The sequence below is a fragment of the Dermacentor albipictus genome, chromosome 5 (assembly GCF_038994185.2).
Source record: "Dermacentor albipictus isolate Rhodes 1998 colony chromosome 5, USDA_Dalb.pri_finalv2, whole genome shotgun sequence".
NCBI lineage: Eukaryota > Metazoa > Arthropoda > Arachnida > Ixodida > Ixodidae > Dermacentor > Dermacentor albipictus.
The window spans coordinates 124,263,285-124,335,373 of NC_091825.1; the positions used below are offsets into that span (position 1 = coordinate 124,263,285).

The 72,089-nt window shown below is 45.5% G+C and overlaps 2 protein-coding genes and 1 long non-coding RNA gene across 5 annotated transcripts in view; 1 reads left to right on the forward strand and 2 right to left on the reverse strand.

The window, feature by feature from the left end:
• Window positions 1-5,451: 5,451 nt before the first annotated feature.
• Window positions 5,452-13,781, forward strand: LOC139060069 (uncharacterized). The gene is made up of 2 exons (XR_011514591.1): window positions 5,452-7,162; window positions 13,198-13,781. It is a non-coding gene; the product is annotated as an uncharacterized lncRNA (long non-coding RNA).
• LOC139060068 (glutathione S-transferase omega-1-like) lies at window positions 9,112-26,969 on the reverse strand. The gene is made up of 5 exons (XM_070538854.1): window positions 26,710-26,969; window positions 26,262-26,367; window positions 22,742-22,961; window positions 18,289-18,415; window positions 9,112-10,473 (listed from the first exon to the last, which is right to left on the reverse strand). The coding sequence occupies exons 1-5, from the start codon at window positions 26,732-26,734 to the stop codon at window positions 10,235-10,237; spliced, it is 717 nt and encodes a 238-aa protein (XP_070394955.1). The 5' UTR covers window positions 26,735-26,969; the 3' UTR covers window positions 9,112-10,234.
• Window positions 26,970-50,370: 23,401 nt separating this feature from the next.
• LOC139060072 (lysozyme c-1-like) overlaps window positions 50,371-72,089 on the reverse strand; it is a 32,886-nt gene continuing 11,167 nt past the window's right edge. Inside the window, exons 1-6 of one of the 3 annotated variants that reach the window (XM_070538856.1) lie at window positions 68,461-68,489; window positions 66,360-66,436; window positions 53,356-53,444; window positions 52,583-52,643; window positions 52,136-52,211; window positions 50,371-50,556 (exon numbers count right to left, since the gene is read on the reverse strand). In XM_070538856.1, coding sequence (XP_070394957.1) covers window positions 50,490-50,556; window positions 52,136-52,211; window positions 52,583-52,643; window positions 53,356-53,444; window positions 66,360-66,436; window positions 68,461-68,477 — 387 coding nt within the window. In that variant the 5' untranslated portion in view covers window positions 68,478-68,489 and the 3' untranslated portion in view covers window positions 50,371-50,489. Of the gene's footprint in view, window positions 50,557-52,135; window positions 52,212-52,582; window positions 52,644-53,355; window positions 53,445-55,841; window positions 56,192-66,359; window positions 66,437-68,460; window positions 68,490-72,089 lie in introns of those variants that run through there. The other 2 variants (XM_070538855.1, XR_011514595.1) reach the window with 2 other exon arrangements.

Genomic DNA, 72,089 nt, shown 5'->3' on the forward strand with positions numbered 1-72,089 from the left:
AAGACATTGAAGCCAACCTGCAGAAAGCGGCGGAGATTGTGGACGCCTACGCCCACCGCTGTGGCCTTCAATGCTCCCCCGCCAAATCGCAATTTGTGCACATTCGCCCCTCGCCAAAGCACTACCAAAATCTATCGCTAGCAAATGGAACCATCACAGAACACGATGAGATCAGAGTACTGGGCCTCGTTATTCATAAACACCGCCGAGTAGACACAACACTGACCAAACTGCGCAAGGTGAGTCCCCAGGTGGGCCGCATGGCCCGCCGGGTTTCAAATAAACGCGGGGGGTTACGGTGCAAAGACGCATTGCTGCTGGCGCATGCATGCAGGCTGGCGCATGCATTCGTAACCAGTCGATTGTTGTACTCGACTCCTTACCTTTCACAGGTTTGACGAGAACGCCCTCGAGGCGATTCTGCTTGGTAACAACTTTATTGATAGCCCTGCAGAGCTTTCGACGACGGGGCCTTAGGTCTCCCACGTGGGGACGTCGAGGTGCTGCTCGCCGCGGCCTCGCGGGCCTGCTGGACGGCCCAGAGTTGGTCACCGAGGCTGGGGCTGCGCAAGGGCGGCCCACCGCGACGGAAGGGTTCCGGAGTTAGCACCATGCGGGCTTTTGTTACAGTCCCAGAGCATGTAAGTTAAAGTGGCTATATCAGTGTGGCAGAACTTGCATATATTTGTCGGGTATGTGCCAGGGTTGTTGTTAAAAACTTTATTTAAAGGGACACTAAAGGGAAGCAATAAATCAGTTTAGACTAATGAAGCATTGTTTAAGAACTCTGCAGGCAGTCATTTCAAAAAGATAGTTTGAATATTAGATGAGAAAATGAAGGTCCAAGTATCAGTATTTGAATTTCGCGCCGAAACCCCAGCGCCGGTTTGTCAGCGTGACGTCAGGGATTCCAAAGTATGTTTTCGCATTTGGGCCACGTTGGCGGAGTAAAGGTTCTGGAAACTTGCCATGTTTAATATCTGGTTCCTTTAGAACGCAATGTAGTCAATCTGTACCGCTATATATAATTAGTAGGCCCTAGAAGATGCCATCTGAATCGAAGACGTCACAGCCCCCAGGTGCGGGAACTTAAGTAGGCGTCGCCACCCGTATTTCGTTTTTGCGCTTTTTCTGGCTTACCAAACGTCTTATCGTTGTAAGAGTGGTGTTTTTGGTGTTGCAGAAAGGTAATTTACTGATACAGAAGAAATAATTTTTCACTTTAGTGTCCCTTTAAACAGAGGTGTTCGGGCCACGTAGGCCCCTGGGCCCCCGCACGGCCGTACTCCACTCAAGTGTTTATGTTCCGTAGGTCCATAACACTGGCAGCCCGGCTGGTCGCGATGGTCTGCGTTGCCGGGTCCTCAGAGCGGAGCACGGTCTCCCAGTCCTCCCATGATGTCAGGTGCTCCAGGCCCTGCGGGGGAGGGTCCGCCGGGCAAAGCGAGAGGATGTGGATGGCGGATGCGAAGGGTTCGGGACAGAGGGTGTAGGCGGGGGTGGGGAAAGAGGGATGGTAATCGTATAGGGTGACAGGGGAGGGGAGTGTGTGGGTCTGGAGTCGCCTCCAAAGTGTCGCATGTCTGTTGCCTAGGGATGGGTGAGGTTGGGGGTAGATCTGACGTGCTGCTCTATAAGCCTGCGTCAGATCGCTGAAAGAGTGCATGCGCTCCTTCGTGAATCCCAGATGGGAGGCCACCTGAGCCCGGTTAATAGAACCTCGGGCTAAAAGGTTGGCAGCCTCGTTTCCGGGATTCCCGGAGTGCGGAGGCACCCATATCAGCTCCACATGGGGGGTTGAAGGTGCAACGGGCGAGTCCAGTATGCAAAAAGCAGGAACACGGACTCGGCCTCGTGCAAAATTTAGTATAGCTGTTTTTGAATCTGTTATTATGTACCGCGCTTCCGTATGGGTGATGGCAATGGCAATCGCAGCTTCCTCTGCAGTTTCTGGGGAAGTGTGTGGGGGGAGGGGTAGTGTGATGAGTGGGGAGAGGGAGGAGTCCACCACGGCGGCAACCGATTGCTGTCCCATGCATGCGGCGTCCACCCATACGGCGTCCGGTTCGGGGCCGTAATAGCGATGGAGCGCCTTAGCTCGAGCTCGGCGGCGCGTCTCGTGGTGTTGTGAGTGCATGTTCCTCGGGAGCGGCTTAATAAGCAGCTCCGGGTGGATGTGGCGTGGGGTGGCGAGTAGTGTAGGGTCGTTGGCCGGTATCCGGATCCCGAGAGAGTCCAAGATGTGCCGCCCAGTGGATGTTCGTGTCAGGCGAATGTATTGCGCCTGTCGGTGGGCTTCTACAAGTTCCCCGATAGTGTTGTGGAGGCCCAGGCCGAGTAGTCGGTCTGTGGGTGTATTAATGGGTAGTTTTAGTGCTACTTTGTACGCCTTGCGTATTAGGGCATCTAGGGCATTAGTATCGTGTCGGGATAAGTGCAAATATGGCGTTGTGTAAAGCACACGGCTGAGGACGAAGGCATGGATGAGGCGACATAGGTCGCGCTCCTTCATGCCTCTGTGGTGGGCTGAAACCCGACGAATGAGGTGTGAAATCGCACCTGCAATCTGCTTGAGTTTCTTCAGGGTGGTGGTGTTTTTACCATCACTCTGGATAATGGAGTCCCAGTATGCGGAGGGTTTCAACATCCGGCACTGGGCGTCCGTCCAGCTCGACCGTGATTGGGCAGCATGGGGAGCAGCGATTACGAGGTCTGATGAGTAGTAGTTAGGATTTTTCTGGGGAGCAAGAAAGACCGATACTGGTAACATAATTTTGGGTCAGGGTGGCTGCAGACTAGAGAGTGTCCTCTATGCCGCCGTCACTGCCGTGGGTAGTCCACAGCGTGATGTCGTCGGCATAGAGGGTGTGTTTGAGATGGGGTATGATTGCCGATTGTCGGGCCAGGGGTATTAGGGTGATATAAAATAAAAAGGGGGACAGAACGGACCCTTGCGGCGTGCGAACACTCTGTAATGTAAAAGAGAGGGAGGTGAGTGGACCAAAGTGTATCTGAGCCATGCGGTCGGTCAGGAATGCTTGAATGTAGGTGTACGTACGTGCACCTACATTCAGTGGCGAGAGGGCACTCATGATCGCATGGTGTTCTACGCGATCAAAGGCTTTGGAGAGGCCCAAAGCCAAGACTGCCTTTGTGTGACCCGCGATAAGGGGGTCGAAAATGTCGCGCGTAAGTTGTAGCATGGCATCCTGCGCGGATAAATGGGGGCGGAAGCCCACTATGCTGTGAGGGTAAAGGTCGTTTTCCGCCATGTGTTGTGTGAGTCTCGATAATACTACATGCTCGAAAAGCTTTCCGAGGCATGAGGTTAGCGAGATCCGGCGAAGGTTTTGGAGTGTAAGTGGTTTGTTGGGTTTGGGTATGAAACAGACCTTCACATGACGCCAGGACTCGGGGAAGTTGCCCTCCCTCCAACACTGGTTGAAGTAGTCCGTAATCTGTGTGATGGATTGATCATCCAGATTACGAAGCATAGATTTGGTTACCTGGTCGGCGCCAGGTGCGGAGCTGGTACGGAGAGTCAGGAGGGCCGCTCTGACTTCCGTCTCCGTTATGTCCGTGTCGTGTGTGGGGTTGGGCTGCCCTGTGTAGGGAGGCAAGCGAGTCGGTGTGCCTGGGGAGGTGTAAGTTTTTTGAAGTGTGTTTGTAAGGCTGTCAGGGTTGTCTATGTGTGCGTGGATGAGTCTTGTTACATGGTGTTGTGTTGCTGTTTTTGTCTGCGTCGGATATATAAGGTGGCGGAGGAGTTGCCAGGCCCGCTTGGTGGACAGGTTCCCAGCAATGCCGTCGCATATCTGGCCCCAGTTGGACCGGCAGAGCTCTTCAGAATGTTGTTGGATTTAAGCTTGCAGCGCGGCCAGCCGCTTTTTAAGTGTCCTGTTTAGCTTATTCCTCTTCCACCGTTCTAGGAGGCTGTGATAGGCCTCCCAGAGGTGGGCCAATCGAGTGTCTAATGTAGGGGTTTCTGCAGAGGTTTCAATGCGTTTTGTGTTGCATTGGACGTCATCTTGGAGTGATTTCACCCAGGTGTCGATATCGGAAATAGGGGTGTCAGAGCGGGCCGCCCGAGTGGTGCGGAGAGAGTCCCAGTTTACGAGTTTGTGTGTCATGTAAGTGTGACGGGGTTGTTTGTATGGGACAGTGACCTGTATAATGTAATGATCGCTGCCTAGTGTGTATTGTGTTCTGGGCCAGATGACGCCTTGGAGAGAGTGGGTCAGGACCAGGTCCGGGCTGGTGTCTATGCTGACGCTATTTCCGATCCGAGTGGGCGTCAGGAAGTTGTTGTGTATGGTGCGGTGGAGGTTCTGGAGGAGCAGCCAGAGCCTGCGACCTCGGTGTGTTGTTGTTTTGTATCCCCAGTCTGTATGTTGATTGTTGAAGTCTCCGCCGACTAACACGGGGTGCTCTCATGCCAGCCGGTGCACCGATCGAAGTGGGGACTCTAGAGACGCCATGGAGTGTGATGGGAGGTGATAAATGTTGACAATAAATATGGATGGTAACGTGTGTTTATGGTTTATGATTTCAGTGATCACGCAGGGCGTCTCTGAAGCGATATGGTGTGCCCTGTGAGTGATGCGACGGTGTATGAGTGTGGACGCCCTGGGTTTGTCTGTGGCGTCCGAATGTACCGAGGTGTAGCTGGGAAGTGTTGCGCAATGTGCAGCGTCTTGGAGTAAAAGTATTTGGGGCTGAGGAGTGAGTGTGGGAAGTAAAAGCTGCAGAGGTGCACGCTTGCCCCGGAAGCCACGGCAATTCCAAGTTAGAATTTGTAGGTTATTATTTCCCCTCGCCACCATACTGGAGCGTGGGGGGGGGGGGGCGGAGAGGCGGGTTCTGCAGGGGTTTCAATGCGTTTTGTGTTGCATTGGACGTCATCCTGGAGTGATCCTGGACATCATCCTCCAGTGATCCTGGAGTTGCGTGTCCATTGGAATGTGTTGGACAGGAGGGGTGAATTGTGTAGACTGAAGGGTGGGTTGCGAGGGTATGGAAGGGCGCATTTGTGTGAAGCGGTGTTCTATGTTTTCGAGCATCTTGTTAAGCATAACATCCATGCGGTGCTCTAATTTCTCCGTGAGGGTTTCTACGAGGTGAGTGAGTTTAGTCTCGAGGCGTGTTTCAAGTTCTTGTAGTTTACGATCGAATTTAGCCTCAAGCGCTGCGAGTTTGGCATCTATGTCTGTCAACTGAGGGGGTGGTATTTCCTGCGTGGTTCGCTGTTTTTTCGTGGGAGGTGTGCTAGGAGATTCCGTCTCGGGGGGTGGAGTGGAGTTAGGGAGGACTGATTGTGTCGGGAGTTGGGTATGGACGAGGGAAGCAAGGTGACTTACCTCTTCCCTGAGGGCCTGGAGCTCCTGTTCCTGTTGTAGCGCTTCGGGAGGCTGGGTGAGCGGGGGGGGGGGGGGGGGGTATGTCTTCCGGCGGCCAGGTCGGCCCATGTGAGATGCCGAGCGACCGAAGGGCGAGATGATGTGCTGCCGGAGCGTCGACGCGGGCTGGAGCTGGATCGATGGCGTTGTCGATGTTCTGTCTTCTTTTGAGTGGATCGCGGCTGGCGTGTAGTAGGACTTCTTCGATTTGCTTTGCATCCACTTGTTCCGGTCAGGTGTCCTCCACCGCAGAGAATGCACTGTGGAGCGCAGGTGGGGGGGGGTCCACTCTTTCATGAGTTTCGCCAAATCTTGGGCACCGGTGGGAGCGGGGCAGGGTACAGCTGCTCGATGTCCTGGTTTTCTGCAGTTCGCACAGGCGTCGATGTGTCCAGACCGTGCATAGGTGGACACCGCCGCCGTAGATGATTTTCCTCGGAACTGGTCCGGTAAGCGAAGGTGATAAGGATTGAGCGTGTTTTCCCCATACGTCAGGCATCAATGATAGGGACTTCGGAATTTCGGCCCTTAAGGTCTGCGATGGCCTCGCTGGGGGTTTCATCCCAAAATGCGTTCGTGATCACTCCGCGCACCGCCCCGGCTGGTGGGGCGGTGTAGGCTGTGATAGCACATTTTCGCGCGCGAAGTGTAATTTTCTTGAGATTGACGAGTTTGAGTGCGGTCTCTTGGCACGTGGTGGCGATGGTGCACGTGTTGTTGGTGGGATGTACTCGGATCTGGATCTCTTGTTGGCCTTGTAGCTGCGCTGCTTGCATGATTGTGGCGAGTAGCGAGCGCGGTGGGATGTCGAGAAGCGCGAGCCCTCCCTGCGATCTGTAGACAATTTTGTAAGCGTCGGCAGGCAACGGCGCGAGTTGGCGACCTTTGAACACTGCTGCACTCGCAGCGCGCAGCTGTTCTTGGCGAGGCTGGAACGCGGGCGGCGATGGCGTCGTGACGTTCGCGTTCTGTGGCGTCCCCATGCTGGATCATGGGCATGCGGGAGAAGATTTGGAGGCTCCGGTCGTGTTCCGACGGGACGCGTGCATGGACAGGACATGCTTTCAGTCCCGGGGGTTGTATTCGGACGGGTGCAAGTCCTCTGCGGACACTGTGACCTGCATGCTGGAGTCTGGGAAGTGGCCGCGCGAGGCCTAGAGCGGCGGCTGCGCCGCTGCCAGAAAGGAAGGCTGACGGCTCAGCCGGAGAGCGTCGGATCTCCAAATATGTGGGGTCCTCGGGATGCTCTCACCTTGCTGCGTTGATTGAGGTAGGCAGTGGAGTTCCACGGCGGGTTCGCTGACCGCTGAACAGGTCTGTGTGCGGAGCCGATGCGGAGCGCATCTTGCCTGGTTCTTCTTCTTCCTCCTTTGTGCCGGGGCCTACCTGTGGTTAGGGTACGCGACCGTCTGCAGTTGTCCGAGGGCCACCGCCTGCGCCCGGACCAGCTGGGCGGAGGGAAGGTTCGGCGGGCCAGGCAGAGGGCCTTGGTAATTTCGTTGTAGCTGGTCAAGCAGTCTTTGATACTGTCCCATGGACGACGGTCGCCGGTGCGGTTCGCGAGCTCGCGCGCCTTGGCGTGTGCCGTCTCGTTTCGGTTGCGATGGGTATCCGATACTTCTCCCATGTGCGCCGAGAACCACTGAATTCTGGATTGAAAATCTACCTCCCGCTGGACTTGTGGCCGCTCTCCGTGAGATCCATCCTTTGGCGAAGTTTCTGACCGCTTGTCGCAGAAAACCGTGGTGCATGCTGGATCCGCGAGGGTGAGTGCCACCGCCGCTTTCTCCGCTTCTGCTCGCTCGCACGCTACATTTGCCGTTGCGCGTTTTGCCACTCGAATCGACGACCGCAACCGCGAGTGCTCTGCGTATTCCGCGGCGTCAACCAACCGTGTCCCCGTTTCGTCTTCGTGGGTGTGTAGGAGAGCTCTGGCCATGGCCACTCTTCTTCCTGGTTGCGTTCCGGCTGGTCCGGATGGACTCCCACGCACTAGGGTTTCGAGGGCGACGAGGCGGCCTACGCCTCTGCCCGCGCGTTCACTCTCCGGTCATCGCCTTCGCCTCCCCTCGATGTGGGCTCCGACTACAATCCGGCATATACCTTTAAAGGCAAGCTTTAGCTCGGGTCATCACCATCATTAACAGCCTATTTATGTCCACTGCCGGATGAATAAGGCCTCTCCCTGCGATCTTCAATTACCCCTGTCCTGCGTCAGCAGATTCCAACTAGCACCCGCAAATTTCCTAATTTCGTCGCCCCACATAGTCTTCTGCCGTCCTCTACTGCGCTTCCCTTCTGTTGGTACCCATTCTGTCACCCTAATGATCCAACGGTTACCTCATCTGCGCATTACATGACCTGCCCAGCCCCATTTTTTTCTTTTAATGTCTATTAGAATATCGTCTATACCCGCTTGCTCTCTGATCCAAACCGCTCTCTTTCTGTTTCTTAAAAGTTATGCCTGGCATTCTTCGTTCTATCACGCTTTGCGCGGTCCTTAACTTGTTCTCAAACTTTTTTGTCCGTCTTGGTTCTTTGTAGCTCGGGTGCTCCCATCTAAATACATGTAAAAGGAGAATTCGTTTCTCTCGCCAACCACTGCACGAAATTTGATGAGGTTTGTTGCATTTAAAAGAAAAACTGAAAATCTAGTGACTGTTGGTTTTTAATTTTTTATTTGTATTATGTACATTAAAAATTGGCAAGAATCGAAGATTTTCAGAAAACGGAACTACCAAGTTTGCAACTCTCTCAACTCAGCAAGGAAAAATGATATGACGATTCTTTGAGTTGCATCTGATAGGACATCTAAAGCGGACAAAATTGACATGTTACATATGAATCTAAAAAAAAAAAACTCAGTAATATGGAAAAACTGCTTTTGCAGAACCCTTGTACACAACGTAACAAATTCACGTAAGATATAAATTGACATATTGAATTTGTCTGCTTTGTATGGCCTAATGGATGCCGTTTGCAGAACTGCGAGATCTGTTTTCGATGCAGAGCTATTAATTCATAAACTTTGCGAGTCTTTCTTTTCGAACTTCCGAATTTTAAAAAATTCTTTTCACAATATCCAGGCCCCAAATCGAAATTTCATTACCAACAGTCATTAGCATTTAACTTTCTCTCTCAAAAGCAACAATTAAAGTTCATAAAATTGGTCCAGGGGTTACCTCAGAAGAGCGTTTTTGCATTTTACATGTATTTGAATAGGCCGCGTCGGAGTTGGGCCCCGAGCTAAAGCTTCCTCTTAAGGAAATCGCCCAACATTACCAATTCGGCCACGCAATCTTTCCTAAGCCCTGTAAGGGCCTCACGAAGGTGGAGGAGCGTTCACTCCTTCACCTCTATACTTAAACACTGCTGTGCCAGGCAGTCCCAAAACATTTCGACCCTGCGTGCATAGGGAAGTGCCTGCACTGTGAGGAAAAATCTTCGGACATTTTCCACACGGTGTGGGCACGCCAATCAACCCTGCACCTTCCCCCTATACCCAACCCTAGCTGGGAGAACTGGGAAGCGGCCCTGCTCGGCGGCTCCGACCTGGCGAGCCAGAGGGCCCTGGTTGGCCGTGCCCGAGCCGCGGCTACAGCCAATGAGCTCCTGTAATGAGGAGCCCACATAGTGTTTATGTAACGGCCCCTTAAGGACTGCTCTACACCCTCCCTGTAAATACTCTGACCAATAAAGTTTTTCAGTCAGCAAGTGTGCAAGAGCTGCATGCAAAAGCTTTACTTCATCCATGCAAAAACAAAAATGAAAGCCGGGATATAAGCATGTTAAGAACACCAAAGATACGTACTGTGACTATGCTGGCCATAACCCATAGTGCATACAGTCTGTCCCAGCTACCATGAACCAAGTTCTAAAGCATATAAATTATTGCATGCAAATAAGACGAAGTGGATGTTATGTAGAGTCTCATTGAGAAACTGCCAGCATTGTTTTAGCCCCTGAGAGCTAATTATTTAATTTAAAGTAATTATCTACATTTTAACTGTTGTTATAACTGCCAAGATGTCAATTAGGCAGTTGCAGAGAGTCATAAGGCAAGTCAAGATGAGATGTTTCCAGCAAGGTCACATCACATGCTTACTTTTTTCCGGCAAGCAAGAAAAGCCCACAAAATAGAGATATCATGCGACTGCGCACCCATGTGTAGAGAACAGCAGAGCCATCAAACAGCCTAGTGGGAAAGCAAGCTGTTCGTCTATTACTGGGCCGAGCATCAGCAATAACAGCCCACATGTTCTTCCCATGGCATGTGAACAACTCCTGCCGATTACTCTGTATCAAGGCTGATTAAGGTAAAGGAAATGTGCTGTCTTGAGGGGTGAGCCTCAGATGAACAGCTTGCTTTCCCGCAGAGACTGTTTATGAACGCAGAGGATATTTTATGAACACAGGTGCGCTGTCACATGGTATTTTTCATATTTTCTAGGCTTGTTTTATTTGCTGCTAAAAGTGAACACAAGATGCGTACCTTGTTGGATACCCCCTATTTTGATGTGTCTTACGATTATCTACAACTGCTTAATTGAGACCTTGAGAATAAGAACAATTAAAGAGCCCGATAATAACTTTTAACTATTATTAGATGTTGGGAATAAAAAACTACTGGCAGTTTCTCAACAAGGTATTAAGTAACACACACTTGTTTTTATTCTCGTAGAATGATCTATGTTCCCGTGAAGCTCTGTGTACAATAGCTGGGGCACCATGTAGAAGCATAAATAGCATTAGTTCTGTAAATCCCTGTTACTAAAGAAGTTATTTCAAGAAGAATGCTACCATATGGTGAGCATCAACATAATTAGTCACTTGTGTAATCACAAGCCAACATCATAATTCACGTTATTGTCAAGCACACTCTTGGTGTGCTCCAGCAGGTGCTGTTCGTTCAGAGTGGCCGCAACTGCCTTGTCTTTCTTCATAGCTTCAATCCACTTATGAAGATAAGGGAACTCTTCAGCAGTGGGAGGCTTCAATTCAGGAAAGATTGTTGCAAATGCTTGCACTCGAGGGAAGAACGGCCAAACCATGTAGTCTGCAAAGCCAGGTTTGTCACCTGAAATGAAAGAAGTGACGATAAATGCGGTTCAATATACAGTAGCATTGAGCTTCACAATGAACAGTAAGCAAGAAATGAGAACATTCAAAAGTAATCTAGTTCCGGAGGGCTTCACTACAAAGGCATTTATGAAAGACTAGTTGATTGCTTACTACTGTGCATGAACATAGTGCTTACAAGATTGTTGCACTTATGACACTGTATGTTTATACACCCGGTAAGGGCAGCTCATTATGCACGTGACACATTCAGAAACATTATCTCAAACATGGTTTCATGTTCGACATACTTGGTGTAAGGCAATCTTCATAAGAGAAATGTGTAGATGCTCCTAGGAACCAGCATGTCACAAACATAAGTCTCAAGGTAACTGCTACTTTTGTAGCGTGAGCTACACTGGCTGAGGTTGAGCAGTTTTGCGTGGCTCCTGGAGAGCCGTGCTGCGCATGCGCAAGGAGCAGTGACGTCACATGGCGCCCAGCTGGCGTGCCGGAGCCGCCGCCGCGTGCGTCTCCAGAGGAGTGACGTCATAGCCGCGGCAGACGCACTGGTGCCGGTGCGTGCCCAGCTGTGCGCCTCTGTTGCGCAGTAGCCGAGTCTGATGCTGCACCGGAGCCACTTGATAGCGCCTCTCATTTTGTGCGCATGCGCAGAGGTATCAGTGGGGGTGCACATATAGCGGGTCGTTTGCCAGTGTGGTATAGCCATGGAGAAGGAGAGCGAAATGCTGCTCAGCGGTGCAGAAGAGTGGAGACAGACAATCAATTCCAAATACTGCATTGGGGCCATAGAGACAGCAGCGTGTTACTACAATGACCACCGAGCCGTCTTTGTGGCAACAGAGGCGCAACCAGACGTTGAGCACAAATAAATATACATGTGTCACATAATGCGTGTGTGTCATTGAAGCAGCAGTAGGAATGATAATCAAGGTAATCCTAGACAGCCAGGAAAGCTAAGAATAACCAGCTGAACATTTGCTCATGCTACGTATATCCTGGCATATCCGAGCTAAGCCACTGCTAATTTTTTTCTACTGGGAGCATGTTGTGTGCGGCTTAACTGCAATTAGAGTGCTATAACAGAGCAACTTGTCTCCATCAAAAGAGGTTATCGTGGTTACTGTACCGTGGGCTGTGCGTTATAGTGTCCGCACAACTTATTGCAGCCATTGTGCACTAACACAGCAGAGACGTCCTGCAGCAAAGTTCTTAAAAAATTTAAGTTTGGAGTTTTATAACCCAAAAACATGAGGCCTGCCATAGTGGGAGGAGAGGGGGGGAGGGATGTGCTTCGGATTAATTTTGACCACCTGGTGTTCTTTAACGTGCACTGAATACACGGTATACGAGCATTTTTGGATTCCGTCCCCATTAGAATGTAGTCACCGCAGCCTGCTGATACACACTACACCAAAACAATATCTAACTCAAGCCATAGATAAGTGAAGAGAAGCAAACCCACTAAACTTGAACCAGCTGGGATACAAAACTGTGCTTGCCCTTCCATACATACAAGATAAGAGCAATATTTACTTGGGATTATCAGATATTGTCAACCAGGCAGTGCTTGACTCTTTCATGCTCACAGTACTCTGTTGTGAAACAAACTGCATGTACCATTTATTTAAGAAGCTCAACATACTGTGCAAATTGAGGGCTGTAAGAAATTCCACAGCTGTGTGTTCTGGGAGAATTTTGACTGTTTGAGATTATCTAACATGCATCAAAAACATTTTTGTGTACTGGCCATGTGTCGGTAAACTCATTGATGAGTCTACTCATTCAGACTTACACTGACCCACGAGTCTGAGCGAGACCGCTGAGTAGAATTTCGGTGAGTAAGTCCAAGTGATCCAGCCTAGTGCAATTTTGGCAAGTGAATGTCGCTATATTAAAATCTGCCATTTCAATCATGAAGAAAAGCATAACCTGATAATTCGGTTGTGACTGCAAGTTTTTACATTTACAAATACCTTAATTGGTGCACTTATACATCTTGGAAGGTTGTTTTCAAAGGTTTGCACGTGCTGGGTACGGATAATAACGAAAGAAAACATGGGAAAGAGGATCTCCAGAGACAGACGCGTAGAGGCGCCAAACCATGTGCTGCACACTCCAGTGACGCCACTGCCTACGATCACTGTCTTTACGTGTACATCTGCTGTAGCTGTATAAGATAAAAGTACAATAAAGGACATTCATGTTTAAACATCAGTTGCTTGCTCTCAAGTGCAAGCAAGCCCATTTTTGCCTTGTCCTGAGAATACTTGCGCATGCACCATACGGGCAAATCAATAGCACTGGGCAATGTGACATCATGAAGATAGATAATGTGGACTACACTGAACACCTTTCATGAACAGTTATACATTTTTATTTCTATGAACTGGAACTCCAGAATGAAATGAGAGTGCATTGGATCCGAACCTAACCTGTATTTCTTTTCCGTTTCAACACGACGATTTCATTACTAGTGGATGCCAGTGGGTGTGAATGATCATTATGAGTGGGAACAAGCACGTGCAAGTGAGTGTGCGGCAATGAATGTCTGTAAACATGTGTGACATGTGGAGACGAGTGTGCTGGATGGATGAAGTGAACGAAGAGGAAGTGTGCACGGCAATGTGGTACGTGAGGAGAGTGTGCGCTGGCGGTTTGAATTTGGGAAGACTGGCAGAACAAGTAGGGGTTAGCAACAACCTGGCGGGACGTGTTCCAGTGATGACCGAGACAGCTACTGGTCCGCCTAGGCGTCTGTTCTTGGAGCCCAGCCAGGCCAGCCCAGACACGAGCGGCTACCGGTCTGCTCGGAGAACCATTCGAGGTTTGTGGGGACCGAATAACGACACTGGCGGCTGACAGTCCACCCTGGTTGCCGTGCCTGTGGACCCGCCTGAGAGCCGCCGCTGAGACCAAGCAGCGCTGCAGTCCAAATGGCTGCCAGCAGTGCTGCTGGCCCCATTTCACCGGCAGGAGCCAGCACAGCTTGCCGTCAATGGGCCTGTCACGCTTCTCAAGCCCAGAGTGGTGAGCATCCTACCCCGGTGCCAGGGCATGGCAGCTCCACAAGACAACATGGCCGTGGAAATTCAGCACACCATGACTGTGCCACCACGATACTGCACTTGGGATAGTCGACTATTGAGTGACAGCAGGCACCACAAGATAGCGAACTATACCGTGCAGAAATGGATGGCTAGAGTAGGACCACGAAGCCAGCTCTTGACATGTTTAAGTGTTTTATGTGTGTGTAAAGGCCATATGTGACCTGACAAACCAGGGATAAAAACAATGCCAGTTCGCCATGCTTCCCTCACTGGGTGCTGAGCCCCTGGGTCACCGAATCTTTCATACCCGAATATGAATGAGAGTGTGAAAAGAGCTCTGCTCTGGCTCTCTGTGAGCAATCCTATTAGTGAGCTGGTAATCCACGTGAGTTATACACCTGTGAGTTCGAATCAGATAAACAAGTGGGGGATTCCATGAGATCGCATGGACTCTCTTTCCATTAGTATGAATGTGTTAGTAATTATGTGAAATTACGTGAAGCGCAAGTGGGTGCGGGACTATGAGTATAAGTGGGCCTGTCTGAGTCAGAGTACATGTGGAACTGGCTTAGTCTTGTCTTGGCCAGTCTAAGTAAGCCCATTTGAGTAGAATTTTGGTGAGTGAGTCCAAGTGAGCTTGGCTGAGTAGAACTTCGGTGACTTAGTCTGAGTGAGCCAGGCAGAGAAGATTTCTAGTGAATCTGAGTCTGACTGATCCCTAAGCAAAAATATATTTTTTGAGAGCCTCAGCAAGTTCTGTTCATGTTGCCGATCTTTGGTTCTGACCACATCATAGTGCAGCGAACATGATGAGCAATTCAACTCTTAACATGCTCAGCAGCAGGACACCATAACCACTGACACACCACAGCAAGTAGTGTCCTATTAATCATAAGCATATGCTTACCATCATCATCAGCAGCAGCTTATTCTTTTGTCCCCTGCATGACAAAGGTTTTTCCATAGCTGCCAATTCTCCCGAGTTCTTGCAGTTCACTACAGAGCACGTGTTTCCTCTGCTTTTCCAAATTAATTAAATAGTACTAACCGATCTCTGACATCTGCGCAAAAAGTCACTGCAGTGGCCAATGGTGGTTGATGCCTGCCTGCTCCCGATTCATAAGGCACTTAATGGCTGTACGTCTGTGACGACCCCTGGTGCGCAGTGCAGATTGCTTGCTCTAAAATGTCTAGAAAAGGTCTACCTTTCTGCAAGCATAGGGCAGCTGGGATGCTGTAAGTGGCTACGGCTACGGATACCTGTCAACTTGCACACCTCAAAATTTGCAAGATTCGCTGAGGTGTGAAGTGAGCGGGGGGGGGGGGGGGGGGGGTTAAGAAAAACAATGTTTCTTTTTTTCTGGGCTACAGCAATGTCAGAAGCAGCTATGAAAGTGTGCCAGTGCAGTTGTTAGCCATTGTTGGCTAATAGCAGACAGCTACCATGTTGGCTGCACTCTGGTGGGGTCAGAACCGCATGGCGGCAAAATAAACGGAACTAGCCGAGACTTTCTCACAATATTAGTTATTAGTGTTCATAATGTGACCTAAAACTGCCCATGACCACATGTATGCATACCTACAGGAATACCTACAGGAATGCGTACTAGGTCCCATCACGGTCTCATGCATATATACAAGTGGCGCAGGGTGGGTGAGAGAGCTCACATCACCACAACAATGTTTGGAAGAGCTCTGAATGGCTGCCAGTAGTTATTTAGGCATCTCACCGCTCTTAGTGTAAATAAAGATGGTGTGTGCATTATTAAGGAACACCTGCGATGTCCCATGACAGCGACCTCTTTCCACTTTTAGTATGCTTCATTGTATAATACAGCAGCAAAATGGCAAAGCTGACTTATAAAAACCGGCATTCTGCAATGCATATTAGCCCTTTGCTTCAAATGCACTTGTCAAAGCATTTCTCGATCTGAGGTGAACCGAGTTAGGCCTACACTTCCTACAAACCAACGACTTAGATTGAAGAGGAAGCCTTAGCTCGGGCCCAACTCCGACGTGGCCTATTCAAGTACACCTAAAAATAAAAAACGCTTTTCTGAGATAACCACTGCACCGATTTTAATCAAATTTGCTGCATTTGAGAGAGAAAGTTAAATTCCAGTGACTGTTGGAAGCGGAATTTCGATTTAGAGCCTGCATTTTATTGACAGAATGTTCGAAAATTCAAGAAAAACAGAAGCACGAAGTTTACAACTTAAAACCTCTGCGTCAATAACAGATATCGCGGTTATGTAAATAGCATCCATTAAATAATTCAAAGCAGACAAATTCAATATGTCAATTTATATATTATGGGAATTTGCTATGTTGTGTACAAGAGTTTTACAAAAGGCACATTTACACTTTACTAAATTCTTTTTAGATTCATGTGTAACATATCAATTTTGTCTACTTTAGATGTACTAGGAGATGCAATTCACAGAATTATCATATTGTTTTCCATTCCTAAGTTACAGAGTTGTAAACTTAATGGTTTCTTTTCCTGAAAATGTTCGATTTTTGCCAGTTTTTAGTAAGAAATTGACTACCTAAATCAAAAATTCGAAACCAACCATCACTAAATATTAAGTTTTTCTTTTAAATGCAACCAACCTCGTTAAGTTTGGTGCAGTGGTTGCCACGAAAAACAAGTTCTCCTTTTACATGTATTTAGATAGGAGCACCCGAGCTAAAGCTTCCTCTTAAATCTGACTGACTTGCATTTAAATCCTAGCACATAACGGCAATGGCAATTACGATGAGGCTGTACACATGGCGGTCTTTTTTTTTCGGAGTGACATTGGGGCAGTTTTTCGGGAAATTTATGACACTGTTCGTACAAGCGGGAGAGTTGGTAGGTATGCTTTCAGGAAATGGAGTGTACAGAGCTTTGAATGCTAATAATTTTGCACTCACTAGCTTCAGATAAAATGTTTTCAAAACTAAGAATGTTTGCATCATGGTAGTAACAGTCTACTTCGACAACTCAGGGAACGATAGCACAGGCTCTATTCCATCAATGGCATGCTTAGAAAGTTTAGCCGACCTCACTCGCACAACCATCTTCCTATTTCTTTTGTCATTGTTTTTCATGCGCTTATGTTCTGTTCATTTTTTTTTAGTAGCAATAAATCGTAATTTATTGCCCTGCCAAAATATTCATTTTTCCAAGAGTGGCAAGGGGCTAGGTGAACACAGCTATGATTAGAACATAATAAATATAAAGTTAAGATTTATTTGGTTGATTCAGTCATTTTTACATGAAACCAGAAATAGTGAATGAGTGCACATAAATCTATAGCCTTTTATTTTGTGCACGACATTCTCCCTGTTTGAGTGAACCTTTTTACAATGTAACCGTTAGTTTATAAGTAATGGAGAGCAACAAATTAATACTAGCATAGCCATGACAAGCTACAGACTAAGTTGTGCCAAGTTTCAGCAGTGACAACTGTGCTGCAAGCAATGACGTTCGCAGCTGTGCCAACAATGACATGCAACTGTTGTTTCAGGAATGTACTACTAGAGGTATGTTGCTAGGAATGTAGTTGATGAATTCACCACTGCGCTCAATATCAGCTGTATCACAATATACATCTGCCAATTTTTTTTTTTCAATAAGAAATGTAACAGGTGCCAATTTTCTTATAAACAGAGTGCTATGAGTAATTGAACTGCCATTCAGCTCAGTAATATCTTGTGAGTCGGCCCTGCGCTAGATTTTTGGAGCCCCTTCACTAACAGGCTCCTTCACCGCAACTCACATTGAGTGCAATTAATAGTACCTGTCACATGTTCTCACAGACATATGGCTAGGAAATTTGTTTTTTAAAACTGATAAGCAAACTCAAGTGACAGTCCACAAAAGACCGAGCCTTGATGATGTCTGTAAAATGACACAATGAAAAGAACCAAAAAAACGAATGGAATTCTCCTCCTACATTTACCAGTTCTTTTAGATAGTTCAAACATATGTGCAGTACACCTAACTTGAAGTGCTACCTTGTGAGACTCCTCATTTGTATATTTGCAGAAGAGTAGCAGTAGATGCTACAGTGGCTACTGCAGTTTTTATGCGAAGCATATTATGAGAGCTCAACCCAGCTCCTCAGGCGCGGCGGTGTCACCATGAAACCACGTGACACCGTGACGTCACGACAGAGAAGTGGCTTTGGCTCAACTCTTGCAAGACGGGCTGGGTGGGAATCGAACCAGGGTCTCCGGAGTGTGGGACGGAGACGCTACCACTGAGCCACGAGTACGATGCTTCAAAGCGGTACAAAAGCGCCTCTAGTGAATGCGGTGTTGCCTTAGAAACGAGCTGTTTCTAAGGCGTGCGTCTCTTGCTCAGGCGCACATTTCGTTGCCGCGCCGAACGCTGCTTTGCTCGACGCTCACCGCGTCCAATGCGGGGCGCGTAGTCGCTGCCCTGTAGCCCATTGTCTTACACCCCATTGGCGGGTCGACGGGAACGCTGTCGCGTTCCACTCTTGAAGGCGAAGCAGTAATGCATGAGTTGTTTCTTCGTCTAGCCGAACCAAATATAGCCAAGCAACAGCAGTTCACCAGGCTAAACAGTGGTTCAACAACTAAAATAAAGGCTAGTATGCTTCGCATCCTGGGCTTAACCTTACCTAAGCCACAGCCATTTTTTCTAATGGCTATGCAAAACTACGTAGTTCGTTTGGATGCCCTGAATTTAGCTGCAAGGTGCTCAAAATACATTGGAAGTGCTCAAACGAATATATACTGAATTTACGTACCAGAAATGTAGAGAGTCTTTCTGGAAGACAGTTCCTCTTCATAAGCACGCACCTTCTCCTTGAACTCTTTCCACAGCTCAACTCTGTTGTCCTTGTTGTAGTGTATCTTCAGCACCGGCATCAAAGCCTGTCAGTAAAGTACAAAATAAGAACAAGAGAGGAATAAGTGCCACAGATAGCACATCAGAACCAAAGCATTGTTCACACCGTTATAACTCCTAGCTTCACAAATCTTTGATACTAAATCACACTTCATGGACGAAAATGAAAAAATATGAGTTGCATTACCTATAATTCAAATTTATGCTCAAGAAATATTGCTGCTAAGGGAATGCCGAAGCGCCAGGGCTGCACCTTTTCTTTTCTTCGGGGGGGGGGGGGGGGGGGGGGGTTGCAGAAACAATGGCTGCCATCCTGAAGTATATATATCAATTTATTTTTGCATGTGAGTAAAGCACATCGTTGCTGACATGTACAGTGGGCCCCAGGGATAAACGAAACACAAACAGAAATGCCAGATAAGTAAAATAATGGCATCAACTTATGTTGGCCACCCATTGGCACAATGTTAGCAAAACTTGGGTTAGAGGGAATCCCATTTTTTTATGAACTTCACTTCAATGGAACTTTAGCCAAAACTACCACCCACCTCATTAGAGTACGGAAAAGGAAAAGTTCGACAGCCATATCAAATGTTCATGTTATAAATATTGAAGAAAATCCTATCCATCTGGCAGTCATGGTAAACTTAATGCAAATTAAATATGTCAAATTTCCAAAGGTGTCTGTCTATCATGAGGGTCTCACTATAGGTAAGCAATCCTCCCTGAGGAGGATGAAAGCAAGGCTGCCACTACTGTTTCGTTCACACCGCCAGGAATAAGTTCATGGGAGTGGCTTGTTGGGCTAGTTGGTACATGGTTATACTAGGAAAATGCCAGCAAACTTGAGAGTAGAAAAAATCAAGAGGCAGACATAGACAAAGAGACAGGAAAGTGGCTGGACTAACAACTGAACTTTATTCATGAAAACGACGTCCCCCAAGTCCGTACTGAACAAGCGCAGGCACAACAAAACAAAAACACGGTCAACACCTTATCAATACACGTCTACAGTTATCAAGAAATAAAAGCTCTTTCTTGGTTAGGAACACAGATGGCGCACTTACACACTTCTCGGGGCCAAGTTTATAGATGCAATAGGCTTCAATCAGCTCTTTGCTGCTGAGTCTTAGCCTTGGCCAAGATTGAAACGTCACTGAATAATAATAATATTTGGGGTTTTACGTGCCAAAACCACTTTCTGATTATGAGGCACGCCGTAGTGGAGGACTCCGGAAATTTTGACCACCTGGGGTTCCCTTCGCACATACCCTTCGCGAACTGTGCTGCGAGACCATCATGCAAAGTTCTGCAAGCTTGCAAGGCGCAGAACAAACCAAACTGACGTCGTTTTTTGCCGCAACCTTTTTCAATCTATGTTAAATGCCATGTACATATGGCATAACCACCAGGTTCTTTTTTATTTTATTTTATTTAGTTTGCGAAAGAGTAAGTGCAATACCAAGCATATCATGAAGCATCACATGTGCGACACAGGTGTAGTGTACAGTATTCCTTTGAACTGTGGTAGAGATTACATAGGACAGACCGATCGCTGTGTGAATGATCGCATGCGTGAGCATGCAAATCTAATACCCACAGGCACAGGAGGTAATCTTCCGCTGCATCGTAAGGAGTGCAGTTGTAACCCTAATAATAATATTTGGGGTTTTACGTGCCAAAACCACATTCTGATTATGAGGCACGCCGTAGTGGAGGACTCCGGAAATTTTGACCACCTGGGGTTCTTTAACGTGCACCTAAATCTAAGCACACGGGTGTTTTCGCATTTCGCCCCCATCGAAATGCGGCCGCCATGGCCGGGATTCGATCCCGCGACCTCGTGCTCAGCAGCCCAACACCATAGCCACTGAGCAACCACGGCGGGTCAGTTGTAACCCTATCTTCAGTGACGTTTCAATCTTGGCCAAGGCTAAGACTCGGCAGGAAAGAGAGCTGATTGAAGCCTATCATATCTATAAACTTGGCCCCAAGAAGTGTGTAAGTGCGCCATCTGTGTTCCTAACTAAGAAAGAGCTTTTATTTCTTGATAACTGTAGACGTGTATAGATAAGGTGTTGACCGTGTTTTTGTTTTGTTGTGCCTGCGCATGTTCAGTACAGACTTGGGGGACGTCATTTTCATGAATGAAGTTGAGTTGTTAGTCCAGCTACCTTCCTGTCTCTTTGTCTATGTCTGCCGCTTGATTTTTTCTACTCTCAAGTTTGCTGGCATTCTCCTAGTATAGCCAGGAATAAGAGACCTCAGATAATGCCCTTGTTACCTGCTCCGAGAGTTTAAGATGTGATCAGGGAAGTTCATGGTGGGTACTATGATTCTATTGACAAATACACTGGTATTAATGTTCCATTGTGGGTTACTGTTTTGGACCAGATGGCAAGAGACGCCAGTTGAAAGTCTGCAGCGCTGATTTTAACGCAAGGATTGTGCAGAATTATTGGGAATTCTTGCACACACAACACTGCACGAAGGAAGCTATACTATTAGAAGATGAGCCCATAAAAAGTATTTTTATTTTCATCACAGTGATATCAAAACACTCAGATGCTTGTCGAATAAAAGAATTCTTGGTGATTTTTGTGTACTTCACTTAAATGAAACTTTCGATAAATAGAATACATTTTTCTGCCCCTTCTAGTTCTGTTTCAGTGGAGTTTACTGTACTAATGAGAGAGGGATATTTAAATTATTTGTACTTCAAAATGAAGAGCTTCGTGGGTGCCTGAAACCTGAATCCAAGTTAAGCAAAGAAAATAAGTCAACATTATAAGTTTGGTAATAAGTTTAGGCTATACAAGGTTTAGTTTATACTGTGTAACAAACCTATGGGTTTAGGTGAAACGTCTCAGTTATATAAATGTTTGGGCTATAAGAGTAGCCACCAGCTTTTATGGTTGCAAGTGTGTGAGACACATCACCACACCAATAGATTTCACAGGAAAAGTGAGGGGGGAGGGGGGTCAGAATCTCCTAACGCATCCCCTGGTTACGTTGTGTAAAAAGGAATGCGAAAAGGAATGTGTAAAAAATTAAATTATGGGGTTTTACATGCCAAAATGACTTTCTAATTATGAGGTACGCCATAGTGGAGGACTTCGGAAATATTAACCACCTGGGGTTCTTTAACGTGCACCTGAATATAAGTACATGGGTGTTTTCGCACTTCCACTCCATCGAAATGCGGCCTCCGTGGCCGGGATTCGATCCTGGACCTCTTGCTCAGCAGCCCAACACCATAGCCACTGAGAAACCACAGCGGGTAAGGAATGTGTAAAAACGAATGTGAAGGTAAACTGGATTAAAAAATTATACTTATGGAGTAAAAGAAATGTTAGCTTTACAATGAGTGGGGTCTAGGAGCGCCACAAAAGACACAAAAAATAAAGACAGGCATGAAAATCACACAGTAAGCTTTGGACAGCACTTTCTCAGAACTGGTTAATGGTTTATCAATAAACAAGCATTATACTGTTACTAATGCATACAAGAGGGGTCAATCAAGCTCAAACATGTCAAACTTACACTGCCTTACTGTACAAGACTAACAGAAAATGAGTAAGGGTGAGAATGTGGTCTGGTAAGAAATACACATGTACCTTTATTTTAGTCATACTACCTCAATTTTGTTTATAACTTGTGAAAGACTAGCAAGACGTAACCTCCAACCCTGTTATCTATTTAAGAACAAGTGAGACTCAAAATGGTAAATTTGATGCCCAGTCAAGCAATCAGTTGCACACAACTGACCGATATTGTTGCAAACATTGCAAGCAGCCTCTTAGCTGCCATCAAACTTGCTGAACCAATTAGACCAAGAATAAGTTGTTTGAAACCAACATGTTGCCTTTCATTTGAGAAATCTTTACTGTTTATCTTTGCCAACAAATGGCACCACAATTTTTTTCCATCCACAGGCAAACAAAGAAAACCTTATTTATGTTTGTGCTGTTGAACAGCATAAAGAAAAGCACTATATGCAAACACTCCAGTGTTTCACTGCAGTGACTGGCTTGAGATTAGAGCCTGTATTCTAGGTCAATAACTTTGGGAGACATACCTTTCAGTACTGCTGACTGGCTACAAAAAGATGAAATGGGACTGCTAAGACATTTCAGTGCTCTGACTGGTTTCAGACCAGAGGCGTTACTTTAGGTTGCACACTCTTAGTACCGCTTTCAGTGGGCACTGAATGGCTAAGCAAGACACAAGAATGCACATGGAATTAATGAGGCGTCGCATTAGATGCCATGTTGTGCAAAAGAGAATCACTGAAACCGAAATGTCGATATGAAGGCCTCAGTTCACTTGATGTTCACCACCAAAGTACTCACCGCAGAACCAACTTCAATAAACATCTTCTCCCTTGCTTTCAGGTAGGGGTCAGCTGGCAGAAGCTTTGCCTTTCCATACGCATCATCCAAATACTCGGACACAATCAGTGATTCACAGACCAGCTTGTCATCTTGTTGGACTATGGGAACCTTGCCAGCAGGATTTAACTTGAAGTGCCATTCAGGCTTGTCCTTGAGGTTGATATTAACTACTTCATGGCTGAAAGAAGGTACATATAAAATTAAAAAGAAATATTGCACAATCTTCATACAGTATGTTGCTGCGCCAGCTGGCACTTATTTTGCAAATAAATCGTGGCACCTTAGAGACCACAAGGAAATAAAGGAAAACAGGTATTCGTTTTTCTTCAATTATACATAGGGCCCTCCCTTCCAGCTAGAGGCTAAAGGTACTTGTGTATCTAAATGTTATCTTTAAGACATATCTTGTTCTAAATACACAACAAATACTTTTTAAATTTTATACAAATTCCCATATTGAACATAACAGTTTTTGAGACATGGAGAAAGAAACATAGCAAGAACCTCTCTGAGGGTTGCAATTTGAAAAAATTCAAGAACTAAATGCACAGTAAGCGGTGTCAGATATTCTATGCTTCATTATTTTATTTCTTTTAAACAACTTGTCAGCACACACATGACAACCACCACCTCTAATTTATATGGAACCGATAATTTCAGCATGTCATTCCTTTGCTTATACAAGATCAGTTGCACAGTTCGAATCTTGTGTCGTTCCTTGAGCGACAAGTAGTGCAACCTAATGCTGTTTTACTGCTCTACACACTTCTGACTACAATATCTGACCTTGTGCGTGGCACATTATAGCCTTAGGTGCTTTGCACCATAAAACGCTACATAACTAACTGACCATTGTCAATGCAGAAGCAACAGGAAGCAAACAGTGCAGTCTTCTGCAACTGCAGATCTTGGTATTGGGGAGTGGAAGGGGCTGACAAGTTTGCCAGAGGTCACTTGTTGATGTTCTGCTTTTCACTTGTGTCTGTTTTTCACCGAGTTGTTGATGTTATGAGTTATAAAGATGTGCGAGACACGCCCAGTGTACTTGAAATTTCTTGCATGTTGTCCCCAATTCTGTAGTGAAAGAGTCATGTCTAATCAAACTATTTCAAGTCAACACAAATAGTGTACGTTCTCGAGCATATGCAAGCAGCAGCAATCACCCTCAAATGTGTGGTGACATATATATATACAGCGAATGGACTTGACGCATCAGTTGAGGTTCAATAACCAATGACTGTGCTAGGTGCTATCATTACGATTTGAGTGTTGCTTGTCACCAGTTCACCCAATTAAGATGTTCCTAACTCATACTTCCGGTAGCGTTTGATTCTTAACCGTTACTACAACTAGACAATATGAAATTATTTTTTGTGCTTCAGTATGAGAAATAATGTAAACAGCTAACATTCACAGAAAATACAAGTTTCACACAAGGAAACTTTTCTTATATTTGCCTTGGATTTATAACTGCTTGTGTTTTTTTTCTCATACTGAAACATGAAGCATTATTCAATATTGTTACGTTGTAGCTAGGGTGAGGAATCAAAGGTTGCCAAAGTATGATTTAAGAAACCAACTCCTTTATGGTGAACTTAATTGTCCCCAGAAGGTCAAGCAACACAAATCATAACGATAGTGGAGAAGTTTTCTAGTACTATATGTTGTGGAAGGAAGCTTGTCCATGAGGTTATATAGCAAGATAATGCCATCAAAGGCCACCCTGAGAACATAGTCTGAATCAATCATTTTCAGGGATATCATGCTCAGTGAATGTTGATTGGCTAAACTAGTAGGCAGAATGGTTGTCAATCCAATGAGATGTTACACCCGATGCTATGCAATGCAAATGTGTACCTACTGCTGAAAGTGATCAACTGAGAATACACCCCTGGTTTCTGCCCCGAAAGCTCTCAGTAACTGTTATACATAGCCAGAGTTTAGGAAATTATCAAACATACATTTCACTCAAATGGCCGAAATGTAGGTACACTAAAATAACTACATAATGGCAAGATTCATCAGCATATGCTGGTTTGCTTAGAGATTCATGTTAACTACTAAGCCAACAATGATGCAATTTTACTTAAAAGCAACATTAGTGCTCTTTGGAAGTGTAGATATCGCTTAATGTAAGAGAGCAAGTATACTGTTTAGGTACGACCTCAAAAGCTTTTAAATGAGCATTTTGGTGCAAATGTGCCAAAATTACTCATGCAAAAGCTGCGTCAAAGGCAAAGTCAAGTGCCAAAACTGAGTGAAACAAACCATGACATATGACCACGAAATAAAACCATTAGAACGGTGAAATTTCTGAATCGTATAACAATATCAGAGAATAATCACATACAAGCATTGCATCCAATTCTGATTTTTTTTTTAAAGCAAAGGGTTGCACACAATCTGGTTAAAAAAAAGTTTCCTTGCACTGTTTGCTGCACGCATGTGATATGATTTGCAACTGGACGTCCGTTAAACTGAGGAACTTGTAAATGATTACCTGAAGTTATCAATTATCTGGCACACAGTTACAATGACAGTAACGAAGCAAGCGAACCGCCCGTTACTAGATGCACACAGTGTTGTATCCATTGAAAGAGTGAATTGTGAGATAGCCCTGCATATTGTTTAATGGATTCAAAGATAGACTTACAGAATAATACATTTCATTTCTTACATCAAGGAAAGATCAGTTATATGCTGCCTAAAAAGTGGGGCATTCTTACTGAATGGCTCGAATTGATTAAGTTATCTGCCTTATGCATTCGCTAAAAACTGGCGTCCTTGTGCAACAACCGTGCCTCTTCTGTGGCTGAGTCATTTGAAATAGCCTCCCCTTGCGTTGGTCTTTGCCTCACAGTGCATCAGTAACTGTTGCTATGTCCAGTATATTTGGACAGAAACAAATATTGAAGAATCTGAAATTGAGAGTTCTCAAATTGAAAACAAATAAAATTACAAAAACTATTTAATTCGCATTCAAATGTCTGCACACCCCTAATTATTTTGTATACATTTCTTAAATGTGCAAGCAAATTTAAGCAAATCTCTTACAGACATGCCAGAATTTCAATGCAGTGAATAACGAAAAATGTGCCCGTAGCGTTGAGTGGCAGAACTGAGCAGTGCAACTTAGTTTTCATTTGGTTTGCGAGGATACATTTTCAAAAATATTCAGAAGAATACTTTCTTTCTCTGGTAGTAGCTGTTGCAACTTTACACTTTTGTGGAAAACACGTTAGCAAATTACCATTATTGCTTTTTTTCTCTGAGCATTACGAACAGGTAATAAACTTACTGCAGCTACTCTAGAAACTGTGCTTGCCTTTGAGACCGCTGGTATTCATGTCAGCTGAATTTTGACTGCACTACAATAACGAGTATAACTGCACTTGGCATCGATATTTCTAACGATTGGCAACTTCAATTATTACTATTCTGTGATGACATTTCACGGAGGGCTGTGACCGATACTTACTCGATATTCTTCGCATGAAGCACGAGGAACGCCCTATGACAGAACGGGCAGAAGCGCATGCCGTAGATGCGGAGCTTTCCAGGTGCCAAAGGGGGGCATGGCATGCCTGCACAGTGGTTTTGTAAAAGATTAGCGGCATATACTTCACACACTTATAAACGATGCAACAGGACATGCGCTTGAATCGTTGCTCTACCATGACACAAACCATAGCCTACCGAGAGTGCTTCAATAGTATTGATGGAAATGTTGCCCATTGCTCCGGAAATGCATAGTTAACCCGAACCTTGACTAGTTAAATGTATGACAACCAACTGCAGCTTGTACCTGCGAGGCTGTAAGTTTCAGCCTCGCACGAAATTTCCGACACATTAGTTCAACTATCCACACGAAATGATAAGCGCTGGAGAAGTAATTTCTCAAGCATACATAAACTAATGGACATTACCTGCTTTATAAGCTTTCAGGGACATGCTGGCGGTACTGAATATGCCGTGTAGCCACTTCAGTTTTACCGGAAAGTACGAACGCCCAGTCGTAAACAGCCGTTCAATTCAAACTACGTAGGGTTCCAGCTGGTGCGCTAGATCAGAATCTACAAAAGTAGGTAACGGAATGCAGCTGAGCAACTCTTAGGGCCGATTTACGCTCAAACCGCCCATGGCCGCACGCCGCACCGCAAGCGAGCGGTTCGCCAGTAATGGCCGACGTGACGTCACGAGAGGCGGTCGTGAACTTTCGCCTCCGTGCGGCGGCCGCATAAACATGGCGCTGGTTCGAAGCGAAGCGGAACGCGAGGCCTAGACCGCTAGGCTGCCGCGGCAGTTTGTTTTTTTGTGTGGTTTATTGTGATCACTGCAAGAGCTATTCAGCACCTGCAAAGCTATTTGTCTAACACAACAAGCAGCTGTACTCTTCCTGACCTCTTCAGTCCGTGCGATCGCCAGAGGAAACAGACGGATGTGTGTTGTGTTTACGCGAGGATCGGAAGGAATGAAGCCGCCGATTTCGTGTGTTTTAGGCCGTTTTTTGCACGTGCATTACAAACGTGAAGGCCATCGCTCACACCTGCATTCTGAGCATGACACTAGTTCGGTACGCGGCAAAATGAAAAGATTGCGATCGCCCTCCTCAGCATATGGTGTTCGTAGGTGTGTGTGCGCGCTTCATCGATACGAAGATTGCAAGTTTGTGCAGTACTGGCTTGTGTTTCAGAAGCGATGGCACGATGTGTAGCGATGAGCTTCATTATCGCCTCATCGCAGTCATTTGTAATGTGCTGTTTGTGTCTACCTTCGTTTGAGCTGTTTTGCGGGCTGCGATGCGCATTGGTGACCGCGAACACGTACAGAACGTTCGAGCGCTAGGGTTCTTACTTTTACGAAGCGTAAGTGTACTGTGATATGTACGTGCAATGTGTCGCAGTGGTGCTAGGTGTATAAGTGTTCGTATTATGCAATATGCACATGTTCTCAAGTGAACAGTGCATAAGCTTTGCGGGCGAGTTTTGGTTCCGGCCCTTTCTGCCTCGTTCACGTATCTTGTGTGTTTTTCAGAAGTTATTTCTGTGCTACGAAGGTGTTTGTAATCGGTGAGGGCAATATAAGGAACAGCTTAAAAGTTACATGAGTACATGCGCGCTGTCGTGAAATGTGGACGCGCGTGTGCACTGTTCTCATGAACGCAAATTTCGGGCACTCTTCATTTTTGTCATGTGGACATTAGTGTAAACAGCGGAAATCCTGAGGCGTATTTCTAGATTAAGCAAAGTATACATTCTTATACTGAGAGATGTGAGCGCCTTGCACGTGCAAGAAATTCAGCTGCTTGTTTCTTGTTAGTGTCTGAGTACACACTGTTAGTGCCAACACCAGTGACACAGCATGATAAGCATATAATGTGTGAAAACTAGATACTTCATTTTGATTCTTGACAATTTGCATTTTTTGATAGCAAGCCATATGCATGTAACAAAGCATGAAGATTACAACACAACTGGTATGGTCAATATATAATTCGAGGATTGTAGCAGAAGAACTTAAAGAATGCGGACACAGAAGGAACGACTATAGTCGGATACAACTTTAGAAAAAATGGGAGGCCCCGCCCAGATGACCAAAGCGCGATGTCCGATTGCCTCCGTGACTAAAATAATTCCACTAAAAAAATTGTGCTCCTGAAACGCGCAGTTTTAGGTATAAATAAAGACTTCTGTATTTTGATAACTGGTTTAGTAGAGCTCTCATGTGCTACAGCACATGGCGGATCGCGACCGAAAAATAACCCCTTGCCATCCACAACGCTGCCCGTCGTCTGCTCTTTAGCTTCATTGCAAGTGACAAAAGTAGAAAGAGCAGCTTTGGCTTTTGCGCTTCTTTACATGTACACGGCACATTTACTACTCTTGTTCCGAGCTTGAAATGAATCAGTTGCTATTGAACAAGTACTTATATAAAGCAATGCATTTATCGCAACCATTACAAACTCAAGATGCTCCGTGTCAGCGAAAGCACAGTGTTCAAGGTGAAGGTCAAAGCTTCGCATATTTCGGGTGGCAAACTGTTGATGCCCTCGCGAAAGCACCCACAAAATGCGGAGAAAAGAAGACGCAGCACAAAGTATGACACGTTGTGTGTGCAGAATTTATTTCGCCGCAACGAGATACCGACGGTCGAGAAGATCACTAACGAGTTCGCGAAGCGTATATGGTGTTATGTTTTTGCCCTGGGATTTGTCTGACGGAAGGCCAGTGCTATGGTGTGCAACATTCATCCCCGCATGGTCCCTGCTTCGGGTACACGACTACGTGCACGGCTCGGGTTTCCCGCAACTGCACGGCGTCCACGACGGAAGCGGCCACCGGATCACGGACTGCTATTCGGCCCCTCCCCGTGCCGGCAGCAATGCAACCCCCTCCCGCCTTTGTTCGGCAGCGCCCGCACCACGAACAACTCCCACTGTGTTTGGGACGGTTTCCAAAGGAGGGCTGTGTTTCGACCCTGTGCCTTACAGTTGGTTCCCTTTGTCCTATGCGGGCCATAAAACTTCCCTGGCGCACCATTCTGATTGACCGCCAGATCGGCCTGACGCCACAGCGCGGTTTGAGAAAGTGCCGGCCACCGAGAGCGGCGTTAGGACCACGGAGGCTACCCAGACCCTCTCTCTCTCTTGACCTTGTTTCGTCCTTAGGGACTGTCTGGGGAATCTGTGGACTGAGGGGTGTTATTTAAGCAGCTTGCAGCTGCTCTGTTGGTCTCTCTCCTGATAACGACGACAACATGTAAACATTGTATAAAGAATTCTTCACCGAGAAAGCTCTCCTCATCTCTGACTCTGCGTGAAGTGGGGTCCAGACCTCCTGCCAGCCTCACACACCTCGACACACGCAACAATGGATCTCCCATCACTGAAGCGGTGTACTGTGCGTCGCCTGCTTGTCGAGATCTAATTCAAGCACGAGAAGAGGAGCCGCAATTCGCTGCTGATCGACCGGGATGACATTGCTGAATGGCGGAATCTCTACCTTCGTGACGTGGAGCGCTATGGGCAGAAGGCCGAAAGATCTTTTTCCTGGATGAGACATGGGTGACGGCGGTACACACTGGGTCGATCGTGTGGACAGACATCGTGGTGCAGAAGCGTGGACACCTATACGCTCGAGCAAATGGCCCGTCGACGGGTCTACAAGAACCTTCTGGAAAAGGCCTGTGCCTGATTGTGACGCACATTGGCAGCGAGGATGGCTTCGTCGACGGCAGCTTAGATATATTCCGAGGCCATAAAAACAAGCGACTACCACGAAGAAATGGACAGCAATCACTTCGAGGGATGGTTTAATGACGTTTTGCAGAAGTTGCCTGCTGGTAGCGTCATTGTTTTGGGCAATGCACCTTACCATTCCCGACGAGAAGAGAAATAGCCGACAACAGCTTGGAAGAAAGAAAAAATACAGGAGTGACTCAAAAGCAAGAACAACACCCACAGCGAAAGGGTGGTTAAAAAGCAGCTGCTTGAGTTGGTAGCATCTGTAAAGCCACGCTTCCTGAGCTACATCGTAGACAATGCAGCTGAAAGAGCCGGCTGCATTGTACTCAGGCTCCCACTGTACCACTGCGAATTAAATCCTATCGAGCTCGTGTGGGCAAAGGTAAAAAATGGCATAGCTGCGGACAACAGAGACGTCAAGCTATACACGGTCTAATACGTCTTGAGGGAAAAAATTAAGCACATAATGGTGGAAGACTGGAGGAAGAAACTTCACCATGTCATGGACCTGGAGGCAAATGCAGGCTTGATACGTCTGGAAGTGACCACATCCAACCCATCATCATCCAACTGGGTGAAGATGACAGTGAAGAAAGCGACTCCGACTGCGAGCTGTCCGGCATTGAGCCACTGGATGAAGCATAACAGCTTCTTATTAACGAAAGAACAGCCCTTATTAAGGCTACCAAAATATTGTCGGTGGGTTCGCAGCAGCTAAGCATTCTCCCGTGACCTCTCAAATAAATAAGCAGTTCATTTGATGACATATTCCTTTTAATGGAAGCCCAATTCTGAAAAAGCAACGGCCTGCACAGATCGTGCTCAATATAAGTATTGGCACGGAAACGTGCTGAAATGCTGGAAAATCAGAATGCAAATACACTTGTTAACCCTGAATAACTGTGCGGCCCAAAATGCTCATTCGGGCAGCCACTGTCCAGCTTCACACGAAAAAGCAGTAGTCAACGTGAAAGTGACAGCCACACCAATGCGCACACCAAAGTACATTTGCTTTGCGTGCAGTTTCGCTGGCCCTACTCTTATTTCCAGCCTGTTGAGATGAATAATGCCAATGTCAGAAGGCCCAAAATACTCTATTGGGCAGCCACCTACGAGCATTATGGGCCCTGTGATGAGATAACAGTCGTCAGGGCATGCTTGAAAGGCACCTTTAGCATCTGCACTTCAAAGCGCAGCCATGTCGTAGCCATTGTAGGTGAAACAGTAGCAATCAACGCGAAATTGTCCGCCACTTTTAGCCGTTTGCATGCAAAAGCACACTCATGTGGTCGCATTCTTTATCTTGGTTATATGGCTCAGACAAGTAATGTGGACAAGAGAACAATTATCAAACATCATTAGCTTAGTTAGGCCCCTAATACTCATTATGGTAACTATTAATATTAGTAGTCGAGGGCACGCTTGAAAGGCACCATTAGCAGTTTGCACGTCAAAGCACAGTCAAGCTGTCGCCACTGTTAGTGAAACGGCAGCAATCAACGCGAAAATGACAGCCACTGTTGGCAGCTTGCATGCAAACACGCATTAATGTGGTGGTATTGTTTATTTTGGCTACCTGGCCCAGGCAAGTAATGCGAATAAGAGAACAATTATCAAACATCATTATCTTAGTTAGGCCCCTAATACTCATTATGGTAACTATTAATATTAGTAGTCGAGGGCACGCTTGAAAGGCACCATTAGCAGTTTGCACGTCAAAGCACAGTCAAGCTGTCGCCACTGTTGGTGCAACGGCAGCAATCAACGCGAAAATGACAGCCACTGTTGGCAGCTTGCATGCAAACACACGTTAATGTGGTGGCATTCCTTATTTTGGTTGTCTGGCCCAGGCAAGTAATGCGAATAAGAGAACAATTATCAAACATCATTAGCTTAGTTAGGCCCAAAATACTCAGTCATGTAGCTATTAATAGCAGTAGTTGAGGGCACGCTTGAAAGGCACCATTTGCAGTCTGCACATCAAATCACAGTCATGCCGCAGCCATTGTTGTATTTGTTTATCTGACCGGGCAAGTAACACCAATGTTAGCACAATTATTCACCCTAAATAGCTCTGCTAGCATTGTTTGTACTAAAAAATGCTGAGTGAAGTTGAATGTGTTTTATTGAGGTAATTATTTAATTCACAAGCCATCGGCACAGCGATGGACAGCCACGTTCAGACAATGACATATATGAAGTAATAAATGGTGAAAGTTGCAAAAGCTCTCAGTGCACTGCTTTGCCGGGCTCCATTCACTGGAAGATGTCTTTGCAACGATGAAAGCATCAGACAGGAAATGATACCCCACTGCACAATGTTATTCATGTCGAATATTTTTACCATCATATGTGATGGGCAGCGAAACCATCTGTTTACTAAGACTGAATGCATGAAAAATGCAACAGCATAGCAAGGTGTTGTTTTGCAATATGCAGCCTTTCATGTGCACTTCTGGCGAGCTGCCACATGCACTGATGCATAAACATGAACAGAAGTAAGAGGCAAAGTTACTGTGCAACCCACATGACGCTTTTAAGAAAATGTATCTCTAAACCTTTCTGTTTTCATAGGCGATCAAAATTTGTTTTGAGCAAGTTGGTTAATCACATTGCAGCAACAACACAAGAAGCAAGGACAGAAAACACAGCGAGTAGGCAGATTGAGAAGACAAGGTAGACCAGTGAGACAGGTTTTAATGAGATGGAAGAGGCCAGCCCTACAGTGTGCAGGAGTTAGTGCTTTGAATGAGATTGGTTAATGAAAATGTGTAAAGACTTTGCGAAAAAAAAACTAGCAAAAACAAATGCTAATATAAAATAAAAGGACAGAAATAAGATTAAGCGCAAACACGCATGGTAGCAGGCACCTATTCACGCACAAACGCGAAAGCTAAGAAAAACTCAAATTTAAAGAAATGTGGGAAATTTTAAAAAATTGACAAACGCAAGAAAACATGCACACATTTACGAACAGACGCGGGTAGAGGTATTATAGGAGTGGGTTCACAAGCTGCTGTGCCTACCTTCTCGTACCTTTTTTTTTGCCGCTCTCTTAACACTGTCTTGGGAATTTTTAATCACAACATATCACGAGAATCGAAAAGCAGCGCGAAGCTATTTTGTGGGAAACCATATCGAGCGCTGGCAACGCAACTTGTGCGTGACTGTGCCACAGCATGCATTCTACAGCTTGCGTGCATGGTGAGCACTGGTGGAAAGCAATCAATCGACGGTGCTACACAATGCTCGAACACCACCGTTAGACGCTCGGCTATCTCACTGCTGACAATGATCGTTCATGCTAAGTTGATGGCGAGAAATCTTTGCGTTGGAGGCTTCTTTTGCAAATATTTTCTGTTGAGACGCTCGTAAGTTTGTTTCATGCGTGCACATTTTTCTCATTTCTCCTGAGAATGGTTTTGCTCCATCGCTTCACCCCGTCCGACGAGAAACACAGACACTACATGAACACGCACGCTGCTGACAGTAGGCACCAGACTTTGGCAAACTTTTCTTGTCGTAACTCATAATTTCATGAAGTACAAGTCCTTAAAAGGAACGACGATAGGTTAACTCAGGAGATTCTTGAGGCATTCGAGATAAGTAAAACAGGAGCGTAATGTGTAAGCACACTGTCATTGGCCTTGACAAGAAAGGAAGTCACCTTTTTGAGACAGCCTCAGATGTATAAGAGAAGAGATATGGCGATGAAATCAATAATAGTGGGAATTTCAATCAAGAAATCAGTTGACAGTGCAGCTGCGTACTCGTCTAGTCGTTCCTTCTGTGTCCATGTTCCTTAAGTTCTACTGCTACAATCCTCGAAGAATAACCAAGTAGCCCAGTTAAACACCCTTTTGTCAATATATGATATTCTGTTGGCAGCTGGAACATCTAGTGTGTATGTAAGTGTTGAAACCATTATTTTAAGCTGTTGATATTGCATAAGGATGTGTGAATATTTGCAACTTTGTAATTATGCATCAAATAGTGTCCTGTTCGATTCGGTGGTCACTTTTTGTAACAGTGAATATTTTTTTCATACGTATCGGGCATTTCAAAATGCCAACTGCACCCACATAAACACTAAATTGCAGAAAAGTACGGTAAATTTTCACCATGACAGGCGTGCTATAGCCATAAAACATGAGAACTTGCGTAGAGGAGCAGGCTAGGTCACTCAGGCAGCCACACTTTACAGGCTCTACAGTGATCATTTATTCATTTATTAATTTGTTATTTCAAGATGTTCACTAATATTTATTGAATATGATGTTTACCTATGCACTGTAGTCTTTTTTTATTACTATTGTTCTGTCCATGTTCTGTTGCTGCCGGTTTTTATGTACGGGGGTGTGCCCCTCTGTCAAGCCAGTCATAGGCTTTTTGGGTGCACCCCTAACATCCCTGATGTTGAAATAAAGGTATTTGTATTTATCCTCTGAAGAGCCCTGTGCATGCGAATAAAGTACTTGTTTGCTCGTAGGCTCAGTTTGTGTTTTTCAAATACAATACTTAGTAAGGTACTATACTATTACAGAAACTTGCTAGCTTCAAAAATACAGGGATATAAACATCAGTTTATGTTAATTGTGATAATGGCTATTCATTTTTAGAAAAGTATTCGATCCAATTTGCTTCTTGCACTGTACTATTCGGTCCTGAAAATCCTTATTTGCTCACCTCTAATATTGCATTATTTTTGTGCTGTCTTTCACATGTGCACTGCAAACAAGACTCGCATAGATGTGCACTCAGAGCATATTACATATAATTAAAGAAAATTTCCCAGTGGGCTAGTTGGTTCGACATAACGCTGTTGAGCAAAGTGACGAAGGGACAGGACTTAAGAGAGAAAAACAATGCACGACACCCGAGTGCAAACTAACAACTGTTTTATTTTTCGGAAAATGAGACCTTCATATAGCCTAGTCGCATGTTCAGGGATGTTCTTCCCAGTCTAACCACGCCATCTATTATCATTCATTAAGCTAATCTCTTTGCTGAGTGATATAGATGGCACATGGGGTCATCTTGATGTTGTAGGCTTCCATGACTTCTTTTTCTTTGGTTACTACATTTCAGCAAGATCCCCATCCTGTGGGAGATACGGCATGAAGCGCAATGTATGGCCAGGTCTCTGGGTGCTTGTGTCAGACTGCAGTTGTATAGATGGTTGCGCAGTCAATCATTTACGCACCTGCCTGTTTGGTGCATGTAATCAGCCCCACTTGTCAAAGATATCTTGTAGACCATGTCTATCGTGCATTCAGTCAATCCTTTAACGTGGTTTATAGTGCATGCATTCAGGGTATTCCTTTCGCTGGTCATTCCATTTACTTTTGAGCACATTTCCTTTAGCTTTTGTCTTGCTGTGAGGACCACTCGTTCGCTCGGTTAAACTGAGCGAACGACTTCAGCAAAAGATGAGAGCAAAGGCAGCATGCAGTGGGAGATTAAAAAATCTGCAAGTGAGAAGAGGCATGAGGAGGAAAGTGGATAAGAAGGTGCAGCATAACCATGAGGCAGATAAAGGAGGAGTGTATGGCAAAATTGTGCGAATAAAAGCGAAGTGCAGTGACGGTAGCTACGAGATGGTGCCAGAGTAGCACGCAATGTCTGGGAGGGTTGTTGGCGATGGCTTCTGTGAACCACGCCCATGCATCACCCATGCGCTGGCTCACGCGATCTCCAGATTGGCAAGGCAGTGGCGCCACACTTCGCTCCGTTTGCAACATGCCACACGAGACCGATTGTCATTGCCAGTGAAATGACAACACATGTAGAGCTGGACTAAAATTTCGTATTAGGGAGTATCGTAATTGTCTGTGATTTTTTTCTGTCAATTGCGTATGCTCTGCAGTAATAAACATTGCAGAAACATCGCCGGTCGCTTATGCTCTTATGCCTCTCAATATAGGTATTGTATCAAAGCAGATTCCTTGCTTTGTACACGTTTGTTTCCAGAGCTGTCTCTGCACATTTTACACTTTATGAAGAGGGGATACTAGGAAACAGCTTATAAGTTATATCATTGCTCCACGCATTGCAATTATTCATTTTGTGCTAGGTGTCGTGCTGTAATGTAAGCTACGCAAATGCTCTTTATGCAATCTTTTGCACATGTGGCGACACAGCAAAACACCTTCTCTGCCACTGCCCAACTGTTGCATATCTGTACACGTGTACATGTGTGATAGTGTTTCCCTTTCTGTCATGCGGGCCATATTGCGATCACACCACCCTTGCTCACTATGTGTATATAATCGTTGGCCGCCATAACCAGAAGCTTTGTTTACATGCATGCGACAGCAGAGCTTTGCTTCACCTGTACACTTTCCCTCCATTTACCTCGCAGCCACCTTAATAAACAGCAAGTATGAACGCTCTCATAAATGTTCACTTGCGGCACAGCATCTGCTCGGCATCTACTTGCTGGAATGAAAGCAGTTTAGGAAATAATCTAAAGCTCTATTTTACTGACTGCAACATTTATCATGGGTGCGAAGAGGGTGTTGCGACAGAAAGCCTGTGGTGCAAATTCAAGGAAATGTTCTAGGATGCTGATCAAAAGTTTTATAGGTGTATAGTGCAAAACCACATTTACATACAGGAATGACATGACACTGGTCATAACTTAAAGCAACGGTTCATGGGGCCCACATATATGGGCACATAAACGTGATTCTCAATGCAAGTTTGACTTGATGTGATAGTCACTTTTCAGATAGAAGTGACATGATGACATACTGGTAATCAATGCCTGTTATTTCTTTGTTCCCACAATGATCAGTTGTATAATACTTGTTCTCAGATACAATAACGCATCTCTGAATCATAGATATCACATCCCATCTGCCCTATGCAACTTTGCCTCATGAAATAGGAAACTCGTTGATATAATCAGTTACGGATTATGCCAAAGTGTTATGCTGTTTCTTGCAGCTTTGTCTTTCATGAGTATTTGTGTAATGTGAAAAATAGTAGCCTGATGTTCTAAATGTTACGTATGCTATATGACAATACTATTCTTTTTCCCTGATCAGAGGAGTATTTTGTGTCAATATATAAATTGGAAGCTTTTTAACAACGAATATGTGACAAGTACTTGCATGTGAACAAGCGTATGCAGCCTTCCAAAGACAAGCACGGTAACGAATGTATCTTTTAGCCGTATTGGCACAAAACTTTCCCATAGGCTTTTTTTTGCCTAAAGCCAACCACCCATCTCGATCTAGCAGATTTATCTTTTATGAGACAAGTCTGTGCTGTTTTCCTTGCAACAAGTTCTTTTACATGTGTCTGCAAAACATTGGCCCTTCATTATGTTTGTTTTTTCTACAACTTTCATGTTTTTTTGGAAACAATTTATTTTGCATTTTTGGAAGCTCTTCATACAGCAGCCATTATTTCTTGGAAAGCTTCTTTGCAACGAGGCTCTAAAGTTGTTGATACACCATTCAAGTATTTTTTTTATATAACATTAGTAGCCCTGCATTTAAAACTTATCCTTTGTCCCCAATAGTTAGCTCTAGTTCGCACTAGTTGGTTAAGATGTAGTAACTAAATATATGGAAATAAATATTGCTACTACAAGTACTCACGTCGTCGTGTCACTATTCAATATTAGACATTTACTATTTTTGGTCAATTTCTGTTTGAAAAAAATTAACATTCGCCCACCTCACAATGCTCGAAGATGCGCCCAAGCCATATTTGTGATGTAAAAAGGAGGTGAGGCGTGCAGACAGGACACAAGAGTAGAGAAGTGGACTTCTCTACTCTTGTTTCCTGTCTGCACGCCTCACTTCTTTTTTGCATAATGAATCCTTACCGACTAGCTCAGCTTTGTCGTTCTAAGCCATATTTGTGCTTTCTGAAGTCTTACTTTGCTTTAATAATAGTGGCAAAAAGCAGCTTTTCAGAGAGAACTTGATTTTGTTGTTCTGTGTTTTCTGTTCTTCTGCCATAAGTATAGTGAACTGATAACTATATCGCATACACACAGCCTCTCAATGGAACAGACATTTATTTGATACACATGAATTTGCACCCTGTTCATCTAGATTTCCAAATTATGCTGATTGTGGCCAGCCTCTAGTACGTACAGAAGCATGTCTATGATGTGGTCTGAGGGTACATGTGCAGTGCTACTGTGAAGCTAGTTATAGTTTTCACAGCAATGCACCAAGTAAGGTTGTTGCTTAATTGTTATAAAGAAAGACAGCATCAGCTAGGCTGTAAGGGCGACAAAAATGATTTGTGCAATTCACCAAACATAGAAAGAGATATTAATACGACTATAATGCCATGTGCTAGTTAGTATATCAAGTGAATAAGAGAGTGATGTAAGGGCTGTTTGGTTAATCTGGTTTATTTGTCGGGTTAAAACACAGGCTGTGAAGGTAACTTCAACATGTCGAGGTTGTCAACATGTCTAATTATTTACGAAATTGGTGAGGTGGCAGTGAGACTCCTTGGGAAAGCAATACCTCAGTTGTACTAATGGTATGGCTTGATTATATAATTTCATCATTGCTTGTTTAGAAATATGACGGTGGGTTAGAACCTATGAAATGGCACAACAGCAAGGCTGAACATCCATCCCAGCTTCTCAGAGGCTTAAAGAATGATAAACAGTTATGCTTTAGAGCATATTTTGGTAAAAAATATATGCCATCTTCATTTCAGTGGAATGGAAAGAGGTGATTGAGCACAGCCATGCTATTGTAGCATGCATGAAGGAATACAGGAGAGCCTGGGGGCTAGTATATGTTAATAGAGTGAACAAGTAGCTGTGACTGGCAAGATTATTTTACTCCACAGAGGATGCTGCAGTAAGGTTCATGCAACTGTAAGCAATACGAGAATGAGTGAAAGATTACTTGTAATATATAGATTTGTATGGCAGATGAGAATGTGCACCCAATTTGCCACTACGCATTTTTTCTATTTTATGTTCAGCACAGAGTGAGTCACTATGGCTTCTTAACTGGAGATTTCTGCGTTCCATTTCACAGTGTTTATGGGGCTGCCTGCATTCATTTGACTACTTATGAAGTGATTGGATAATAGAACATGCCCACATTACAGATTTACATAGAACATAATATGAATTCATCATAAAGCTCCACCCAAAAAACTGTCTGTCGGTTATGAAAGCAAAACATGGCAACAAACATTCCCTTACTTTCTTGTGCTGCTGCACACATGCTGCTAATTAACTAATGTCTACAATGCAGACATTCTGTTCTTTCATTAGTTGTAGGTGCAAGTTGCTCTGACACAATCAACATGCATTCATTGCCTACAAGCTACTGCATATTATTATTGGTGTTACAGCAGGCATGGCAAATGTTCTCCCCTACTTGTGTCTTGTGCACCATATGAGCCAGCATTTCATTTCATTGTCATGTACCTGTTTAAGCTGTTACTGATTCAGAAAGGCAAATATAAAACGACTTACTACGTCAACCATTTCGCATGCAAGATCACTGCACTCATTGCAAAGCTTATTAGAGAGGTTTAGGTCAGGGGGATGCAATCGTTGAGGCTCGAAGTACTAGGGGGCCTCAATGCTTGCGTCCCCTTAATCTAGATCTCTATATTCGCTTGATAATCTTGCTTTGCTTTGAGGTGAAGTACACATACTGTGCACCTGTTTGTTAGCCTACGCACTTCTCTTTCTTTTTAATGTGGCTGTGCATTAGCTAGCTAGGTTGTCACTACATGAATGAGATTAGGGCCATGCACAACGCTATCAAATAACATTACTTTGCTATAGCTCACCGACTGTGCAAGCTTCTTTTTTATCTAGGGAAAAAAATAAAAAGAGAATGCATGCAAAAATGATGTTGACAGCAGCAAACGGTCTCAAGGCAATCATCCTTGATTGTCGCCATTGCTGAGAGAGCAAGCATGCTTGTATTCACTTTGACCACAGGCTGTACATTGTTTAAATGCTGATAGAGGTATGGATAAATAGTGAATGGGCAGCAGGTTGGCCACTCAGGCCTTTATGCATGGGCATTGCTGCCTTGTGTGCCCTGTAAACCTCTGTCATCTCTTAAGGCATGAATGACATAACACTACTTCTATTGGCAGGGACATTTTTAGCACCAACAAGAAATGTAAACATTAGGTGAATTCACGCCTATATGGGGTGTCTTTTCAGCAATATTAATTAATATTTGTTTTCATGCAAGCATTCTTCTGTTGAAAACATATCTGACAAGCATCTCTGGCTGAAGAAGCAAACTGTGATCTGTACATATCACTTTTATGTATGTCATAATTGTAATCAATTGCTCAAGACGTACTGATGGCTAGTTGTTTAGTCATGACTTAACATGGCAGTGCAATTTGAAATAATGACGTAACATAGAATGAACAAATGCTAGCTCTGTGCGCTCCTGTACGTTCATTCGGTGTTACATCATTGTTCAGAAGGGCGATGCCATATTACATCATGTAAGCAATTGTAGGCTCACTATTAACTTGACAGCTACTAAAGAGACCTCAGCAGCAAAGTGAAACTAAATCAACAAGCCACTGTTGATGATTCACATGCGTGCTCGGTGACGAAGTGGCTTGTCAATCAACACAGCTGTATTCCGTGATAATAGAACCATCTGTATAGGAGTATGTTAATAGATAATGCTGCGGCGCTTCAGCGTGCTACGCTGTTGCTGTGACAGATCCCTTGCTCATTGGCTTAGATACACCTGTGTGTTCGTGTATGCGCGTTCTTCCAAGCTGTTACGTACAGGGTCTGGCCCCATCCGTGAAAGGAATGCACATTGGTTGGTGGCAGAAAACAGACCGAGTTTATTTTCTACAAGAGATGCAGATGAGAGCCGCATGTGTTTGACGGGGCAAACTCTCGGTCCCTGTCTAGTGGCCGAGACGCTGGGGGTGATGGAGAATCCTTGGAACTCGACTCGGGGCGGGGTCGCTTCCTGTTTCGTCTGCACTGGTGCCTTGTCCAGCCGAGGAGTGGTGGTGCATCGCTTGTACACATTTTCCTCCCTTCTCAGATGGAGTCGCCGTGGTGATCCTGAGGGTGTCGTTCCCACTGCAGGCATGGCTCTGCAGTTGTGTTTGGCACGGTCTCAGGGGCAGTGCCAATCTCTGGTTTGGTCACCGATGATTGCGAAGGCTTCAGCATTCCTGAGAGAGTGGCCTCTGATGACGTGGAGTTATCTGCTTTTATCCCAAGCATAAATGGGTGCGGGACACTGCTTGCGGTTAGTGTACAGCCCTTATCCTGTGTCACCAAATCTTCTGTTGGGTATCTCAAAACACCGGGCTTGATGTGGTCGCATTGTCGTCGCACTAACCTGTTGGGGCCTTTAATGAGCCACGATCTGTGGCCTAGCTTCTCCAAAACCGTTCCCTCTGTCCAGATCGGATTCCCTCCAAAGTTTCGAAAGAAAACTGCTTGTCCGACAGCGAGTACTCTCGACTTTGTATCCCTGTTGCAGTTGGTATGGATTTTGTTCGCTTTTGCTTGCTTTTGCTTTTGCCCAAACCCAAGTGCAGCTGGCATTTCACCCTTTGATGTGCAGATGGTGGTGTGTTGCTCTAGAAAAAGTGGGCCAGCCTACACACGAATGTTCCGTCCTTGTTTTTGGCTAATGCTCATTTTGTTTCGAAAGCCATCCTTTCTGCTTGGCCATTTGTTGTAGGATGGTACGGTGTGCTTGTTACATGGGTCACCCCATTCTTCTTTAGGAAGCTCTCAACTTCTACTGAAACGAAGGATGGCCCGTTATCAGTCACAAGCTTTTTTGGGAGCCCAAAAGCTGCAAAAAGGTTCCAGAGTTCCTCAATCAATGTGGCAGACTGTGTAATTATGCATGGAGCACACTTCCAACAATTTACTGTATGTGTCCACAACAATTAGCCAGCATTCTGCCTTCTATGGGACCAACGAAGTCTGCATGAGCTGTGTCCCAAGGCGTTCTGGTGCGTTCCTATTTGGGCACTGGTGCACTGGCTGGTGCCCTTTGGTGTTGACAACAAGTTGCACAGTTTCTAGTGAGCCGTTCGATATCTGCGTCAAATGCATGCCTAACAAAAGTACCTTCGTGCACATGCCTTCATGACCACAATTATATGGTGGTTTGCAGGTGCGAGTTGAAGAAGGTAGTTTCTCGCCTTTGTTTTGGAGTTACCATCCAGGAGCCTCTAACAAGGCACCCTTCCTGCGCTAAAAGCTCAGTCTCCAGTTTCCGGCACGATGAAAACTGCTCTTTTGGCAGTTTATGAACTTCACCGTTTGAAACAGCCTCCAGCACTTGGGACAGGACTCATTCGAGTCATTCGTGCTTGTTGATGCGGTGAAAGCTCGAAGCTGAGCATGGTAGCCAACATGAGCACGTCTCTTGGGGGATAAGGTTCAACTTGTGCCGGTAGTGGAAGTCAGCTTAGAGTGTCCGCATTTTGGTGCAGTAGGCCAGGCCTGTACAGCAACTTGTAATCGTACTTTGCTAGTTTAAGGCACCATCGCGTAATCCTTGGTGAAAAGACCCGGGGTGCTTGCTTTGTTTCACTCACGATTCCAATCAATGCCTGGCGATCTGTTATGGTCACATGCCGGCCAGCTATGTACTTATGAAAATGACTGATGCTGTAGATTACTGCTGCACTTTCTTTGTTGAGCTGGAAGTAGCTCTTTTTGGCACTTCCCAGTGTTCATGAACTGAATGCAATGGGCGCCTCTCGGCAAATAGCATCTTCCCGAGCGAGGACGGCATCAAAGCCGTACGGCGATGCGTCCACAGACAAAAGAAGGGGCTTCGTCCCGTCGTAGTGAGTGAGTACTGTAGATGCACGAATCATCTCCTTAAGTGCCTCGAAATTGACTTGATGCTTGCTCTTCCATTTCCAGGGCGTGTTTTTCTCTAGGAGCCTATACAATTCCACCACGATCATTGCTCTGTTCTCCAAAATGCAGTCGTCAAATGCAGTCATCGTAATTTCTAGTGCTGGCTCTCCAACGTGGTTGATCCCCTTCACCTGAATTTGAAGTGCCAAAAACCAATCTCTTCCTAGGAGGTTGCACCCAGTGCCCTTCATAACCAACAATGGCAGCAGATAGTCCTTTGATCTCAACATCACATGAACTTGTGCGGAGCCCAGGATGTGTAATTGTTTACCTGACCATGAGCACAAATCGAGCGGCTCGCATAAAAGCCACGGAGTGTTTTTCTTCCGCCTTCTGTAGTCCGTGTCCTCGCTTATCAGGGAGCATGCCGTACCTGTGTCCACCTCAAACTGGACTGGCTTTCCCTCCACTATCAAGTCCACAAGGAACTTACCTCAGGCCGACCTCTCGGCATTTCATGTCATTAAACTTCTTTCTCTCTCTCTTGGGGCAGTGTGTACTATCTGTGTGCAGCTTGCAGCAGGATTTGCTGACAGGTGGTGGTTTGACACTGTGTGCCCGTAGCTGCTAGTTGTCGGAGCGTGGTTCCGTGTTTTTCTTTTTCTTTGAGATGCAGGCATGCTCGACATGACCTTCCTTGGAGCAGAAACGGCACTCGGCTGTCTTGAATTTGCATGTTTCAGGGTCGTGCAAGCCGTACGTCGCATCGATAACAATGTCGCGCTGATGTATGCTTGCCCCCTGGCTTGATTTGCGACGTCCTGTTAATTTCCCCCGAGTTTGCCACTCCTTTGATATCTCGCTGATGCCTTGACGCACTTTCCGCTGACAAGGTAAGTCCACAGTGCATTGAAATGTCAGGCTTTTTCTGCGAACAGTCTCGGCGAAAGATTTTCGTCCCAGGCGCCGAGGACGAACCTGTCGCAGCATCACATCTTGGGACGGCATAGTTGGATTCGCCGCAGAAGCGGTCGTTTGGGTGTCAGGTGACGTCGTCGATACTGTAGCCGAAGGCAGCGCTCCGAAGTTGCAGTCGGCTGTCAAGGTTCCAAGGGCCGCAGCGTAGCTGCTGATCGACTCGTCTGGCCGTTGGTCGGGTCTTTGAAACACGTACCGGCTCTAACGCGCGGATGTCCTGGTGTCGAAGTGCCGCCTAAGAAGTGTCACTAAATCATTTAAGTTGACTTCTGCCGGATATCTTTGGCGCTATCAGCGCGCACACGGTGTTCGAAAGTGTCGGCTCCACAAAGCGTGAGAAGTGCCCGCTTCTTCGCTGACGTCGCTCGCCACGAAGTAAAAGTCGAGGCGCTGGACCCACGATTCCCATGATTTGCCCGAGAAAGGCTCGACAGCGCCGTGCATTCGTCCTGTAGCCATGGCCTTAACTTCGAAAACTTATAGATCCGCTTCGCAACTCCTGCCTCATCGCCAGTGTTACGTACGGGGTCTGGCCCCATCCGTGAAAGGAGTGCGCATCGGTTGGTGGCAGAAAACAGACTGCGTTTATTTTCTTCAAAAGACGCAGGCGAGAGCTGCATTTGTTCGAGAGGGCAAACTCTCGGTCCCTGTCCAGTAGCCGAGACGCTGAGGGCGACGGAGGATTCTCAGAACTCCACTCGGGATGGGGTCGCTTCCCGTTTCTCCGCGCTGGTGCTTCGTCCAGCCGAGGAGCGATGGTGCGTCGCTTGTCCACAACACAAGCTTTCGCTAGCACAGCTATAAAAAGTGCGCCAGCGCGCCGTACACAACCGAGCACATAGTGACGTATGTTGTCGCAACATTACGCGGTAGCAGTAAACAAATAACAAAAAGGCGGCACAGGTAAGACGACTGCACAGTGTTCCAAAGGTGGGTCACCACGTCAATGCCACACATGCAGCAATGAATGTGACAGTGCAGGAGTTGCGTTCTCACCATGATGCGGAAACTTCAACTTACATCGACAAAAATATGCTAGTGTCGTCTGCTGTTGGCGATAGTTGCCGACTTTGAACAGTGTTGCTCTGCGCACTGCCGAATGTTTGCCAGCTTTCAACAGACGTCGCGTCCCCAAAACGAAGTGCGGATGCAGGCGCATTCGAACCGCTCGAGCTAAATAATATAAAAATAACTAATACTACAGCAAACGCAATAACAATATCTTGGCACGATGCGAAATATTGCTGGTCGCCAGCACTCGAGGCTGCCAACTCGCTGATGCATGTTGCCAGTTGCTGGTTACCTATTTCGACAACCAGAGGGCGCATGCGAACCGCAACGCATCATGCGGTTTCAGCGTAAATGCAATTTTGTGACCGATCGCGACGACCGCCCGTTTTTCACGATCCGCATGCATGCGGTGCGGCGTGCGGCGATGGGCGGTTTGAGCGTAAATCGGCCCTTAACGCACATGGCAGCGAGCCAGCAGACATACACCAGCCGTAACCTCCACATAAATAAAGAACCGCTTCCGTTGGATTACGCGATGCTATTGATCTCGGAGGTCATGCACTGGTCAATACGTCAACCATGATGTCTTATCATTTTTACCGCTAGATGGCAGCACATTGTCACTACAACCTTGCGTAAAGCCGGTCTTGCTTGCATCCGACATTTACAGCGGTAAATTCAAAGTGATAGCAGTGATAGTACCAAATGATTCTGTCATAGTGGTTGCGCATGAGGTTAAAATATGCAGCTCGCATTTCTACCTCCAGTCAGAGATTAAATAGCCTCTGTAAATGCCCACTGACGAACAATTATATAATGCTTAACAGGAAGTTTTAGCGCTGGCGCCCCTACGTAAATACATGAATAAGGAGACATCATCTTTCTCGGTAACCACGACACCGATATTAATTAAGTTGGCCGCATTTTGTTTACTTGTTGATGTCGGTTGTTACATTAGAGCGCACAGTAGAGAGTTCTCTGTTCAGTATAACATTATTCTCACTATCAGTAAATTGGAATATCGACTACTGTACTACATTAGATTGTTACCCCCATCAGTGACTGAGTTTCTGAAATCCCTTGCTGTCATAACCTCAAAAGGAAGTTGTTCCTACTAGATGCGCTGAAAAGTGGACAGTTCCTCGAACCACAATGAACTATGGTAATCAAACTTTGAAATTTCTGATATCAATGATCCTAAATACGAAACGAATGAAAGCATAAACTTGGAGGACGCTTAAGCTTCGCCTTTAAAGGGACCCTGAAACGATTTTGGCGATTTTCTACAAACGTACTGAGTCGTTAGAGTAGGTTCTTCTGATAATTAATTGATGCATCTAAGTGCTCTGCGTAAAGCGTGTAATTTATTATAAGGTTTTAAAAATACACATCGCTGCCGATCGCAGCGCACTGCGCGGCGGAATTTTAAGCCGCCCCTACCCATATGATGCAAATAACCCATATTACGTCACATGGGCGAGCTATCTGATCGGCTGACCAGGGCGCGTGGTCGATAATTTTTTTCAACTTTATGGTGAACAAATGATGCTCGTAATAGTTGGAATGTTAGTTTGTTTTTGTAAAAAGAAAATAACTTAAAGAGAATACACAAGAATAGTTTTTTAGTACACTTCAGCACTTCCGGCACACAGCAAGTGTCGTCTGCTTGTATTAAAACGTACTCCATTTTGACGAGAGCTCCGCGGTCAGAGTCGGTCTTTTCGCGAGCACTATGATTCGACTTTGTTGCCTTGTGGACTGCAAACCTAGCGACCTGCAAACCGCGAGTCCAGTATTAGGGCAAACGAAAGCGCAAGGGGACAGGGTCTGGCCGCTCGACCGTGCCGGGATGAGCCACGAGATGAGCAGAAGGGCAAATGTGAACGGTCTGCACGGTGCAGCCACCTGGTGGCACAGAGCTCAACCATACACAGTAGCAGCAACGAAGTGTGTTCTTTGCTGCGGGTGTGCATTTTTCGCAGGAGTGTAATCATCAACACGTTGATTTATAAATGTTTAAAATGCTTTACACTTGGGTAGAGCAATATTAGCGCTTTGTTTGACTGGTTAAGCGCTGCGCCAGCTAGTGTCTGGGCCGTGCAGACCGATCAAGCTGCTCACGTACGTCTACGCTAAAGTTCCTTCATCAGCTTGAGTTTATGCCTCCAGTCATTTGCCGAAATGACCAGCTTGCCTGTTTTTAGCGGAGTACCGCACACGTTCGGCGCTACGACAGAATGCTCGCAACGCACGCTGCTTCGATAGCTCTCGGTCGACGGCCAAGCTGCTAGCTGGAACGTGCCGTCTGCTAGCTGAGAGGTCTCGCGCGGGAGGGGGCGTGCTCCTAAACAACCGGAAGTGAGCGATGTGACGTCGCATCGTGACGCTGAACCAGTGAAGGCGGAGCTTAGCGCCGCTCGCTCGGCGAGCGAGTTGAGGAGGAAAAGCATAGCTAGGGAGGAGGGTAACTTCTAATCGCTTGCAGCTTCATTAATACGTAACGCTTCACTTAAATTGTGGTGCGAATGTTCTACTTAAGCTGTACCCTACGCGCCTACAAAATTTGTCCGAACCGTTTCAGGGGCCCTTTAAGAGTGGAACGCGTTAGTGTTCTAAGATCCCTAACTGATTCTCACGCATAGCGCCAACTACAGCTTATGTAACCATAATGTTTACCCGGAAACGCCGACAGTGAACGCTTTGCACAAAGGGGGGAAGGGGGCAAGCTTTCTTGTGGGAACGCGGTCTCTTGTGTGGGCCGATAGCGGATGTAGTGCGAAGCCGCGCCAAAAGAAGTTGCATCATTTTTAGGTTTCCGTCATTGCTTCAAAGTTTTAATATTTAAGGCTGAGAAGATCTGACATAAAAGGCATGTGCTGTCAATGTTTTGTTATATGACATTTGTTTGTGGGCTATCATTCTCAATATAAGGAATAACTTTGTCAGTAATGTAAGACAAGGCATGATACATACATACATACATACATATATATATATATATATATATATATATATATATATATATATATATATATATATATATATATATATATATTATATATATGCGGCGCTTTAGGAATGTGTGTGAGGAGAGGTAACGTGGGCGGGGAGCCCTCCCCCCCCCCCGCCCAGGTTCCTGTGAGATACACCTTATATCTAATTCATCTTTTGCAGGTTTGCGCGTCTTCATGGCGAAGGGTGGGCGTTATTCACATTGGTACTAGCAAAGGCACCTCCCCTCCGTCATTAGCATAAAAAAGTTACCTTGGGTTGCCCCCCCCCCCCCCAAAAAAAAAAGAAATCCTAAGTACGTGCCTGTCTTGACAGCTGCAATTATCCGTGACTCCCCTCAAAAGCACTGCAGGAACTAATGTGCGAGTCCAGAGGGGATGTAGACAGAACTGTAGAGAGGAGCGAGGAGAAGAGGCAGTTCCCACATAGGGGGCGGAAGCTGAGGTGACGTGAGAAGGCAAGGAAACTCTACTACTATACGACAGCGGTTGCTGGGAAACTGGATACGCTTAAGTTCAAGATACGGTACAATACGTTCCTGGTAATTCTGAAAAATAAACAACTTGCAAATATGTCAAGCGGACAAATTACGCAGGGCGTGGAGAAGCAGGGTCGCATTAATTAAAGCACACCGCCGGGTCCAGGCGACACTACGGAAGCGGTCGACCGTCAAATCAACACTTCTGTGCCCGCCGCGATAACTTTGTGGCTATGGCATTGCTAGAGGTTGCGGATTTGATTCCGACCGCGGCAGCCGCATTTCGACGGGGGCGAAATGCACCTGCACTTTGATTTTGGGACACGTTAAAGAACACCACGTTGTCAAAATTAATCCGGAGTGCGCCACTATGGCGTGCCTCATAATCTGATTGTGGTTTTGGCACGTACAGCTTCGTAATCCAAGTTTAATACTTCTGCCGCGATGCGATGTGCCATGTGAAGCAATTACAATGCTCAATCCTCTCAGAGGTTATGAAATATGGCGCACAACAACGCCTCAAGCAAACACCTCTTCCTGTGTCTTCTGTGTGTACGCAGACAAACAGCAGTGATGCATGCAAGGTAAGGTTTAACATCAACTCACCACTCTCGGGTTAGCCTAAACGTTGAAGCAATTAAGTTTTCGTCGTCAGCACCACCGCTAATTATCGTCAATCAAAGCATCCAGCGCAGAAAGCTTCGCTTGCATCGATTCCCCACAGTGCGTGCGATCTGCATAATGTTTAAACTAACATTGTTGGAAATCACAAAACTTGAGACTTGGCAGCCCGCTAACGAACACAAAAAGATAAAGGGTGCTGGGGCACGTGCACGGTACTCCTTCCCCCTCCCCCCCCCCCGCCCCATCGGCTACGCCACTAGTCAGTATAGGACTTTTGCGAAACCGTTGGACATGCAACAATTTCAATAAGCTCGAAAGTAAGATAGCTAATTTGTCCGCTTTACATTCTATAATAGACGCAGTTTACAGAACTGAAAAAGCTGTTTTTAGTGCAGGACGGATGTTTAACCTTCGTGCTTCATTTTTTTTTTCTTTCCGATGACGACATTTCGAAGACGAGAGCAAGCGATTTTTCACTGTTTTTGACAAGAGACTGTAAATTTCCTGCTGCATGCAGCGTAACAATACTTGGCTCACATGTTCACAGGAGCCTCTTCTACAAAGACGCAAGGTTTCCTTACCGTGTTCAAAAATTGTTTCAGGGCCCTTGAAAATAAGTTAACCTGCATGTGTAGCCTTAAACAGTGAATTTCTGAAAAGCATATTACTTTAAAAGTGTGCTACTAATACTTTTACTACTCCTACTCCCAGTACTAATACTACTACTTTTAAAGTGTGCAGCACGGAAGAACGAACAAGCTGCAGCTATTTATACGTGGATGATTTAATTTAGGGCGTTGTATATGCGGAGCAGAGTGACATCTACAGACGCAAGGACCTTCTTGCCTTTGGGGGTAGTCCTTAGCCGCATCTTAAGAAAGCGATGCATAATACGAGAGCGTTCCTTATAGGTGAGGTGCGCTGCTTTATTGTATTTCACTTGCCGTGATCCAAACAACCGCACGCATTCAGTGACGGCGGATGCTTTCTCTTGTTTCCCATACAATGGCTCATATACTTTTTCTTCAGTTGTTGTTCTTGTTGCTGTTGATAATGATGATTATGAAGGAATACACACTTGAAACGAGATAGTAGGATATGTGCCACTCCACTCCAGTTTATGGGGTTGTGCAGGGTATAGAGGATCATCTACAGTTAGGTGAAACACCTGACTGGTATTCTCAAACGCTCTGCTCAGGTTTTGCCTGAGTACCCATAGTTTAACGTTTCATTAACAGTCATTAGCGTTAGGTATCGCGATAACCAACCTTTCGTTGACACAAAATAAAACAAATGACGCATAAAACAAACGTTACTATCGGAATAGTTTTTCTAGTATGCTGTGCCTAGTTTAGTAAATATGTGCTCCCTCTAAGAGTAAACGACACTGTACACACACCAGCTGCAGTGGTAACACTGGCTCCTTTATTACGTGTGTGAACAGGAGCACTCACTGACAGAAGGTCAGGCGCCAATATATCAAGGCTACGTTGCAAATGCTTGGGTAGTAATTCAGCCGCACGTCAGATCAATATCGGCACCCCTTGACGTAGGAGGAGAGCTTCTTCCCTTTGCACTTGCGCTTCCATCCATACCTGAGAACAAAAAATGAAGTAAATTATTCGTACGGGATACGGCAGGCAAAAAAGAAGCAGGCCGTAACTCCCGACAGACTAGAACAGAACAAAATAACACACACACATGCACATGCTCACACACGTTAAGTCGACCCGAAATCATTCGCCACGAAGCTACAATGGAAACCTATACGGGTTCCGCAGAAATATATTCGCAGGATATATATATATATAATGCCCTCTTTCGGGAATACAGTCTTTCCGTACAGTCGCTCTGCCAACTGCGGTAAACAATTTTTTTTCTAGTATATACTGCAATGCGCGATGTGACGCGCACAAGTAGCATCTTATAAACTAAAGACGTATCGACAATAATAATTACGGACGCAGTGCAGAACTGTAGCAGTCACCAGATATGCAATCTATAGTCACTTTCGCGAGTGTCAGCTACAATATCACAAACGCGAAGGCAACCGCAAGACATGCTAACTTCATATTTCCAGGGAGTTCTTTATTATAAGTGTGTTTTTCACTAGAAGGATGGCAAGGACGAGCACCTTACCAAGATGGTGAGCCCAATCCTGTTCAATGTCACATGGCCAACTAAGCTGAACAAGAATGAGCAATCAAGGACTTCGCAATTCCGTTAGGTAGAAGTGTCATGATAGGAAAAATAATAATTCACACGAAAGTTGCACGATGCTATGAAGGAAACCGTACACGGGTTGCTCAGAAACAAATCTTCGCAGTCTGAGGGAAAAGGAGAATGCTGTGGTGCCGCGTTGCATCTTTACATTTGCTAGTAGGTATTGGCTAGTATTTGCTAGTATTCGAAATATGAAGCAAGTAATAATGCTACGGGTCAAGCTTACTAATTAGTTTATTTTTATTTACAGTTATACTACTTTCTTAAACAATAGCAAACAGGTGGGAATAAAATACAGCAATGGTAAAAGCAAACGCAAACAATATGTTTTTCGCTGTGCCAACGTATGAAAAACGATACCAGTCTAAACAGAAGTATAGACGAACACATTATGATAACGAGGTGGAAGAGACGTGATATCGTGTGCAGTCTAACGGTAGGCGACATTACACCACGTTCTACTAGATGTTTGTAATGAATCATTTCTGAACTGCGCATCTGGAACACGTCATGAAGGAATGGTACTTGATGTTACGGTATTTCCTCAAGTAAAGTCCTTGCTTTTAGGGGGGAAAATTAAAAAGCTGGTTCTGTTTTAGCACTGCCAACCCTCTCGTCAACATAACGGACAAAGTTGAGAGATATATGTATTTTTAAGGATAACTGGAAACGCGTAGCTGGCCCACTACTCCAGATGAATACGATGATAAATGAAATGATACGCATACAGGGCACAATATAGAGTCATCATAGCATATACGCTAAGCCAATGGTTACACAAAATTAATGAAGATATAATTTTGATAAATGAATACTTTACCACTTTAACGTGAATTAGAGTTTTGGTTTAGTGTCCCTTTAAAAGCGCCACTGTTCGCGTGAGGCACAGACTATTAAGTAGAGACAACAGTACCGATCGCGGGAGCGCATGAAGGAAAATAGAGACATTACCATGCATTGAATCCATGTCTTTTGTAGATTTGCTTTGCGCACTTGATAGACGGGAGGATGTTATCCGACTTCAAGGCTGTTCAATAATGGAAGGGGCAAAAAAATAAAATAAAGGCACACAGTTATTCAACAAAAAACCATTGCAACTCATCGATGTAACACACCAAGCTATTCTTCTCACTTTCATGCTGGTTGCGCAAACAAAGAGAGGATATTGTAATTCAAGGCCCAGCGGGTTTCGAAGACTATGTCGGGTCGACGGTACGCAGTTTTCATCAGGATAAGCGAAGTCAACCAGTGTTAAACTGAACGATGTAGACTTCGAAATGCGATCTTTGTGCGGAATTTGAGCAAGAGTAGTGCAGCGGGAAGCTCAAATTTTTTTTTCGAAGATTTTAAGCGAAATATGCGCGTCCCTGTATACGTGGAGTATAGTTCAGTACATACCGGAACAGGAAACCTTGCAGATGTTGTGCCGACCCGGACTGCACCAGTAGCCGTTGTTGATCTAAAATGTAATTACATGTAGATGTAATATTATTACACGGATTTCGGCATGTACAAAGCTCGCTTAGCAATCTGAAGATCGTGAGAGAAGTGGCTAATAAAAAAAGGCAGGGCTATAAGGCAGATACAACTTTAGTTTGACATCCCCCGCGTGTTGATGCAAATGCGTGGGCCAATCGAAAGGAAAAGATAAATTTAAGATATGCGACGTCAGCACACTTACGGAGAATCAGAGCCAGAAATCCCCAAGTTGGACACCTTACTTTGATGTTTGTCGTTGCTGAGGCTAATTAAATAAAAAGCTATCTTACTCATTTGATCACCAGCAGTTTGGTAGCGCACTCCAAAAAAAAAAAAAGGAGAGAGAGAGAGAGAGAGACAAAGAGAGAGAGATAGAGAGAGACGAAGGATCCCACCAGCCCCCTCTTTATTTTTAAGAAAGTAAAATTGAAACACTGTTTACAGACTCAAACTCTCGATAGGAACACATACATAACAGAACAGAACGGAAGAGAACAGAAGGCTTCTACTGTTCATAAAAATTCCTCTAATATAGGTAGTGACACAGATAGTGTGTAGTGAGTAATGCTCTCTCCTGCAGCCCATCAGAAGAAGGAAACACTGCGCGTTCATCACGATGCAGGAGTTGCAAATTAACGTTTCTTTGCCAAGTGAAACCTGTTTGGTAAGTGGCGGTCTTGCGCGACACCAACCTGGAAGATGCCATAGTCGGTAGAGTGGTTTCGGTTTCTGTTAACGGCCTTGGAATTGAGAGAGCTCTCTGCTGTTGCCAAGCAGATCCCTGTAAGAGAAGGGGAAGCAATATTGGATCAGAAGCTGGCTTTCACTTCTTCTCTATAGTGACCACGAGCTATAGTTATATTGGCAGTCACAAGGAGAAAAAAAAGAAGACAGCGGAACACAAACGTTCCCGTGACGACGAAACGTGTTGGTACGATATTAAGTAATACGTACTTCACTAACCACGGCCGAGTATGACAGAGGTTAGAAATAGTGAAGCTAAATTTATACAAACGACTTCTACTTTGATACTTCAGGCAATGCTTAGTGATGGCTTCCTTTTCTCGTAGATTTAGTGCAGTTATCGCCGTGGTAAAAGAGTGAAGAAGAGTCACAAGCGTAAGAAGAGTCGAACTAAAAAAAGTTTAACGTTGCTAACGCTTGAAGAGAGGGGTCTAAGCACGTAAGTAAAGGTCGAGCAGTCTCTCATTCTGAAGATAATGATAGATGGATAGATAGATAGATAGATAGATAGATAGATAGATAGATAGATAGATAGATAGATAGATAGATAGATAGATAGATAGATAGATAGATAGATAGATAGATAGATAGATAGATAGATAGATAGATAGATAGATAGATAGATAGATAGATAGATAGATAGATAGATAGATAGATAGATAGATAGATAGATAGATAGATAGATAGATAGATAGATAGATAGATAGATAGATAGATAGATAGATAGATAGATAGATAGATAGATAAAAACTTTATTAATGAATAAGTTATTGGGGATGATCCCTCAGTCTAACGCCCCTATGATGGCGTCCATTGCCCGGTGGACACAGAAAATCAAGACAGTTACGATACCGGCGGAACATATTTTTGCACTAACTCCTTTTTTTTTTGCGCAATCAAATCAAACGAGCAACGGACATTTTCAAGCCGTCTTTTTTTTTTCTCCTTTTTAAAGCGAAGCTTTCTTCGTTTCTTCCCTCGACTTTCCTACTGCTGATGCCGCTGCTGCTGTTCTTTTTATTTTTTATTTTTTTGTTCTGTTTGGCACACCGCGTCGGGGGTGGTTAAGGGAAAGGTGACGCGAGAAACTTGTTTGAACCTCGCATCGCCACTTGAGCCTCTTGACAGCTGCAATTATCATTGATCCCCCGCAAAAGCATTGCAGAAACTGCAGCACTTGCTTTTCTACTAACGTGAAAGTCCAGAGGGAAGCTAGCTAGAATGTGAGAGAGGAGGCGGGGGGGGGGGCGGGTGGAGGAGGCAGAGAAGGTGTAGAACCGACACAGTCGCAAAACGAGGGAATAACAGCCTTGCCGCTCTTGGCTTCCAGTTCCATACGTGGGGTGAGGACGGATAAATGTAAGTGGATAACAAAGCGGATAAATTTAAGTTTAACACGCGGTACAGCTCGTTTCTGCTATCTCTGAAAAATAAATGCCATACAAGTTTGTCAAGTGGACAACTTATTCAGGGCGAGCTTATATCGATTCCCACAATGCCTGGGGTCCGCTTATTTTTTATATGTATTCAAGACTATAAACACACTGCGCAATGTCCAGTGCGGTTGATTGGTCTGATCACCATCCTTGTCTCTCTCGCTCTCCCCCTCACCATGTGTATGATTGCCAACTAGACAAAGTCTAGTTAACGTTCCCCTTAATGCGACGTAACTTTAACATTTCCTTAAACGGCCTTTCATTCCAGCCCCTCAATTGCTCGCATCGTGATACAAAGACGCGACGTTCCACGCTCGCCGTTGCAAACCCTTCGAAGTGCTGTGCGCGACGAAAAGAAAGCATTTCCGCTTGCTTCCAATTACTTTAGAATTGTTTAGAATGCTTCCAAATACCGCTCAAAATGCTGCTCTAGTTCCACCTATTGTCGCACGACTGCCCGAAGGAGCAAAGGAACGATAGCTCCTTGTCTCCTGGCGGCTCTGCCGCCTGAACTAGACAACAACAACAACAACAATAATTGCGATGCAGATATCCGCACTTCATAGGGAGTGAACGTTGGGCTAGTTGGCCTTCAATCCAACTTGACTATAAGCGTAGAATACTGTAACAGACACAAGTACCTTATCTTTGTCTGTGTTTGCGTATGCTCCAGCATATTGCGCTGATATACCGAAGCCGCACATAGTGCCTAACGTGTGCTTTAAGTTAGTGCGAAACGTCACTGTTCAGCTTTAGGAAACAGGACAACGATCCATGTCCAATTTCCCTCTGCCCTGCCTCCTACAGCTACGCATCGCTGTTCCCGCACCAGTGTTAAGCAAAGTACAAACTAACCGCGACACAAGCCTTAGTTCGTTTCAAGGTTACATGCAGCGCCGAGGTATCCCTTTCTTCCCGAAAGTACGCAGAAAGTTGCGGTGCTTCGGCGACTGGTGCTCGATTTGCTGACGACGAGGCAAGACGATCGTTGTACTCACAATCGGGGACTTGATTCCTGGGAATGCCGTTGCGCACGAGAATGGAGGCCAGTTCGCAGCGCCCGTATTTCTTGGCGCTGGCCGCGCTCAGAAGGACAAACACCGCGAGCGGCACGTGGAGCTGCATCTCGTATACGGACGGCCGAAGCGGAGGGCAAAGCTCCGCTGTAGAACGCGGATGCTTCCGAAGTGCGTTCCCCCGGCGACGAGCACGCCAGCTCGTTTTGAGACACGCCGGAACGATCCTACCCAACCCTTCCGTTCTTTCCTTCTTTTTTCTCGGTGGCTGTCCTATTGTGCAAGCGCTGCGGCCCTTGGCCCTTGCTCTGTCATCGGAAATGTGTACTTGCTTCTACATGGCGGATCCGCTGGCATCAAGCTGGGCGGAACCCACGAGAAAGAGCGAGCGATAAAGAGGGAACCGAGAGCAAAAGGAAAGAGGCAGGCAGAATACACGGGCGTGTTTAGTCTCTTGGCCTCCCTGCGTGCAATGCCATGTTCGGAGGGTAATATATCAGTGGTGGTGAATCTGCTGCCGCGGCGGCACTCCTTAGCTCGGGTTTTTCTCGAGTTGGTACAGAAGCGGCGCGCGCGGTTTTGCGTGAGATATCACGCAAAATAAAGCAATGAAATGCATGCATTTTCGAAAAGCTCATCTTGAAACAAAAAAATACTAAAACGACAACAGAAAGAGAAGTTCAAGATAAGCTTGTTATGTGGGATTCGAACCATCTGCGAGTTTTTGCTTCTAGCTTATCTGGTTTTGTTTGTCGTATAGGCCGCTCTGATAGTGCCTGAAAGTACACACAGGAAGAGGTCCAAACATTTTCTTTCTTTTTTCTTTTTCTTTTCGCAGTGAAACGGAGGGGGTGGTTGGCTCTTGAGGCGTGGTTGGCACTACGGCTTGCCTAAGGGCATCGCATGTTGCCTGTTTTGTCGCGTGTAGTGACAAAGGTAGTGCACGACGCAGAATAATGTTACGGTTCTCTTTCAATTGCCATCCTTTCGAACGTGATCTCAAATACGGCAGAATTAGAACTAACTGCGCACAGTGGCTTCCGGGTGCGAAAGACTGGGTTTATCCCGTGAGGAAGCCTCGCTTATACGCAGTTAAGCATGTCCTCGCCAACAACCACTTTCTCAGGCTGTCTCCTTAACACGGTCCTATTTTTGGTGCTGCTAATGCAGTTTTTCAGCTCTTCCGTGCATAGACCCACCCACTGCTGTAGCAGAGTGGCGCTGGAACGACACTTCGGTTCTGTGGTACATTGGCACATCTTGAGTATAGTGACGTTTAAATAAAGAAAAAACACGTTAGGCAAGCTGCGGCGCCGTGTGCAGGTCACTTTCTAAAAACTTCTGTCCAATGCCCTGCACAAACTATACTTACCTCACCTTCCCTTTTTGTGCATCAAGGCAAACTAAATACTATAACAAAGCGCGCATGAAAGCCACCAAAATCGCCCGTTACCATCTTCAAGAAGCGCTATTAATTAGTATGCTACTACGTTCGGCTATGCGATCTTTTTTTTCACTTCGCGTGAATCAGCTGCCACTAACGGAAGTTAGCCGATCTGCCTGACTGATAGAAAGAACACAAAAGCTTCTGGACCCTGATCACGTGACGAGAGAGAGAGAAGTCATAAGGGAAAGGCAGGGAGGTTAACCAGGCTGTGCCCGGTACGCTACCCTGCACTGGGGAAGGAGGATTGAAAGAGGAGAAGGAAGAATGAAGCTCACAGTTTGCACTGTTACACATACAAGTGTTCATCACTGATTCACCCACAGGCGGTCACACAGGCATAAAGTTCATTGACGTTTCGGAACCCACTGGGTTTCCTTGCCCCAATGCAGCGTAGGTATGAGGTTACATTTTAAGGTGCCATGGACAAGGTGTTCATGCCATCGGGCGTCGACCGTTTCTGTAAAAATTCCAGTAATGACCTCTTCGTCAGGTGTCTTTTTTTGAGGGTCACTGATGCGACGTGCCTGTCGATGACATGGTTGCCCTTGTGTACACGTGCTCCGTCAGCACGTTGGACAGATGAGTGTTCTGATGTAGGTCACGTCTACGCTCATTCAGTTGTCTAGAGGATTTGTCCGGGAATCCGTAGCCGCAGTCATGGCATAGCGGTGGTTGTTCGGGGTGGGTCGTAGGTGGGGCCTTCACTCGATCACGGCAGGAAAAGGAACCGGCACAGCCGTCGCCCTCGGAAGGCAACTCACGTTAGTTCGATGTTGTTGCCAGCGACGACTGGCTCAGCCTTCTTTCGCCATAACAACTTTTCTTTTGCACCAGTGTGACTCCAGCAAGCTTCGACAGCCGTGTAGCCATATTCGTGCGTGCGGACACAACTGTATATGCGTGGTCTCGATCAGTGGGTCCATTGTCGGAGCGAGAAATTTATTGCGGTGTAAGAGTGGCGACTAGCAACCCGTCTATTTTCCCGTCCCTGTATTCAGTGGTTGGGTGTGACAACTTACTGATCGATTGGTCTCAAAGTAGCACCGCAGATACACTGCATAGCGGAGGACACTAGGACACTAGGACACTAGAAGCACGTGATAACGAAATGCCAGTACGGATTTATAAAAAAATCGATCAACAGAACTAGCTCTTCTCGACCAGAAAGAATATATATTGGACAAATTTGAACAAAAACAATTTGTTCTTGGTGTTTTTATTGATTTTACGCAAGCCTTTGATTACATAAATCATAAAATTTTATTTGACAAATTAAGTCACTATGGCATTCGTGGGCTTCCCCTGATGCTTCTGAAAAGTTATCTTTCGGAAAGACGTCAGTTTGTGTCAATGAATGAAATTGTATCTGACAGGAAGCAAATAATCTCAGGAGTACCGCAGGGTAGCATTCTCGGGCCTTTGATCTTTAATTTATATATAAACGACATAGTCCATATATCTTCAGAAGGTAAATTTGTAATTTATGCTGACGACACTAGCATATTTGTTTCGTCTTCATCAGATGCCGAACTTTTTCATAAAGGTAATGCCATTTTAGAGGAACTAAGCACGTGGGCAGATAATAACCAATTAAAGATAAATGCAAAGAAAACAAAAGCTGTGATGTTTCATTCTATAGGCAGGAAGGTTTCAGTAGTACGTAACCTAGTTTATCGCTGCTCAGAGATAGAGCTAGTTAGGTCTATTAAAGTACTTGGTGTGCATTTTTCAGAATCACTGCATTGGGATGAGCATATCAATGCGATATTACAAAAGTTAGGTGCAATAACGGGAATTCTGAACAGAAACCGCTACTTAATTCCGAAGTCAATAAAATTGTTAATCTATAACGCCCTCTTCGCTTCCTATCTAAACTATTGTCATTTGGTCTGGGAGAATACAACACAATCGAATTTATCGCGACTATTAGTCATGCAAAAAAGAATTTTGAGAATAATTGAGAATGTGCCACTCCGGCATTCTACTGAGGAGCTCTTTAAAAAATTTAAAATAATTAGAGTACAAGACACATATGAGCATAAATTGTTGCGTGAATATCGCCTTAACTATGACTGTCATAATTCTATCTTCATGGGTTTGGTGAATCTACATTTGAAGGAAGCATCATATACCACTAGAACAACAGAAATATGGAATGTTCCATATTGTCACACTGGCTATGGTCGGCAAATGCTCCAAAATAAACTTCCACGTCTACTAAATGAGTTTAATAAAAAACAAATCGATATTCGCGAAGCAACATTATCTGACTTGTACACATTCTTTCTAGCCTAACATTGACCACTAGAGCTGTTTTACGATCGCTATTTAATTATATTGTTTCAATGTCACTATTACTAAGCGTACATTGTTATGAAATGTGCTGTCATTCGATGCTGAGGTAAAGTAAAGTATGTTAACGCATGATGCCCTACGTAGGACAGTAACTAATGTGTTTAATTTTATGGTTTTGTCAAGGTTTATGGCAATGTTGTGCTTAATATGATGGTTCTGTAAAAGTGTACGACCATGTGAACAGGACGTGTGTGCCTCTGCTGTTGTCTTTGCCAGCGTGGGGGCGAAGGACTCCCTCAAGCCATCCTTGAATGGCTTTTCCCTTCGCCTCCCATCACATGTATATGTGATAAACCAATAAAGAATCAATAAAGAATTTTTGCCGCCTGTATCTCTTTTTTTCGTTTTTGTTTTCTTTCTTTGACGTGCTCCTAAATGCAAGTGCACGAGCGTTCTTGCATATCGCCTAATCAAAATGCGGCCACTTCCACCGGGATTCGAACCCGCGTCTTTGAGCTCAGAAGCAGGATAGAATATATAGCCACTGAACTGAAGTGGAGGCTATGCAGTCTTTATTCTACAAACTCTATCGTGCATGCAACACTGCGTGCTTCGTTACCGAATGGTGTTTAACCTTCTCTACTGTCGTGTCTAATAAAATAAATATACATGATAATAAATTAGCAAAATGAAGAGGCTCAAACGCGCCCACGCACTAAAATTTCGGTGGTGTTACATGACGTCATAATTAGGTCGCCTAAACGTCTCACTTTTTTTGTTGTTCTCTTGTATTCGCAGCCAAAGAAACGGAACGTATAAGTAGAAAATACGACCTCAACCACCTAGACATCTTTTTCACGTGTGCAATACACATGGTCTGGACGGCGATCGGAGCTCTCATGTCCTTCGTTCGTGAAAGGAACTATGCGACATATATTGTGCGTGGCGAATAAATCCTGCCAATCATCAGATAACGTCCTTGCAAACACGCGTCAAACACTATCAATCTACGCAAACAAGAGGAACATAAATGTATGTCGCAAAATTTAAGCCGGTTGTCGTCACTCACTGCTCATTTTTTTTTCTACCATATTTACTATTATGGCTTGGGCGCACGTGTCTGATAACGCCGTGCTGCGTCTGGTAAGAATCAAGGATTAAGAGGAAGCTTTAGCTCGGACCCAACTTCGACGCCGCATGTACTTCGACATGTAAAACGCAAAAACCTTTTTCTGAGGTAACCTCTGGACCGATTTTAATGAAATATGTTGCATTTGAGAGACAAAGTTAAATTCTAGTGACTGTTGGAAGGGTAATTTCGATTTAGGGGGTGAATTTTGTTAAATAGATTTTCAAAAATTTGGAAGTCTGAACAAAATAAAAGCACGAAGCTTACAAATGAACATCTCTCAATCAAGAACAGATATCGCGGTTCTGTAAACGGCATCCACCAGACCATTGAAATCGGACAAATTGGATGTGCCATTTTATATCTTACGCGAATTTGTTACCTTGTATACAACAGTTCTGCAAAATATGTATTTACATATTAATACATTTTGCGAAATTCATGTGTCACATATAAATTTTGTCCACTCTAAATTTACTATTAGACGCTATTCACAGAATCGTGATATCATTTTTCATTGCTGAGTTAAAGTGTTGTAAACTTGATAGTTTCGTTGTGATAGTTGCGAATTTTAAATAAAAAATTGACGACCAAAATCAAAACCTCGAAGCCAACTGTCACTCGATTTTAAGTTTGTTCTTTTAAATGCAACAAACTTCGCCAAATTTCGTGCAGTGGTTGCACAGAAAAACGAATTCTCCTTTTACACGTGTTTAGTTAGGAGCACCCGAGCTAAAGCTTCCTCTTAAAACAGCGACGTCTCGGCTAGAACGAAGAATATAGGGTGCCTCAGTGCAGTGACGTAGCTAGGTCATCTGGCACCCGGGGCCCATAAGTCTTCTGTCACCTCCCCCTCCCCCCTTTCGGGTGTAGTCGGAGGAAAGCGAGTATATCGACAATTTCCGGGTGTCTTCAGACGTATATGACCCCCCCCCCCCCCCTCTGGCCCCTTGCACCCGGGGCCCACGGCCCCCCGGCCCCCCCTGTTGCTACGCCACTGTGCCTCAGTGTATTCCTAGGATTCCTCGCAAGCCGCTCCGAAGACGACGACCTCGTAGTTGGCCGCCTTGTGGAGCGAAAGGGAAGAACGCGGAACGACCGAGCACCCTCCGCGTGAGAAGCTCGACGCAAGCTGGCGCTACTTCCCTGGTGTCGAGCGTCTGCATCGAACGCCCGCGTTTTATTAAAGCGAAGCTACACATATCCTTGCCGAAATAGCTCACACACCAAAAATCGAATTATACATGTGCGACCTTGGGAACGGCCCTCGGTGTCCCAGCACAATGGCCCGATGCTCTAAAGATGCGAATGTGGTCAAATGGTTAGCACGTCTCGCTGTTATGATGGGCCACGTTCGCAGGCGAACTTCTCCCGTGCCAAACGCCAAGTAGCGTGCTTTGAGACGCTTCGTCGCGTCGGGTAGCACGTGCACGATTTAGCACGTGCTCTCGTACGGGTGAAAACAGTCAACGCTGCCACCGTCTTTCGTGCCGTACTGGTTTGAAGGTGCCAGGCAGGATCCTCAAAGCAAGTCATCGAGCCTTAGAAGCATGAAGCATTTACCTGAGCTCAGACTCCTCCCAAGTATACATAGGGTAGATTTATTATATAGCTCAAATTCATAACTTTATGGAAACTCTTTTTGGTAGCTGTTTGACCGAAAAACTCTGCTGATTACTTCTGCTGTTTTCTTTTTGCTATTTTGATACTTAACTACCGCGTTTACTCGAATATGGGTCGGACGCGAATTCGGATCGACTCCTGTGTGTTGAACTCGCCGCCAAATATTAGAAAAATATAATTTGAACATGGGTCGACCCATATGTTTAAAAATGTGAAAAGCATGTCGAAAGCGACATACATTTATTTAGCGTAAGCCCGGCTTTTAAATCTCGCTAGTCGACGCCACAAGCTGCATACTCATCGGACCTGCCGGAGAAGTCGTCCTCGTAAGACGGTTCGCAGGTGTCTACAGAGTGCCAAAGCCTTGAAATAATTGTCCAGCGCTGTCGTGACACTATAGGTGAAATTTTGTGTGGTGTGAGCTGTCGCGCAACAGCAATGCTGGGCCATTAATTTTCCTTTCAAGAATTCCTGTGACCCACCATACGACACATTTATATTACTTAAACTCTCTGTGTTTCCGTCTATTCCTGTTTCCTTCCTTCCTTCATGTTTATTGACCAGCATAGCTGTTGGCGCAGCAGAATTAGCGGCAGGCATGCCGAATCACCTCGATGCAATCGGCCGTTCTTTCGGGAATCTGCTGCTTACGTCCGTACAGTGTGATGCCGCTCAAGGATCACCACCCGGACTGGATGTCTTTATTGGGCGCTTGCATTTGCTCGCCCGACGTTTAAGTACATGTTTTTGCAGTCACCTTTAATTTCTGCAGTGTCTTGATTTTTATAGGAAATTTTACTCATGTAATAAAGGAGAAAAAAAGTTGCGCGATAGCTAGGTGGAGAGCGCGCTCGAATACCCAAATGCATATTTCCTGCACATTCCCAAATGCGCAAACGCAGTGGAGTAGGTTGCGGACAAGGTTTATTTTCCTTCACGCTGTGGCAATGGGCGAAGATAGGTATGAAGAGGAAGCCTGCTGACGAAAAGACTGACAGTCACTTTAGCATACGCTAAAGAGGGTGAAGACGAAAGCGTGCACGCTCGAGAAATTCACTAAATTACTTGACATTCTCATTGGAATGCGTTTTTACTTCTCATTACTTGTTTTTTGCGACGACAGGTCGCGAGTTCGAGTGCCTTATTTGACGTTACGTTAATTATCTACACCTTAGTTAACTTCGCCCTAATTAACACCAAAGGTCGTGGCTTCGACTTCCACCAATTAACAAGGCGGTGACCCGCGCACCATCAAAATTGTTGCGTGAGCGCTTGCATGCAGGGAAGACACGATGCCGCTGAGGTCACGTGACTTTTGGCACCATTCGTGTTGACGGACAGCTGTCACTTTTCGCGTTGGTGAGACATAGAAAGCTGTCGCCTTAAAAATTAACGTTCAGGGTCACTGATGACGACAACGGTCGCGGGTAGCCTAACAAAATGGATGGACAAACGGACCAGGCAATTTCGAGTAATTAACTACTGTCGCAAATAAAAGACGACAGAAGCGACTGCAGCGACATCACGATGCATAAGAGGGGGCTGCACCACGTGGAAGGGGTGCCCACGTACAGCCACAACACATTGTCTCCGCGAGCTATCTCCGCTCAAGTAGCGGAATGTTGATGTCCCTTGCATCTCTGAATTTATTAATGCGAAATCGTCATATGGCCTACGAGGCACAAAAGCCGGGGTTCCCGCAGCGAGTGGTAACAAAGATCATCATCATCATCGCCATCGTCGTCGTCATCATCAGTGACGTCATCAGCGTTTTGTATGACGTCAGTAGCAGTACTGCATTAGAGTTAGAACAAGTTAGAGTAAGGTGAGTTAAGGTGGAGTAAAGTGAATTAAGATGAAGTAACGGAAATGAAGGTGAACTAAAGTGGATTAAGGTTAGTGCAAATTAAAACAAGGTGGATTAAGGTGGAGTTGTGAAGGACATGTGACAATGTATGACGTCACGTATCACAGACGTAACCTATTAATTAGAGAACTCATAATGCTTTCGCATCCAAATCACGTAACGTTCCTTAGGAGACTCAATTTTCCGCCTCATTTTTGTCAGAAATTCCATTATATACAACACGAAGACGAATTGCAGCGTCTGAACATGAAACCGATGTATTCGTGGCGACATCAGCTGCCTGCAGTCCTATACAACTTCTGTAATCGCCCGGGTCATCCACGTAGCATCTGTGTAAATTTCTTTTCAGATTTTTTAAAATATATCACACTGCAATTAAAAATTGCGTCATTTCGATGGCACCGTAATACTTTTTACCTAATACTACAGTTGCTGCGAATCAACAGTCGTAAAATCAATTTTATAAAGAGGCTGAAGAGAGAGAATGAAGAGGAAAGGCAGGGAGGTTAACCAGATATGAGTCTCCGGTTTGCTACCCTACACTGGGGATGGGGGATAGGGGTTAGAAAGATGACAGAGAGGAAAAGGCAAAAAAAAAGAAAAAAAACGAACGCGCACACATGGAGACACACACACAAAAGGCGTTCCAGTTAAAGTCGTTCACACAGGCCGGTAGATCGCAAGAAGCGCAAAAGCGCTTGCACGGCCTTCTTCTGTGACGGTAGGTCCTTTCGATGTTGCAGAATTCTTTTTTCGGACAGCGGTTGGTCGTTCAGTTGGTCAAGTTCGTGGCTAAGGCATGCCCTCTGTGGACTTTACTGCGGGCAGGTGCACAAAATATGGCCAATTGTAAAGGTAAAGTAGAGGCAACGCCCAACCAAAGTCGATATACAAGCGTGGCGTCTCTATGGCGAAGCTGCGATGGCGCTCGAAGACTTAATGTTGGATCAAGTGAGTACAGTCGCGGATTTCTTAAATGTGGCTCATTCCATTGCGACGCGGTGCACTGCCGAGCAAGTAGGCGGAGCTTCCGTGCCGCGTCAGTTCTAGAAAGAGGAATTGGGACGTGGCGCTCCTCAGTATGGGCTGAACCAACGTTACTAGGCTGAACGGGCAGCGTGATCCGCCCGTTCATTGCCGATAATCCCGCAGTGACTTGGAAGCCACTGAAAGGTTATTTCGTGGCCTGCATCACTTATATGGTGTAATGTCTCTGTAATATGGAAAATTAGTTGTTCGTGCGGTCCGCGTCGTAAAGGTGACAGTAGAGACTGCAGTGCCGCCTTCGAATCGCAGAATATTGTCCGCTGGTAGAGAGGCTAAATGGTGACGAGGAGTCCTGGCTAGATGCCTTATATGGGTCCTGAGTACTTCAATTTCAATGTGGGTCTTGACAAGGTGGTCTCTAGCGATTGCTATCGTAGCCACTGTAGAAGCACTCTGAGGCAGGCCTAGACAGATCCGGAGCACTTGACCTTGAAGACTTTGTATTGTGCGTAGATTCGTTTTGCCTGTGTTGTTTACTGCTGGCAAGCTGTATCGCAGAAATACCAGAAAAATCACCCTGTACAGTTGTAACATGGCACTAGGCGACATTCCCCAGGTCGCCTAGTGCTATAGAGAAATTACAAAGAGACATGGAGGAAGTGCACAACGCGCAGGTAGAATACGCCCAGCGGACAACTTTCTGTGGCAATGAAGTGAAAGCAACATGGGCGGAGCTCCTGCGTGCGTATTGCGTCCTCAAGTACAGTTCGGTGGTCCGGCAGCGTTTGGTACAGGAAAGTTTAGAAAAGAAGCCTCCTCGCCTCTGACAGCACTTCGCGTTTCTTGGAACAGGTACTGAATCAGCGTTGCTTCGACGTGCTACGGTTTTGCGTTTGCCGAAGTGCGGAAGAGAAAAGCGGGAAATAAATGTCAATTTTAATACTCAAGGGTGTACTTTTTTGTCTTACTGTACTGTTGTAAATAAGGTGTTCACGCTTTCCCTTCACCAGCTTGACCTAACGCGTATGAGAATGTGAGACGTATTTTAGGAGCGCTCTTACTTGCTTACTTGTGCGTGTACTCTGTAATCCTCGCTTCATTGCCCGTGAAAGTTGTTCGCGGGTTATAAAGAAGGAAGCAGACTTGTGTTACCTTTCGGAATCACAAACCAATTTCCGGCGAAGCCATTGCTTTCGAGAAGTTGCAAGAAGAGTTTCAGCTGCCTGCAACTGAATAGCACACATTAAAACGTTGCACGCGTGTATGGCTTTTCCATTTGAAACATTGCCCGCATATAACGTTTCCGAGTACTTGTTAAGGATCTTTACAAAGGCGGTAGTTCATCCACACGCATCTTACTTGGCCAGAACATTGGCCATAATGTTCACTCTCCGGCCTCTTTTAGCTAAATTTGATCTAGGTTACGTCCTCCCAGGGCACCATGCATGGATCAATTCGGCGTTGTTCATAAAACACACTTTTAACGATCCGGATCCCTTCTATGCGTAATTTACTGCAAACGTGGTAATTAGACCCTACATTTCGAACTCTGCCTACACATTACCCATAAAGTGCCTCTCATCTTTGCCAAATATAAGAAAGTTGCCTTGTTTAGTTCCCCGAGGGCGACGGAGAAACCTACTACGAACGTCAATGACGTACGAAGATACAGGAAGAAGAAGGTCCAGTAATGATTTGAAAATATTAGGCCAGGAACGTGAAACTTTCGTGACATATTGTAGTTTCCATGTCCACCCTTTCCACGAAATATAAACCTGGTGCACTTTATAGTTATATCGGGACGTCGAGAAGTGTAGCTGGTAGCGGTCCTGTGACACTTTCAAACAAACACTTGGTTAAGATTTCTTTCTTTCTCTATTATTTTGTTGCAAAGGCTGTATTTAATCCAGATATATTTACCTTCGCACGCAGATTTTCCATAGCGTTCCACTCATTATCGCTGAATTTGATCATGATGGCATTCGCAGTTCTGCCAGAACAACGGGATGAATTCTGCGATGCTCGTAAGACACACTCATAACTCTTCAGAGTGCTTGAATACGTAGTTTATTGCAAGATCCCAACTTACCCACTTGAACTTCGCCTACACATCACCAATTACTTGGACCTTATTGGCGCCAACCGTAAGAAAGCTGTGTCGTTTAGTTCACCAAGGACACCTAGCGAATCTCATACGCACGAATGAAAAAAAAGCAAAAAATGACAAAAGAAAGCTTTAATAACTATATGTAACGTTCCTCATTAAGCCAGGAACGCTAAAATTTTGCGACACATTGCAGTTAGGATACTTCGCCTTTAAAATAAATATAATGATCTCTGAAGGCTGTATTTGATCCACATGCATTAAACTTCGCTAACAGATTTGAAATATAATTCACCCCAAGGTAGTATGTAAATTTTATTTTGGTGACGTTTGTAGTTACGTTGGGGTAGCTGGATAAATCTTGCGTCGATCGTGAAACACGCTCACAACTCTCCGGAGCACTTCCATACGTAATTTATTGCAAAGGAAGGAATTAACACGTACTTTGAACTTTGCGTACACGTGACCCATAACCGGCCCCTTATTTTTGCCAAGTATAAACAAGGTGCATAAGACTGGTTCACGTACGACACCACATAAACCAGCCATGAACCTCGATTGACGCATGAAAACAGCAAAGGAAACGATGGTTGAGTAATTATTACCAGCGCTTCCATTTAAGCAAGAAATGGGAAATCCCTGGAAGAGCTATGAACGTAACCGACATCAAATTTAGCGGGAGAAAAAGGTGGAAGGGAAAAAGGGAGGGAGGGAAGGAGGGATGAATTGTGGCCAATGTTCTGGCAAAGTAAAATGTGTGTAGGTGAATGTGCCAGCCTTTTTATATTCCTTAACTTCTGCGAGTCTTGTGGGCTGACTCAAATCAGCAAAAAGTTTAATGACTGAAGACGCATGAAACTAGATATTAAGTATCAGACATAAATAGCACTTCATCCCCAACCAAGTTAACTCAAGTAACACTCAAAGGACAAATGAGCATCGTTCAGTCAATGTGACCCGATATGGCGCATACATTTACCCCCACATTCTGCTAGTGCCGATAATTTGCTTGCGCAATAAAATCAAGTTACTAAAGTTGGCATAAATGTCCGCCCCAAACAACAATTGTAATGGAACAGCACGCAGACAGAGCAAGCAAGGCGCCTGTGCCCCCATATTCACAGAAAGCACCACAGAAGCTGCACTAACTCTTCTCTCAAGCGCATGCGTGAGCTGGTTCGCCCTATTTTCGCCGTTTTCTGCTTGTGGTTTGATATTCGGCAGTTAGGCATGCACATGGCTTAACGCCTGAGAAGAGCTCAGGCTATCATCCAACCGGCGTCCCATTACTCAAACCAGAGGGTCAGGGCATCGATCGGTCGTCTTCAGCCGTGGAGTCTCCCAGGAGATTCAGCATGCGGCAACCTTGGCTCGGGAAACGAATCGACAGCGGGCAGGGTGGCGCGTTTAATTCGCGAGACAATGCTCGGCAGACGAGCGAGAAGGAACAGCTGGGCCCACCGGTTGCGAAGCCACGGCAGAGAGCCGTCGCTCGTTCACTCCGAGCATTGTGCTAGCGCGCCGCATACAATGGCGGAGTCGGTGGAGGGATTCGCTGGTGGGCCCCCACAACGGGAAAGCTCGCCTTGACCGCCTGAGATCAGGGTTGGACGCCCGCAGAAGGTCCGTCCGTCCGCTCGCATGCGTGCATGTATATAGGAGCGAGCGCGCGCGATGCATGCGCTCTGGTTTGTGAAAGTCAAACGGGCGTCCTTGAAAGTGTGGACCGGAGGCCGCCGCGTGGCCACTGCAGCTGTTGCCGCCACTGCCGCTGTGCTAACGGACAGACGCGCAACACACGCGTGCGCGATTGTTAACGAGAACGAAAGAATGCTCGTGCGGCCGCCTCGGACAGAAGGCTGAACCGTTTGCCCAAGACGTGGACGCGCAATCTGCGGTGGGGTTGGGTATGCCCCGTTTCGCGTGCTTCTCAGTGCTTTCGCACCCTGTATCTCTGCCACTTTTTAACGTTAGAAGCGTTCTGGCCACCCCAGCATTTCTGAATTAATCAAAATGAGTGAGTGAGTGAGTGAGTGAGTGAGTGAGTGAGTGAGTGAGTGAGTGAGTGAGTGAGTGAGTGAGTGAGTGAGTGAGTGAGTGAGTGAGTGAGTGAGTGAGTGAGTGAGTGAGTGAGTGAGTGAGTGAGTGAGTGAGTGAGTGAGCGAGCGAGCAAGTGAGCGAGCGAGCAAGTGAGCGAGTGAGTGAGTGAAGTGAAGCATAGCGCACAGACGGGGTTACCCTTCCAGGGTAATGTCATCATTGTTCCACCCGTAATCGTAATGCGATGTGAATGTTGATCATCATTAAAGCGGCTTTATAGATAGATAGTAAAATTCAGATAAATCAACGCAACACACGGAGGCTGGCTTTTAGGTGCAGCGGTGTCGGGTGTTGTTGATCGCGAACCAAAAGTTACTTTCCTCTCTCAACTTCTCGACAATATCTGCGATGGGCTTGCGTAACGACTGGCACTAAAGAAACGATGGGAATGCAAGGTTGTTTTGAGCACGCCTATTAATTCCCATGTAGTCAAGCAGTGTTTTGGCCGCGCACTCCCCTCCCCCCCTCTCCAATTATTTTGTTTCTTTCTCTTTTGTGCACTTTATTTGGCGTCTGTCGCCCTCTCCTTTCATCATTTCTTTGTGAGTAAACTAACACCATTAATCTAGTGGCTATGCCATTCCTCTGCTGACACGATTGCCCAGGTTTGGTTTCCTAGAGCAGGAAAAATGAAAACTTGAAGACCAGCGTACACTCATGAAGAAGTAAAACGCGAACGAGACATGGCAGTGTAGATCACCTTTGGCAAGTAAAAGTCAAGGGCACCTAGGCATGCCTATGTGGATGAATGCTAAACCATTGCGACGTGTTCCCGATGACGACGCGTAGCGCTATATATAGACCGGCCACCGACGAGGTCTCTCTCTGTGACCACGTGACTTTTTGTGCCATCTCCGTCGAAGACTCGTCCATCGGAGAGCACGACAGAACTCACCTAAATCATCGCACCGACTGGCAGCGGGCCAGTGCCGTCAGTGCCTTGGCAGAGGGAGGGGCAGTATGGGCACGGTGGCATGATAGGCGACAGCGGAGCCAGCTGTGGAAGACGACGACGACGAACGCGCGAGCAGGGGCACAAGTGCGTGTCTGTGACCACGTGACTTTTTGGGTCATCTCCAAGGACGCCGCCGGATTTTTCGCTGCATGAGTAATATAATGCTTTCGCATTCATAAGCCAGGAGTATAACCTCGCATCCCTGCTTATCCGCTCGCAAAATAGGGTACAGCCTCACACTACGCGTACAGTCGTGAGCAAACGTTTAGAGGCCAAGGGTGCCGCAAATTTTATTTTTACAGCCAAGCTGTTAGCTGCTAGTTGGTCGGGATTTTTCGTCGAGTGCTCACCCAAAATACGGCAGCTGGAAATTGGGTTGGTGATTGAGTTTTCGCGAAAGAAAATTATGGTTTCTCGTATATTTGAATTACAATCCGATGATATACAGTGAAACCTCGTTATAACGAACAGTTAAAAATTCGGAAATTAGTTCGCTATATCCATAATTCGTAATATAAAATTTCGTAAAAAATACATGCAAGAGGAGCAAAATTCAATCAGAGAAGGCACAGCAACTCGAACGATGCTTACTTGGGTCACGTTCATTTATTTACGCACAAAGAACTGCGTTATCACGGCCTGCTTCTTGGTGTTGATCGCATTCGGTATCATGCCCTGTTCCACAGTTTGCAAGCACTCAAGAAGGGCAAACCCACTGCCCTCAATAGCACTGCAGTGGCGGCGCAGTAAATCCAACGCAGCAAGTGCTTCTTGTGAAGTCGAAATGTTCTCATCGTCTACAGGGTCAGCCTTCGATCACGCCGCTGCCGCCGCTGCTGAAGCGGCGCTGTCAGTGGTTGTGAGGTGCGGACGATTTTTTTGGCTGTCAACTCTCGATGACGACGGGGCATCTGTGGCGCTGTCAGCGCCTGCGAGGTAGTCCTGAACGTTTGCTGCGCCGCACAACACACTTGTAGTGCAACGAAGCCTGCCGCCTGCTATTAAAGTGAGGTAGGGCTTGGCGTCGCGAAGTTCGTTATATCCGTTTTATGCCAAACCGCGTTCGCTATAGGAAGTTGAAAATACATGTGTTTGACAAAAATATTTCGGAAGAGTTCGATATATTCAATAATTCGTTATATACGTGTTCGCTATATCGAGGTTTGACTGTATCACGTCTGCATGTTGTGTGTAAATCATACTTTACGAATTTTATGACGCATTTTACTTTAAGAAATTTAATTACTTCAAAAAATTGACTGAGGTTCAACTCTTGTAAACCTAGTTATCACGGGCGAAAGAGTCTACCGTTTGACTTGGTTTTGCAGAGATTATGCACAGAGTGTTTCACTTAAGTTAGGCCGCAGTCTTTCACACACTTTACACACGCAGTCAAACGGGGTTGTACGTGAAGTCGCGGTGAAACCTGGTCGTCGCAGTTAAAAATTAAATTATGGGGTTTTACGTGCCAAAATCACTTTCTGATTATGAGGCAACGCCGTAGTGGGGGGCTGCGGAAAGTTCGACCACCTGGGGTTCTTAAATGTCCACATAAATCTAAGTACACCGGTTTGTTTCGCATTTCGCGCCCAACGAAATGCGGCCGCTGTGACCGGGATTCGATCCCGCGACCTCGTACTCAGCAGCCCAACGCCATAGCCACTGAGCAACCACGGCGGGTTTGGTCGTCGCAGTCGAGCTTGCCGCCAGCAGAAGCGTGTGC

What these genes read in the sequence shown, in the direction of transcription:
- LOC139060068 (XM_070538854.1), bottom strand. Translation starts at nt 26,734, where the DNA reads ATGTCCCTGAAAGCTTATAAAGCAG. An exon ending in CCTGAAAGCTTATAAAGCAG is followed by an intron (nt 26,368 to 26,709) that starts GTAATGTCCATT and finishes ACCACTGTGCAG; the next exon opens with GCATGCCATGCCCCCCTTTG. An exon ending in AAAGACTCTCTACATTTCTG is followed by an intron (nt 10,474 to 18,288) that starts GTACGTAAATTC and finishes CTTTCATTTCAG; the next exon opens with GTGACAAACCTGGCTTTGCA.